The sequence below is a fragment of the Notolepis coatsorum genome (assembly GCF_963971535.1).
Source record: "Notolepis coatsorum genome assembly, chromosome: 7".
NCBI lineage: Eukaryota > Metazoa > Chordata > Actinopteri > Aulopiformes > Paralepididae > Notolepis > Notolepis coatsorum.
The window spans coordinates 35,742,013-35,814,101 of NC_140171.1; the positions used below are offsets into that span (position 1 = coordinate 35,742,013).

The window sequence follows — 72,089 nt, forward strand, 5'->3', positions numbered from 1 at the left end:
ACTTGGTTGAATACATCCATTTTCCCTCCCACTGTATGTTTGCCCTCTTCGGGGGACATTGTGGCCTCTTTAAAGGTCGGGTTTACCCCACTGACTACCCTGTAGTAGTACTCAACGGGGGTAGGTGTATTGTCCTCCTCGTCACTCCCTTTCCTGGCATAGCCTGTCAGACATTCTGGGGGTCTGTGTTCCCTTGGGGGATACCTCCCACTGCTTGAGGCACTTGACGTCACCCTCGGGTGCTCCTCGTCATCGCCCTCTGGGGGTTGCTGGCTGTCTGTCTGCACAACTGTACTAAGTACATTGGGGTGGTGTTACGATTAGACATGATGGTGGTGGACAGAGTAAAACCCAAGCGCAGACCAGCAGAGGATAGACAGGAGGCAGGTGTTGAATCTTGAAATATGAGCACTGCTCCTTTAATGTAGGTACGAGTGACTCAAAAACAAAGAGAGAGGGCAAGTCTCCAAACGTGCTAAATGCCCTACAAATCATAAACACAATTAATAATAATATCCTCTGTGACAAGGAGCGATAAAGACTTCCACAAAACAAGTTATGCTACTTACAAAAGTGTTCAGCGAACAGCTGACAAACACACAAGCAAAACACGACTGGAACCAGGGAACACAGAGTAATGACGCGACAGGGAAGACAGGAAGTAACAGGCATATATACAGACACTGATTGACACAGGGGGGGTAATTAGGTGATTAGACTCAGCTGGGGAAACAGAGTGACACACAACATTACCAAGTTGAAATATAAATACACACAAACACAACACTGACCAGATCACAAAACCAACACAGATAGGGACATTTAGACCAGGGAGTGTAACATCACAGATAAGACAGACATCAAATGTACAGACAACAGATTGATAAGGACCACATGAAACACATTAATAAATAAACACAAGAGCTGCGCCACCTGAATTAGTCCACCGGCTGGCGCAGCAACCGGGGGGGCGTTACAGTACCCCCCCCTCAATGGACGACTACCAGGCGGACAACCAGGCCACCCAGGAACAGGCAGGGTAGGAGGGTGGGATGCAGCACCGACGAAGAAGGGCTGGGGGAAGGGGGGTCGAGAAAAAGAAAAAACTGTGGGAATAGGGCCGGGGGGAGGGGGTCGACGAAAGGAGCGAGGAGGATTGGAGCAGGGGGGGGGTGAAGAAGATAACCCAGGAGTAGGACCTGGGACTGGAATCCCCTCAGCAGCAGGACCCTGCACCGGACCCCGAACAGGAGGCTCCGCGGCGGCAGGGTGATTGGAACAGGGGAGGGGGGGGGGTGGAGAAGATAACCCAGGGGTAGGACCTGGGACTGGGATCTTCTCTGCAGTGGGATCCTGCATAGGACCCCGAACTGGAGGCTCCACAGCGGCAGGACCCGGCGGAGGACTGCGGTCCGGAGGCTCCTCGGCGGCGAGACCCGTCGTAGGACCTGATGTAGGACCCCCGACTGGGGTCCTTCCGGCCGTGTGATCTGGCGTCGCTCTCCGGGCAGACAACACGCCGGTGACGTGGGACCTGAGGTAGTCCCAGAGCGAGGGATCACTTTCAGGAACCTCCTCTGGAGGAAGAGACCCTGACCAGGGCGGTGAAGGGGACCTGTAGTCTCTGGAACCCCTTCTCCCTCTGGGGCTGTGGCGTCGGGATCCGCGTCCCTTCCCGGACGTTCCCCTGCGGACCAGGCGACTTCCCTCCCAAGGGTTTGGAGCCGAAGTGGCAGCGGGAATGGCACCCATGGTCGAGGCACCCAGAACCATCAGCGCAGCTGGGTTGGCAGCTCCGTCTCTCCTCTTATCTGCTGGGTTGTGGTTTGGTCGCGTCATTCTGTTACGATTAGACATGACGGTGGTGGACAGAGTAAAACCCAAGCGCAGACCAGCAGAGGATAGACAGGAGGCAGGTGTTGAATCTTGAAATATGAGCACTGCTCCTTTAATGTAGGTACGAGTGACTCAAAAACAAAGAGAGAGGGCAAGTCTCCAAACGTGCTAAATGCCCTACAAATCATAAACACAATTAATAATAATATCCTCTGTGACAAGGAGCGATAAAGACTTCCACAAAACAAGTTATGCTACTTACAAAAGTGTTCAGCGAACAGCTGACAAACACACAAGCAAAACACGACTGGAACCAGGGAACACAGAGTAATGACGCGACAGGGAAGACAGGAAGTAACAGGCATATAATTTTATACAGACACTGATTGACACAGGGGGGGTAATTAGGTGATTAGACTCAGCTGGGGAAACAGAGTGACACACAACATTACCAAGTTGAAATATAAATACACACAAACACAACACTGACCAGATCACAAAACCAACACAGATAGGGAAGACATTTAGACCAGGGAGTGTAACATCACAGATAAGACAGACATCAAATGTACAGACAACAGACAACGGGTGTCCCCCAGGGCTCGGTTTTAGGACCCCTTCTCTTCTCCCTCTACACTAAATCACTGGGTAACATTATCACGTCTCATGGCTTCTCCTACCACTGTTATGCCGACGATACTCAACTCTTCCTCTCCTTCCCTCCCTCAGATATCCACGTCTCTGAGCGGATCTCGGCCTGTCTGTCCGACATCTCCGCCTGGATGACGACCAACCACCTCAAACTGAACCTAAGCAAAACAGAATTGCTCCACCTGCCGGCCAAATCCTCCCCCCTGACCGACCTTTCCATCACAGTCGAGAATGCAGCTGTGACCGCGTCCCCGACCGCCAAGAACCTTGTTGTTGTCCTCGACGACCAGTTGAACTTCTCTGCTCACATCGCAGCGACAACCAGAACCTGCCGATTCCTCCTGAGCAACGTCAGAAGGATCCGCCCCTTCCTGACAAAAGAAGCCACCCAACTCCTCGTCCAATCAACAGTCATCTCCCGCCTCGACTACTGCAACGCACTGCTCGCTGGCCTCCCGGCCACTGCCACTAAGCCTCTTCAACTCATTCAGAACGCAGCGGCCCGCCTGATCTCAAACCTACCGAAGTCGGCCCATGTCACCCCACTTCTTAGGGACCTGCACTGGCTCCCCATTGCTGCACGAATCCGCTTCAAGGCCCTCGACCTAGCATACCGTGCGGCAAAGGGAACTGCTCCCGCCTACCTCCGGTCAATGGTATCTAACTACACACCCTCAAGACCCCTACGCTCTGCATCTTCTGGCCGCCTCAGACCTACTCCTATCCAAGCTCCGGGAGGGTCATCAAAGAGAAGTCGCCTATTCTCAGTCCTTGCCCCACAATGGTGGAATGAACTACCCACCCCAGTTAGGACAGCCGAAACACGTCCAATCTTTCGCCGTCAACTAAAGACGCACTTCTTCAACCATTATCTGAATAAAAAATAATAATAATAATCTAACCCTAACTAACCATACTGTCATGCACTTGTCCTAATAAACTAACCTACACTGTAGCACTCAACACTTTGATGAACATTGTTACTCAGCTGATAGAGTTGTGCCCTTCCTGATGGCTTGTCGTACAGAACTTGTAAGTCGCTTTGGATAAAAGCGTCAGCTAAATGACTAAATGTAAATGTAAATGATAAGGACCACATGAAACACATTAATAAATAAACACAAGAGCTGCGCCACCTGAATTAGTCCACCGGCTGGCGCAGCAACCGGGGGGGCGTTACAGGGTGGTGTGTTTCTATTTCTACACACCTTGCTCTGGAGTCCAACTCTGGCTCCTCTGTCTGTGTCTCGCTCTCACAGGTTGCCTTCGTGACAAACTTGATAGCATGTGTTTCTGCACTATCCCTTTACTGGGATGATAAACTAGGAGAGCAGGACTTCCTCTGTCGTGTCCTACGACAAATCCTTTTACATCCTTGGACTTGAGTTTTCCCCTGTCCTGCAGGTGCGCATAACACACTGATCCAAATCAGTGCATTCTGGCTAGATTACACTTCTTTCCTGTCAGCGCTGTTACAGGCTCTTAGGTAGGTTACTATCTGCTAGCTTACACCTAGCCATTTCGAAAAGGGTGTGCCATTCCCTCTCTGCCGCCCTGCTCTGTTGTGGGGGATATGGAAGTGACGTCTCGTATTTTTCTTATACCTTCCCAATAGTGATTGGAACTCTCTATTTTGCAAACTCGGTTTCGTGGTCGGATCTCAAACATCTTACTGTACCATAAGGGGCTACGTCTGCCAGGAATTTTATGTGGCCTGGAGTGTGTTACTCTTTTCTTTGATAAAGTAAACAAACACTGCCCCTGTACACACGTCTGTAAAAGACTGTACATATCTAAAACCTCCTATGGACTCGTTGCTTACTGGGCCTGCTAGGTCCATGTCAACTAGTGCAAGTGATACCCTTACTCTGTCTGTGGGCGTATCGCGCGCTCTGGTTGTGTTTCTTCATGCACACTCTGTCTGTGTGCCCCGTGGATTTGCAGAAGCTACACCAGACAGTCTTTGTGCATTCGCTTCTCCGATGGCCTTTATCTCCGCATCGCCAACACGCCAGGTCCGTCGTGGTCCTGGTTCTTTCTCTTGGCGTCACTCAAGCCTTTAGCACCCTCTCCCCCTCCTCCGCGGCGGCTGGGTGGGTGTCTTCTGAGGCCTCGAAGTTCCTTAACTCAGCCTTGAACCGTCCCAACGTCATGTCCGTTGAACCGTGTGTTACCAGGAGTGTGAACGGCCTGTACAGCTCCGGTAGTCCTCTCATTATCATCGCCACCATTATCCCGTCGCTCGGTGCTTCTCCGGCACTCCTCAGGCCCGTTAGTGCTATGTAGAGGGCCACGACTCTGGGTCTTCCTCGCCCGATGAAATTCTCTCTCAGTCCCGCCAGGCTTTCTCGCCCTCTTTCTTTAGCGTCGCGGAATACCAGCCCCAGGCTGGTGTCGTCGAGCATCGGCGACAACCCACAGCACGCGCCTGCGTCCCGCTGGTCATCCAGGGCTTGCCCCTCCGCCGTCAGCTCTCCTGTGGGGGTCGCCAGGACCGTCTTCTTCAGCCCTGCCCTGTGCATGCAGCACAGCATGCGCTCTCCCCAGAGCTCGTAGTTCTCTGCTTTCCCGTTGAATGTCGGCCACTTGTCTCTTCTCCTGTTTTCCATCCTCTTCGTTAATGGTATGCTTAGTGTAGCAGGGTGGATTATCCCTGCTTCGTGGGAACTGTGGTGCACGGTCACTAGGTAGCGAGACACAGTAGCACTCTGGCCAGCTGCACCTCCGTCTTTAAGGGTCCGGAGCGTCAACTGGAGGCTGGCAGTGGGAGTGTATGAGGCCCAGGATTTACAAACCTGGTCCGGTACTCTGGTCTTCCTCCCTCTCTCTTGGGCAGTCAGCAGTACTCCCCAACACACCCTCACCCTCCACAATTGTCTCCTTAGCCCCCCCCCACACCTAATGACTGGATGGTAAAGAAATAACTTGGTTCCCCCCGCAAGCAGTACCCTCCCTCAGTAACACCAGAAACCTTACTGTGGGAAATGGAAGGTTGAATAGGAAGGGGTTAATAATGGATATATTACCCGCATCAACGGGGTAGGGTTAGGCTCAATAAAAGACACACACACAGTGCTCCCATTCTGGATGAGTGTTATTGTAACGTGGCCTAGTTACAACAATGCTACGTCTGGTGATTATTGCACCATGGGTATCAACACAAGGATTACACTGGCATAAATCAATTATATAATTACACCCAGGCACCAAGTGCTCTCACGGTACCCAGACTAAGTGCTGCCCACGTCTGGGCTGAACACAGTATCTACCTTCTCTAAGGGATTACATATACTGCTCCAGGTCGGTAAAATGGGAAAGGAAGGGGGAACATAGGGGAGGAAAATAGAAGGATTCACTGAACGGGAAATATTATGAAACACACACCTTATCACGCTCAAAGAAAAGGAATGAAACAAAAGAGTGAGCCCACAAAATACCAGTAAAGTCCTATCTTAATGCCGGCATATATTGTTCGGGGTACCCCTATGGAATGGTAGTAGCAACGTTACTTTCGCCCGCAGGCTGCACCACACTGTGTATTGTATAAGGAATCGGGAGCATCAATGCTCATTTGTACTCATCCGAAATGGCCACCTCGCCACTCCACTGTTGTCCGGGAGGCAAGATGGCGTCGAACGCTCTCGGCGAGGATGTTAGCAGGCGGAGCTGGGCAGAGAGGCAGCGCCGGCTGAGAGCGTGTGCTGAGCGATGACGACCCCTGCTGGATGGGAGGAACTCCCGTAAGCCGCAGGCAGCCTGGTGCAGGTCTGAGTGAAGTCCGCCGGAGCAGGCTGAATGCAGGCAGCCGGGTGCAGGTCTGGTCGAAGTCAGCCGGAGCAGAATGGTTGTTGGCCCACGCTCGTCCTGGTGCGCGCACTCTATACCGCACACAGTAACTACTATAACTCGGTGGTTAAGGACTTGAATACTCGGTTAACCGCACGTTACTTATACCGCACACAGTAACTATCATAACCCGATTGCTAGTGCCTGACTCCGCACTAATTGTTCATATACTATCGCTGGTACTTCTAGGACATCGTGTCCACTAGCCAGTACTTGTTATCACCCGTTGCTATCTCACGGGGCCCTCTGGCATAACGTCAGCAACAGGGCTCTCCAGAGCCCCCGTTAGCTGCGACTACTCGTTGTCCAAGTTCACTGCAGAAGAGAACGGCTTCCGCTTGTCTCCTCCATATATCACCTCCCAACTCTCTCCGCCACTCTCTGCCTGCTACCGCCCCCTGCTGGTCCCGCCTGCCAGTCACAAGGGGAGACGCATTGTAGAATATGATCCAGTACTGTCATTTATAATCCGTATTCCAGTGCTCTTATGAAGGGGACGCTTGTGTCATTGTTCGTGTGAGTATCAATGAAACTAGTTAGAATGTCTTTGCGTACAAAAGGGATATAAAACACCAGTCAGCAGTCCTGAATAATATACAATATTTTCAGACTGCTACATTAGCTTTTGCTCTCGTTGGCCTAGCGACTAGCCACGCGGTGCTCCCGGTGCTATCCTAGCCTATAACTTCAGCTAAGCTTGCTACAGTACCTCCACTATTTCGCCCCGGCGTTATCTGGGCCCATAACCTGTTAACAGAACTCAACTTAGGGCGACAATAATGTGGTCAAGAGGCATGGTTTCTATCTTGTGCCTGAACTGGCGTGGCTTCTTTTATTGACATGTAAGCAGCAGTAGTACAACTCTTCTCTCTCTGAGAGACATTGGGGGAGAGAACGAAAGGGGTGGATACCAGTGGTGGCTGGCCACTAGGGGCGCTGGGGCGCCGCCCCCCCTGGTAAAGAGAGCAGGAGAAGAAGAAAATGTTTTATTTTTATTTTAGACCCTTAAAAATTAAATAAACATGTTTAAAATGAATAATATTTACTCATTTTAAGTATGTTTGTGTTTCCAATGCACAATATAACGTTAATATATCAAATATAAATCATTGTTTTGTGATTCACATGACGTCACTGTCTGATATGAGAGTAGACTACCCGAGGCTGGGCGAGACGTATCGCACACACAGTGGGCGTGCACTGGTTTCATCGCTGTATCATCGCAGCCAATTAAATAGGTCTAGAAAATACATTTCGCCTATCAGTGCGTTCAAATATGATGTAATATGATGGAATCGGAGCGCGTTTTCTAGCACACCAAGCAAGCAGGGCCCTTCCGGATGATCGGATCCTTTCGGCAGTCCGGATATTTTGCTACCTTGGCTGGTAGCTGGATGCAGCTAACGACGGTATGGACTGTTTAAACGTTACTGGTAGGGATGTCCGATATTATCGGCCGACCGATATTATCGGCCGATATCGGCAGTAAAATGTGATATCGGAAAATATCGGTATCGAAAAAAAAAAAAAAAAAAAAAAAATTAACATTTATTTAACCTTTATTTACCCAGGCAAGCAAGTAAGAACCAATTCTTATTTTATTTATTGTCAAAAGTATGCATGTTGGTTTAATTCAACAACAAGAGATATGTAATGTTAATTTTTACTTTTTTAATTATCATATTTTGCACAGATAATGCTTACATTTAGAAAGCCTTTTGAATGCATCCAGTGAAATTATTAATTACCTGAAATTATTCAGTTTTTTTGGGGGGAAACCCTGCATATATCGGTATCGGTTGATATCGGTATCGGTATCGGTATCGGTATCGAAATTAAGAGTTGGACAATATCGGAATATCGGTATCGGTAAAAAAGCCAATATCGAGCATCCCTAGTTACTGGAGTTTCTTTTTGAGTGGATTTAAAATAACTGGATTATGGCTTGTTGTGGACTGGACAGCTGAATATCTCGCCCCATTCAACTCTTGTGATGGTAAGTAAGTCCTGTAACGATAGCTTGGATGTGTGTGTCTGTGTGAGAGAGAGAGATAGAGGGGGATACTAACTAATTAATTTCGCCGCAGGGGGCATAATCACCCGGACAATATAATGGTAACTTGTTTAAAATGACAAGATATACATCTGTGATTATTATTGGACGGATCTGAATGAGAGAGAGAGAGAGAGAGAGAGAGAGAGAGAGAGAGAGAGAGAGGGACCTGGGTGTGCGTGTTTGTGTAGGGCTATTGGAAACGTGGCTGCATTGACTGACTGTGATCATATATTGATTGATGGCAATGGTGATAGTTTGACTCTACCTACTTAAATATTCGCCAATGCGTGGCTCGGTACATGTTTGCAAAATGTTTGGTATAGCGCCCCCCCCTGGAGAAGAATTCACCAGCCGCCACTGGTGGATACCTTTCCTTTTATAGTTGCCATAAGGTAGAATACCTGGGTTGCTCCGCCTAGAGCGCCCTCCAGTGGGAACAGATATATATGCAACTAGGCAATCACTGGTGGAGACAATTGTATATGCAGGTAAACAGTTACTAATGTAAACAGTCATATGTACAGTTAGACAGTTACTAACAATCCTATACAGAGCCTCTGATCTCAACAACCACCATCATGTGCTAATGACAAGCCATCATAGATATTAGATAGATAGATAGTAGATGGATGGATGGATGGATGGATGGATGGATGGATGGATGGATGGATGGATGGATGGATGGATGGATGGATGGATGGATGGATGGATGGATGGATGGATGGATGGATGGATGGATGGATGGATGGATGGATGGATAGATAGATAGATAGATAGATAGATAGATAGATAGATAGATAGATAGATAGATAGATAGATAGATAGATAGATAGATAGATAGATAGATAGATAGATATACGCTTGACTTCTCCATATCTCTTCTCATAATCAGCCCTAACACGACTCACTTTGTTATAGCCCATGACGCATCATCGTGTGTGTTTTCTCGTCCCTATATATCTGATTGATTGGATTGAATGGAACGAGACCGCACGATACCCCCCAGTGGCGATACGGCCATTGATACAGCAGCCAGCAGCACCGGTAGGGGCGGGGCAGCACTGCAGCAGTGCGCGGCTCGGGCTGTCTCCGTCTCTCTCCGGTAATGTTCCATATATACGAACGCCCTCTCCACCCCTGCCGCGAGACAGGTGGTTGGAACATGCCTTCATCCTCGAGCACTCCCCGTTAGAATTTAAAAAAAAATCGGACAGTAGAGATGGATCGGTCGGCGCGAGCGCGTCCCCGATGGACTTGCAGCCTGTGACCTCCGCGATCACCGGGCGGACCGCGGGGGGCGGGGGGGGGGGGGGGGGCAAACGGAGCGCACGAGGAGAGCCCCGCCGATCTAATGCCGAATGCACTGCGATTCTCGGGAGGGTCTTAACCGGTGGTCTTAAAACCGACAGAGGAATCATGCGATGCATGAATAAAAGTTGAAGACATTTCGTGGGGATTTTTCCAGCTGAGCGGTAGGATTATTCGGACTATCTGGGAAGTTCCCTTGGGGGTTATTATGGCTTCGGGCGCCGGTAAGGCTGCGCAGCCCCCCGGGCCGGGCAGCTCCGCCGTGAACGGGACTGCGGCAGAGTTCGCGAACATCGAGCAGGAGCTGTACGACTACCAGATGCACAGCAAGATGTGCAAGAAGATAGCACAGCTCACCAAGGTAAGACCGGGCCGTGACCGTGACACCGAGGAGGGAGGCGGGCGCCATGCACGGGACCTGTCACTTGGACTATTCACTCTCTCAATCTGTCACTGTGTCAGCCAGACAGATTGATGGTCATCTTTGGCCACTGGCCTTCAATCAAGCGCTCAAATAATTCCTTTATGGTATGGTATCTGATGGTCAATTGTATATCTTTGTAACTATATGCACAACGTATTGCTGGTCTGGAAAAAACAGGCATCCTCGATCCCTTGTCTCTTGGTTGAGGTTCGCGCTTCTCCAAATGGAAACTTAGCTGTGTGCTCCTCTCTTCTTCGTGTCTGGCTCTCTGTCAGAGTGAGCGTTTACTGATCTGACACCACCGCCCGTGTTCCCCCTAGAATGTGATTTGACTTATTATGGAGGCTGATCAGTGATCAGCTGCAGGCGGCAGGGAAAAAAACACATTCATTCAATCACTACCACATTCTCTCTGCATGCATGCACGCACTAGCTTGCAAAAAAAAATTAAAAATGCTCTCCACACATATCGTGCAGCCAGCCAGCCAGGTACAGCTGCTTGACAACAGCAAGAGGCTACCATCTCCCTGTAGCTGTGAGGGGATTCTCCCCCTCTCTACAATACTGCTTACAGAGGCAGGGCATGACCCGTGGCAGTGAACAGGGGACTGACAATTACTGATGACTGTGCAGATACTGCCTCTCATCTCATCCTCCCATACATGTTTGTGTGTGTGTGTATGTGTGTGTGTGGTGGGTGGATGGGTGCTATGGGTGTCCTTGCATCCATCCATGTATGTGCTTTGAATGTATACACAATTCACCTGCTTAAAAGGGTCTTTGAAGTTCCTTTTTCTTTCCCTCCCTTTCTCACGCAACACAAACACGCACAGGCACGCGCACTTATGCATATACAGACAGACACACAGGATGACACAGTGAGAGGTCAGCATTGTGTCCGTGCCTGTTAAGGACGACATTGAATTTGCCAGGCCAGCCCTTCTCTCTCTCTCTCTCTCTCTCTCTCTCTCTCTCTCTCTCTCTCTCTCTCTCTCTCTCTCTCTCTCTCTCTCTCTCTCTCTCTCTCTCTCTCTCTCTCTCTCTCCAGAAGCCAGGAGAGATGTTTCTCCCCCACTAAACCTTATCCAAACTCTGTCAGCGCGGCTCAGCGCTTTGATGACCACAGTAAATAACATTGACACCCACAGCCCTGATGAAATATAAGAATCATCGGCTCTGATATTCTGTGTAAGCGTTTTCACCCAGCCTGTCTCTGCGGGGCAATGTGACCCATGGTTTATGAGGGGGTGTTTTGAGGTGGGGTGTCGAGTATAGGAGTGTGGAAATGGGTCAGTGGGGGTAACATTATATACTTAATAACCCCCCCTAGGCACCCCTCCCCTCTCCCCCCGCCCCCCCCCCCCCCACACCCAACACACAAACACACTCACACATTGAGGACTGACTGCACTGACCCTAGCACCTTCCCCTGAACTTAATTCTACCTCTAACCAAAACTAAAAGTCCTAACCTTAACCTAACCCCAGTTTACAATTACGATTTACAATTTAGGCATTTAGCTGACGCTTTAATCCAAAGCAATTTACAGATTGTGAACAACATGTCACCAGGAGGGGTACATCTCTGGCAGCTAAGGGATAGTAGCATTGTTCATCAAATAGTATCGAGCTTGAGTGTTACTACACTGTGAGTGCATAGTAGTATAGACATATTATCAAGATAGGTAGTAGTATAACAATAGTAGCATAGTATTAGGGTATATAGTAAAAATACAGTATAGAGGGTTAGTTTTTTTTGTGTGGATAAATTACAGATATTGTTTGAAGAGGTGTGTTTTTAGTCAACGGCTGGGTTTCGGCTGTCCTGACTGTGGTGGGGAGTTCGTTCCACCATTGTGGAGTGAGGACTGAGAATAGCCTGCTTAGTTTTGATGACTCCCTAGGACCTGGGATAGGAGTGGGTCTGAGAATCGGCCAATTCTACCCCTAACTGAAACTAAAAACCCTAACCTTAAAGGAAAACTCGAACATTTTGGGAAATTCGCTTATTTGGCATCTACCCTGGAGTTAGACAAGAAGATACATACCCTTTTTCTTCTCTGTGCATGCAGTAGGAGTAGGAAGACACGCACCGTTAGCCTAGCTTAGCGTCAGTCACTGGAAGTAGGTTCCTCCATTAGCCTAGTTCCCAACATCTTCCTACTCCTACTGCATGCACAGAGAAGAAAAAGGTATGTATCTTCTTGTCTAACTCCAGGGTAGATGGCAAATAAGCTAATTTCCCAAAATGTTCGAGTTTTCCTTTAACCTAACCCCAATTCTACCCCTAACTGAAACTAAAAACCTTAACCTAACCTCAATTCTACCCCTAACCAAAACGAAAAATCCCAAATGAGCTGTTTTAAGTGAAGACCGTCCACACATCCTTACTAAGTCGTCCTCACAAATATAGTAACACAGGTAATCACACACTTATCCTTAGCGCACCTTGTCATCCCTCTCTCCTTCCACTACCCCCCCCCCCCCCGCTTCACCTCTCTCTGAGATGAGTGGTCTGCCCTGCTGCTAAAGATAAACCCAGCAGCAAGCTAGAGTATGTTTACATTGCAGAAACCAAGACTGAGAGGGATGGACGTGGCAACCCAGCTGTTCTCAATGCACACGCACACTCTAGAGAGACATAACTACTGTAGGCTCTATTTTGGACTCATAGAGATCAAGTGTCATGTATTAAGATATGTGATTTCCTGTTAGTGCATCCTAGCTCGCACTGTGACAGTGTTCACTGCTCACCGGTAGTAATCCAGCATATTCGGTTCTCTCTTTTATGTATGGGGGTGTGTGTGTGTGTGTGCGTGTGTGTGTGTGTTTGGGCGTGAGTCTAAATTAAGTTCAGTTTGTGGAAGAGCCAATAGAGAGCCACTTGTCTCGTCAACTGACAGTCAGCTAGTTGGAGACAAGTAGCTCCCAATGCCAAGTGGTCATCACTGAGGAGATGTCCCAGGTGTGCTCTATTGGCTCAGAAGGACTTTAAACATTCAGTACAATCAATATTGTTGCATTTTTTAACAGAAGGTAATGGTATGTTGATGTTAGAGCTGTTGTTGTGAAAATATCGACTAAAGCCCTTTGATGTCTATCCCCCTGGATATCAACAGAATCAAACCATTTCAGACAACCAATCTGCTTCCTTTTGAAATATTGCATAATATACTAATATTTACTCTGATTGGCCCATCAGTCACATCAAGCATCTCTATAGGGAGGTGTAGTCTGACGTCACTGGTTGTTCCACCCGTATAGGGATTCATCATTGGGAAAATCGATTATCGGCTATTGTAACAATTCTGCCGCATGGAAATTGAAAAGCGTTCCATTTTTGCACAAAATGAGTTCCCTTCTATCACTAACAATTATTGTTTAAGCATTTTTGGTTGAAATAAAATTTGGCGATTTATTTTTTATGATTAATTGCGAATATTTTTATGTTGAGCTATAGATTGTGGATGAATAAGCACAGAAAGGTACAGTGCAAATGTTAATGCTTTATTTGTTTTAAACGAGACGATTTAGAAATGGGCAATGGGGAAATACATTGCGTTGGACAGAGGGTGGTACACGAAAAACGGCAATGACGTAACCACTACACCTCCCTATGGCTATAGTCTACTCTAGTGAACAGAAGGCCACGCCCCTCAGCCTACTGAGTGTTGGCTGTGTGCAGAGAGGGTGCACTAAAACACTTTACAAATTATACATCCGACGCTGAAAAGAATTATGATGATCATGATGAATTAAAACATCATTGTGCTGGATCTTTTAAGTTTTTGGTTTGTTTCATGTAGTATGTCCTGGTGGAGTTAATAAAAGGCCAAGCGTGGTTGTTTAAGCCTTTTCTTTGCCTCTGTGCCGTGATCCCGTCACAAAGCTATACTTTATTATCCCCTTTGGGGACATTTGTCCTCTGCATTTGACCCATCCTAACTATTTCAGGAGCACACAGTGCGGCACCCGGGGACCATCTCCAGTTGTAATGCCAGTACCTCGATCAAGGGCAACGGCAGGAGTATGTATCTATAACATGCATGTCTTTTGGTGTGGGAGAAAACCGGAGTACCAGAAGGAAACCTACACAAGCATGGAGAGAACACGCAAACTCCACACAGAAAGGCCCCCTGCCGAGGTTTTCGAACCCATGGACCGTCTTGCTGTGAGGCAACAGCGCTAACCACCACGTCACCGTGCCGCCAGAGAGGGTGCGCACCGTAATGGATTGTTTGCCTATCCGTCAGTCTGTCTCTCTGTCCTGTACACCAAACATAACCGCTACATCTCTCTCCCGATCTAACGGCCTCATCTCAGCTCTACTTTTTACGCTGTGGACAGAATATTAATTTCATGCTTTGCTGACTGTGAAGTTATTGTGGATAGGCAGGGCCGCTGGCCTGTGAGGCGACATGAATAACATTATCGACTGGTGTGATCGATCCGGGGATCTGGAGACACGATTTACAGTAGCAACTAATAGATGGTTGTCACTTTCTGACCACGCTGCAATGTCTAGATTTCATCTAAAAAGGTGATTATAACCTGACGCTTACCATAGCCCCAAACCGAAACCCCAAATCCTAATCTTACATAAAAAAAAAAGTAGATTCAAATTAAAAAAAAATTGTGATAATCTGTTCAAAAGGATTTATCAAAAGGTTATTTTCTTTGCTTGGCCATGAAGTGAGGGAAAGACTCGGGGCAAATCCAGAGTGGATCTAATGGCCAATCTATCACTGTGCAGAACAAAGGTAGCCAACCACAGACGAGCTTCAGAGGAGGCTATTTTAAAATTGTCGTCGGTCTCTCCAATGGTCTTCTTCCGCCCTCCAACCTGCTCCCTCTTTCCCTTTACAACTGGCCAAAGAGGACAACCAAACAGCCTGGTGTACACTCACACACACACGCCCTCAGAGCCTGTCCTCAATCCCCCCCCCCCCCCATTCCTCTACATTCTGAGCCATAGCTCATGGGTCGAAGTTCATCTATCTGTGTGACGTGATTGGATGGTCGCTATGACATGCAATAGCCAGCGCCTGACTGATAGGAGTGGGAGGTGACACTGTAGTTGGTATTCGGGGGCCACGTCATTCGTCACCTATAGCCGGGGGGATTAGGGTATGTGGTGGAACACATTGCAGAGTACATACTGGGAGGGTGTGTCGACGCCGGCTGAGCTGTGGTGTGAGAGGCAGAGACACACACACACACACATATAGAAAGAGAGGGAATGTCCGGTAGTGCTGTGCCAGCTGAGTGCTGCAGACAGTGAGGCGTCTGGGTAAAATATGAGCCCTTGTATCCCCCCCACATACTCGCGCGCACACACACACACACACACACACACACACACACACACACACACACACACACACACACACACACACACACACACACACACACACACACACACACACACACACACACACACACACACACACACACACACACACACACACACACACACACACACACACACACAACACAGTAGCCAATGATGTGCCTCTGCAGAGAGGAGTGAGACATCAGGGCCAGTGGTAGCAGATGATGACACGGTAGACTTGGCGTAGAGCGTAAGGTGAAGAGTGGAGAGGAACTAGATATACAGTATACTACATCCTACACTTCTGTAGGACAGACAGACCACTGACTGTAGGACATACAGACATATACTAGGACAGACAGACCACTGACTGTAGGACATACAGACATACATACTAGGACAGACAGACTACAGACTAGGACATACAGACAGACATACTAGGACAGACAGATCACAGACTAAGATATACATAGACAGACCACAGACTGTAGGACAGACAGACATACCAGGACAGACCGACCATAGACTGTAGAACAGACATACAGACATACTAGGACAGACAGACCACAGACTGTAGGACAGACAGACATACTAGGACAGACAGACCACAGACTGTAGGACATACAGACATACTAGGACAGACAGACCACAGACTAGGACATACAGACAGACTGTAGGAGATACAGACAGACCACAGACTGTAGGAGATACAGACAGACCACAGACTGTAGGAGATACAGACAGACTGTAGGAGATACAGACAGACCACAGACTGTAGGAGATAGGGGTTTGTCTTTCTCGGTTACATGATTTGATTTGATGTTTTTTTATTTTCGTGTCTTACATACAGGTGTATGCCCAGCCCATATGGGCTTACAAGACACATAAACAAAAAGTATATAATAGTATACTTGACAAATTACTTGACAAATTATGACATATAGACCAAGATGGCCACACAAAAAAGAAAATACAATAAAACGTAATATAACACAAGCTGTAAGCAATGCATGTAAACAAATAAACAAGAGGAATTCATATACAATTATATAGGATACACAGTGTGTTTTGTCTCAAGTGTCATGCTTTCTCCAAAAATCCTGCAAAACTGAAGATGTCCTCCACAAAAAAACAACTCAACATACAACTCTCAGACTGCCAAAACAAATCCGGATTTACAATTGGAATTTTCTCAAATAAAGCCCTCCTCAAATCGGTGTACAAAGGGCAATAAAAAACTAAATGATATCCATCTTCCACCACTCCCAGATCACATAGAACACACAACCGCTCCTCCTCAGGTTTACCTTGGAATCTACCCACTTCCACAGCCAATGGTAGGGTGCCAGACCTCAACTGGGCACACAGAGACCTCCGTCTTCTCTCGTTTACCAGTTTAACATTACATAAGGTTCAGTAAAATACTATTTTTTTTAATCTACTTTTTCTCCTCCTTTTTTTTCATCCCAATTTAGTCGTGCCATTCCCCCCTCCCCTGTCTTGATCGTTGCTCGGGAGGGTTGATAGAAACTATCGCATGTCCCCTCCGATACATGCAGAGTCAGCCAGCCACTTCTTTTCACCTGCCAGCGCGGACTCTCATTGGCGAGGTGTAACGTGTGGGAGGCTCACACTACCCTCGACATCTCCTGTCCTCGCTGTGCAGGCGCCCTGACCGACCTGTAGCAGTCGCTGTTTTACAACGACCAGATTACCACCCATCGACTCCCCTCCCGCTAACTCTGCCAATTGAGTCAGTATGACGGCCGGCCCAAGCCGGAGGCAACGCTGACAGCCGGATTCGATACCGGTGTCTCTCGCGTTGGTGACGAGCGCTTGGACCGCTGCGCCACCCAGCTGCCAATAAAATACGAATTTTTAATTATACAACATATCTCCACCTTCCACTTATCCTGATGGATTGTTGATCATTTTGTTTTAATTATGTGAACCTTACACTGCAGATTGTTCATAAAATCATACTTAAATCAAAATGGACATCTCTCTTGACCAGGGATGACTGTGTGCTCTGTCCCAGTTAAATATCTTTTTTGTCACCCTGTCATTTGGCAGCTGGACCAGGCGTTTCCATAATCTAACCATTTCACCTTTTTGCTTGACGAAGCATGAGTCCCAACCCATGTCCCCTTCTATAGCCCCTTTTGGTGTGTATCTATGGACTCCCAAGAAGTATCTCATGGCACGGTTCTGGATAGCATTACATTCAGGTGCATCATCAAAATCCCATACTCCAGCAGCATAAAATAAAACAGAACCCACCATTGAATCAAATAATTGTGTAAATGTTGAAAACCCAATGTCAGTGAACACTTTTACTCAACACACCCCCTAGCGCCCTTCCTGCTGACTCACAGTATTTTCCTTCCTTCTATGAAGCTCATGTACTCATTAAAGATGAAACCAAGATATTTATAAGAATATGTGTAAATCAGGGGTTACAAATGGTTTTGTTTCTTTACCATTTAATTGGTTGTAAAATGAATACAACATTTGATGTAAGTTTGGTGTCTTTTAGTAATTTGGTAATTTTTTAAACATTTAAAATCCGTGGGCGGCTAAGTGGCGCAGTGGGCAAGGCGCTCACCACTAATGCAGGAGATGCTGGGTTTGAGCCCAGCTCTCTGCATTGCTACCAGCTTGGCTGGTCGTTCATACTAACGCAATTGGCAGTGTTAGGGGTGGGAAGCTGGTGGGTGGGGATCGGACGTTGTGGACAGCGACTCCTACAGGTCGGTTGGTGCGCCTGCGCAGCAGAATCAGGAAGCAATGGGGGCGCGTGTCCCTCACACGCAGACCCTCGCCGCTGAGAGATCGCGCTGTGCAGGTGAAAAGATGCGACGGCTGCCTCCTCGTGTACCGGAGGGGACACGTGATGCAAGGCTTCGTCCACATTGCAGCCGGCCTGTGGGAGGCATGGTCTAACAACGTTCGAGACAGGGGAGGGTAGAATTGGACAATACGAAATTGGGATGGGAGAAAAATAGAAAATGGGAGAAAAAGTAGATACAAAAAAAAACATTTAAAATCTGTTAAAGACGTTACATTCCAGTCGTTAATTACTGCTAACAGGAAAATGGTGTTTTTAAATAAAAAATATATGTTTGTATTCTTGACAACATGAAGGCTACCACAGATCTTGGGAGTGGGCTATAGTTTGAAATCCAATTTATTTTCCCATTGATGAGGCGTTTGGATCTAGCACTTAAAATATGGCCCGTTTCAAGTGCATTATTGATGTAGTCACTTAGTCTTAGGTCAATTACAAGTAAGCACCCGCATTAAGGGTACATTAGACATATGCCTAAGGAAATCACAGTGCAAAAAGGCTGTCTGAAATGTAAAGTAAGACAATAATCTATACAGTATGAATAACTACACTGCATTTGTCCAGACTCCGGTTTGCATGACAATTAGATTCCGGTGGAGATAAACAATAAAAATAAGGTATTATATTTTCAGGTTTTGGTATACTATGTAAAATATTTGTCTGATGCTCAATGAATTGCTTTTCCAACCTTAACTGCAATTCAATATACGTGTCTTTTTTATTCTTCCCTCCTCTCTGTCTCTCTACCTAATTTTTTTCAACCTCACGTCTCTCTCTCTCCCAGGTGATTAACTCTCTCTCTCTCTCTCAGGCGATTAACTCTCTGCCTCTCTCTCCCAGGTGATTCACTCTCTGTCTGTCTCTCCCAGGTGATTAACTCTCTGCCTCTCTCTCCCAGGTGATTACCTCTCTGTCTCTCTCTTCCAGGTGATTAGCTCTCTGTCTCTTTCTTCCAGGTGATTAACTCTCTGTCTCTCTCTTCCAGGTGATTAACTCTCTGTCTCTCTCTCAGATGATTTTCTCTCTGAGCATTAACTCTGTCTCTCTCTCCCAGGTGATTTAACTCTGTCTTTCTCTCTCTCCCAGGTGATTTAACTCTTGTCTCTCTCTCTCCCAGGTGATTTAACTCTTGTCTCTCTCTCTCTCCCAGGTGATTTAACTCTGTCTCTCTCTCCCAGGTGATTTAACTCTGTCTCTCTCCCAGCTGTCTCTCTCTCCCAGGTGATTTAACTATGTCTCTCTCTCCCAGGTGATTTAACTCTGTCTCTCTCTCTCCCAGGTGATTTAACTCTGTCTCTCTCTCTCCCAGGTGATTTAACTCTATCTCTCTCTCCCAGGTGATTTAACTCTGTCTCTCTCTCTCCCAGGTGATTTAACTCTGTCTCTCTGTCCCAGGTGATTTAACCATGTCTCTCTCTCCCAGGTGATTTAACTCTGTCTCTCTCTCTCCCATGTGATTTAACTCTGTCTCTCTCTCTCCCAGGTGATTTAACTCTGTCTCTCTCCCAGCTGTCTCTATGTCCCAGGTGATTTAACCATGTCTCTCTCTCCCAGGTGATTTAACTCTGTCTCTCTCTCCCAGGTGATTTAACTCTCTCTCTCCCAGGTGATTTAACTCTGTCTCTCTCTCTCCCATGTGATTTAACTCTGTCTCTCTCTCCCAGGTGATTTAACTCTGTCTCTCTCCCAGCTATCTCTCTCTCCCAGGTGATTTAACTATGTCTCTCTCTCCCAGGTGATTTAACTATGTCTCTCTCTCCCAGGTGATTTAACTATGTCTCTCTCTCCCAGGTGATTTAACTCTGTCTCTCTCTCTCCCAGGTGATTTAACTCTGTCTCTCTCTCTCCCAGGTGATTTAACTCTGTCTCTCTCTCCCCCAGGTGATTTAACTCTGTCTCTCTCTCCCAGGTGATTTAACTCTGTCTCTCTCTCTCCCAGGTGATTTAACTCTGTCTCTCTCTCTCCCAGGTGATTTAACTCTGTCTCTCTCTCTCCCAGGTGATTTAACTCTGTCTCTCTCTCTCCCAGGTGATTTAACTCTGTCTCTCTCTCCCAGGTGATTTAACTCTGTCTCTCTCTCTCCCAGGTGATTTAACTCTGTCTCTCTCTCTCCCAGGTGATTTAACTCTGTCTCTCTGTCCCAGGTGATTTATTCTCTGAACACTAAAAATGAGGAGCAGGAGGCGACCCTGCAGGCCTTAACCCACGCCCACCAGAAAGAACTGCACCGCATTGTCATGGAGACGTGTCATGAAGAGGAGGGGTCAGTGCTTAGGACACGCCTCCTAGAGATTCAAGACTCTCTAGATGAGCAGCAAAGAGTTGGAGCACAGGTATCTATCTATCTGTGTATCTCCATCCATCTGTCTGTCTATCTATATATACATTTATCCATCCATCCAATCTGTCCAACTGTCTGTATATACATTTAGTCATTTAGCTGACACTTTTATCCAAAGCGACCAGCAGGAGGGGTACACCTTGGGCAGCTAAGGGTCTGTGGTATTGTGTCGAACTTGAGTGCTACACTCTGACATAGTAGCATAGTACATAACAGTAAAATAGAGATCTGTCTTTCTATTATTCCTTCCATCCATCTGTCTGTCTGTGACGAGTATGTAACATAAAGTGTATTTTTATGGACACTTTAGCCAAAGCACCAAACATGATCAAATCATTACCATATTATCAAACATTATCTATCATTATTAAATATTATCTATCATTATCAAACATTACCATATCATTATCAAACATTATCTATCATTATTAAACATTATCTATCATTATCAAACATGACCATATCATTATAAAAAATTACCTTATCATTAGCAAACATTATCTATCCTTATCAAACATTACCGTATCATCATCAAACATTACCATATCATTATCATTATCAAATATTACCTTATCATTATCAAACATTACCATATCAGTATCATTATCAAACATAACCTTATGATTATCAAACATTACCATATCATTATCATGATCAATAATTACCTTATCATTATCAAACATTACCATATCATTATCAAACGTTACTGTATCATTATCATATCAAACATTACCTTATCAAACATTATCTTATCAAACATTACCTTATCAAACATTACTGTATCATTATCAAACATTACCTTATCAAACATTACCATATCATTATCAAACATTACCTTATCAAACATTACCGTATCATTATCAAACATTACCTTATCAAACATTACCTTATCAAACATTATCGTATCATTATCAAACATTACCGTATCATTATCAAACATTACCATATCAAACATTACCATATCATTATCAAACATTACCATATCATTATCAAACATTATCTATCATTATTAAACATTATCTATCAATATCATTATCAGATATTACCATATCATGATCAAATATTACCTTATCAAACATTACCGTATCAATATCATTATCAGATATGACCATATCATTATCAAACATTAACTTATCAAACATTACCATATCAAACATTATCGTATCATTATCAAACATTACCGTATCATTATCAAACATTACCATATCAAACATTACCATATCATTATCAAACATTACCATATCATTATCAAACATTATCTATCATTATTAAACATTATCAATATCATTATCAGATATTACCATATCATGATCAAATATTACCTTATCAAACATTACCGTATCAATATCATTATCAGATATTACCACATCATTATCAAACATTACCTTATCAAACATTACCATATCATTATCAAACATTACCATATCAATATCATTATCAGATATTACCATATCATTATCAAACATTACCTTATCAAACATTACCGTATCAATATCTTTATCAGATATTACCATATCATTATCAAACAATACCTTATCAAACATTACCGTATCATTATCAAACATTACCATATCATTATCAAACATTACCTTATCAGACATTACCTTATCATTATCAATATCAATACTTACCTTATAATTATCAAACATTGCCATATCATTATCAATCATTATCTATAAATATTAAGGCTGTCAATCGATTAAAATATGTAATTGAAATTGTCCATGGTTAACTCTACCTCAATGTTAGTGTTAACTACCTTAACACTTTGAGCGCCAGCCGCGTTTTCCTTTTTACCCCCTTGAATGCCATGGTCCACGGCCAATGTTAACGTTAATATCGCCTAATCTATGTTTTAAATTATGGCTATGTGTCTAATCTGCCCCGTCGCTTATCAAAGAATCATTTTCCAGTCAACATTGTCAAGGCAGATTGTATTTTTATCGCTTCATTTCCGTTTGATAGCATTTTGAAAATCACCCGTTTTCGGGGGAAAAACAACCCATGCCTATGATAATCGCCTTTTACTGGAATATTCCAGAACGTTGTCATTTGTCGGCCTATTTATGAATAGTTTTCAAATAAACGCTAGATGATCGATAGTATAATGTGTGCGCACGCTCGTGCCATGCGCTGATAATCGCTGCTCTTATTTCCTCATGGCTTTTACAGTCAAAACAGCCATATCACATATCACATAAACGCTTATATATCCGTGAAAACAAGTCTGATTATCCTAACACTGATAATATAGATTCCTTACCTGAGGTCAGATGGTATCCAAATGGTTTATTCCAATTTCCGATCGCCATTCAAAAAAATCGATAAATGTATTGATCCATCGTGTGTACAGTATAACTCATATTCGCCGTGGCTCAGAGGCTCCAGAATGAACTCTGGTAGACCCCGGCTGCATCAGTGAGAAGTAAAATGTGGAGTCAGAAATCCGTTCTCCCATTCACTTTCATTGAGTCCATTCCAAAAGGGTGATTTACCATCTGGGAGACGATAGGGGGGCGCTTTTTTCACATCTGAGCGCCGGTGGTCCCTGGATCTCCAACGGTAGGCTCGCGTGATGCAATATGATTTCAGATCGCTAATAAAAAACAGAGTGATGCACAAAATAACTTAAAAGAAAATAATAATTTTAAACAATGAATAAAGTGTGCATGAAATAATAGGGGAAATAAAACGTTAGGAACTTGTTACATTCACCCACACAAGGGCTGAGGACTCACACCCCCGCCCCCCCCTCTCTCTCTCACACACACAGTCTCCCAGCTCTCTTTCTCTCTTGCCCCTCTCTCTCTCTCTCTCTCTCTCTCTCTCTCTCTCTCTCTCTCTCTCTCTCTCTCTCTCTCTCTCTCTCTCTCTCTCTCACACACACACTTTGAGTCAGAACCAAACATAGTATCAATGAGAGTATCAATCAACACAGTTCAATAAACAGTATCAATCATTATCAAACATTACCATATCATTATCAAACATTACCATATCATTATCAAACATTATCTATCATTATCAAACATTACCTTCAAAATATAGTGGCATCACATTATACCCATTATCATCATCACACACACACACACACACACACACACACACACACACACACACACACACACACACACACACACACACACACACACACACACACACACTGAACACTTGGCAGTATGTGCATGAGCCTGTGTGAGAGCAGAGTATTATGGCACAATGCCAAAGCCCATTGGCCACAGTTGTCATTTAATGATAATTGCCTGATATTTGAATACAATGACCTGTTTGTGACCAAAATGCCTGCAATCAAATACGACTATGAATATGACACGTCTTCTCTGGTGCCTCCAGGTGCAGGCAGACTTTGATAGTTTCCGCTCCCAGGCAGAGGACAAGGAGCATGAGGCCGAGGTGGAGCTTAGGAAAGGCTTCGAGGAGAAGCTCCAGACTGCTGAGGTGGAGCTGCTCGAGGCCAGGACCCAGCTCGGCGCTGCCCAGGATGAGAGTGTGCGGCTGGGCCAGGAACTGGAGAAGGTGGGAGAGCAGGTCCGTGAGCTGGAGGCCCAATCCAAGGAGCTACAGAAGGCAGCCGAAGAGGAGAAGAAGAGGACAGAAGAGGAGAGGAAGAGAGGCGAGGAGGAGAGGAAGAGGCAAGAGGAGGAGAGGAAGAGGCAAGAGGAGGAGAGGAAGAGGGAAGAGGAGAATAAGAGGAGAGGCGAGGAGGAGAGGAAAACAGGAGAGAGGGAGGACTCCGAAAGGGTGAAAACGCTCTCCGAGGAGGTGAAGACACTGAAGGAAGAGAAGGAACGAGTGGAGGAGGAGAAGAAGAGGGCGGTGAAAGAGGAGAGGGACGGATGGGAGAGAAAGGTGAACGTTCTGAGAGAGGAGAAAGAGGACATGAGGAAGAGGATGGAGGCGGAGCGGAGGGAGGAGCGAAGGAAGTCGGAGGAGAGGGAGGAGGAGGAGAAGAAAGGGATGCACAGCGCTCTGAGAGAACGAGTGAAGAGAGCAGAGGCGGAGGTGGAGACACGCATGGAGAGGTTCGATGAGAGCAAGAGGAGCACTGTCAAACTACAGGAGAGAATACAGGTACACAGATGGTACTCAGACACTCAGGTAGGAGGATGCAGCACGCACATCAAGGCCTAAATCATCATCCTAAATTATTATTATTATTATAAGGCCCTGGGGGTCGAGCCCAAAGAGAAAATACTGAAAACAACAGACACGCACACTTACACACACACATGCACACACACAGACACGCACACACACATACACATACATACACACAGACACGCAAACACACACAAATGCATTGCACACACATAAACACACACACACACACACACCATACACACACATACACACCTGCTCTTCATCTGACTCATCAGTCGTCATCTTCATCAGTCTGATGAAGAGCAGGTGTTGCTCGAAACGTTACTACTAGTTGGTGCAATAGAAACAAGTGGACGTTGGAGCGTGTTGCAGTGTTGCGAGCGGTTTATCTATTTATTTGTTTACACACAGATACACATACATACACACACATGTATATACGTACAGACACACATGTACACACTCACACAGACTCAAACTCTCACACGCATACAGTATATAAACAAAACAAAAAAACACTAACACACAATGGCACAAACACACACACGCACACGCACACGCGCACACACACACACACACACAGTCATTATCAGGATACAGTGCTCTGTATAGGGAGGTGGACTGCAAGTGTTCCAGTATCCTGTCTCAGATGTCCCCAGCTAATGATGGTCTTTTGATGGGAGAGAGATGGAGAAAGAGAGAGTAAAGAGAGAGAGAGGGTGAGAGAGAAAGAGGGGAGGTAGGGGATGAGAGAGAGAAAAGGAGAGAGAGAGAGAGAGAGAGAGAGAGAGAGAGAGAGAGAGTCTTGCTTGTATAAACACAGGCTGCTCTCTCTAAGTGCAGCTCTCTGCCCACTGTCAGCTAATGAGTAGTTTGTGCAGGATACATCCTCTGTACTGCCACCATTACCGCCTCACACACCAGCATTAACGATCCCTACGAGAGCTGGCTCTGAGCTGACATGTGCCCATTATAGGCCCTGGTGCCAGGCTATTAGAGGCCCACAGCTCATCACATTTCTTCCCCCAACTTGCTTCTTCCTATCTATAGTTCACTCTTTGTTTTTCTCTCTCCTATCTATTTTCATCTGTCTCAAAATTAATTCCCTCGGTTTCGCTATTTCCCTCTGCTCTTTTAATATCAAGCCGAATGTCTCCCTTCTCTTTCCTCTGCATCTCCTTCCATCTTTGCCTCATATCCTTCATTCCACACTCCCTCTGCTTCCCGCCTTCCTCACCGCGGCCCAGGACCTGGAGGAGCAGTCGGAGCTGGGTAGGAGGCGTGTCTCTGAGGCAGAGGGCGGGGCTAAGCGGGCAGAGGAGGAGCTAGCCGTTGCCAAGGAGAGGCTGCTGTTGCAGGAGGATGAGCTGCAGAGCAGAGCGGGTAGCCTGTCCGTCTGTCTATCTCTCTGGCCATTGATCTGTCAGTCTGTCCGTCCGTCTGTCTGTCTGTCTGTCTGTCCTGTCTGGCTATCTGTCTGGCTATTAGTCTGTCAGTCTGTCTGTCTGCCTTTCATTCTGGCCACTTATCTTTCTGTATGGCCATTTGTCTGTCTGTGCAGGGCCGGACTGGGGAAATAATTCATACCGGGAGATATAGCGTGAAATATAGCCCCAATCAGGCCACTTTTTAAGCAGGGGGTCTGGGGGTCCCCCACCCGGAATTTTTTTGTTACAAAGACTTAATTTCCGGCATTCTGGTGAATTTGAGTGCATGTGAATCACAAACTAATGAGCCAACAATTGCTTAGTACAATGTACTGTTATGAACCTCAAATAAAACTGTTGTGGCACTAGCAATGCTACTCTCTCCACCTTCAAAAAGAAAAAAGCAAGAGCACAACATATTTTTCTATTTACTATTATAATACAGTTAACCACTCTCTCCACCTATTCAAACAGAGCAAGAGCACAATACCATATTCACTTTACTGATGCACTACCCATCAACAGTTAAAATAGCCCTTTACACAAACATTAAATAACAGACCTTTCATTACAATACTATAATAACAGTAGCCACTGCCAGAATAGTGACACATGTATCACGTGTGGTGAGCACACGCATGCATGCACAACGAAGACAGAAGATTGCGTTGTCTCAATCATTTTAACTATAAAATTAGCTCAAAGTATGAGCTCACTGACTGAAATTTCCAACAAAAAGCATCAATTGTCAAATAATATTGATCACATTAACTAGACTAGATGTTTTTGAGGAAATTAGAAAGGGAACAACAACTTAACCCTTGTGTCTGATCAGATTCTTATTTTTTTGATAACTTTGCAGTGATTGTTTGTAGCCAATGTGGCAAAGGTGTGTAATCTTTGAACTATCTTGGAATTATTTTGACTTTCTCTTTCATAAATAGTTTATTCAACTTCAGCCCCAATCATAACCACCACATATTGTTTTTTGTAATGTCAGATTTAACAACTCCTTTCAGAAAAGTGGGAGTGTGCCATCTGCCATTCCATTCGCCGCCTCCGCTGTCAATCAGTTGTATCGCCTGGTCCCGCCTCCACCAATCACAAGCGGCAGCACGGCTCCATTGGGTGTGTGTGATCCGCGTGAGGGAGAGAGAGTCAGATAGTTCTCCAACTCTGTCGCAGACAGTGAAATCCTGGTTGTTCCCCACCCACCTAGGTTATCTAACTATCGCGCCGCGCCGCCGCAACAACTAGAAACAATGGCCTGGCAAAAAAATAATAATAATAATTATAATTAAAAAAAATATATATATTTTTTTTTATCTGTGCAGGCCAGGCCACCGGGAAAACTCCCGGTGCTCCCGATGGCCAGTCCGGGCCTGTGTCTGTGTATACGTTTGTCTGCCAGTCTGTCTATCTTTCATTCTGGCCACATGTCTGTCTGCCTGCCTGCCTATCTGGTCATCTGTCTGTCTGTCTGGCTTGCTGGCTGGCTGGCTGACTGCCCTCCTACTTGTCAGTCTGCCAGTCTGTTGGGATATCTGTCTTTCTGCCAGTTAGGCTAGTCTGTCTTGTCCTTCTGTGAATCTGCATGTCTGCCCATCTATCAGTCAAAGAAAGCACAGATTACTTCAGTTCCATTAAGCTCAGTGTATTCAATGTTTTCCCATAATTCAATTCAACTAAGCCTAACTGAGCTTTCTACTTTGGGGTATTTACAGACACAACATAAGTCATCCTCGGTAAAAGTAAACAGAAGTTTGGCAAATCTAATCAGCAAATGTATACCCTCAGCTAAAGTAGATTTATTACACGAGAATGACGGCGTTCCTCTGCACTGAGTCAAAGCAGTTAAACATTACGTTTCCATTTAAATAATCAATATGTGTGTGTATGGTGTGTGTGTGTGTGTCTATGGTGTGTGTGTGTGTGTATGTATACATTGTGTGTGTGTGTGTGTGTGTGTGTGTGTCTATGGTGTGTGTGTGTGTGTGTGTGTGTGTGTGTGTGTGTGTGTGTGTGTGTGTGTGTGTGTGTGTGTGTGTGTGTGTGTGTGTGTGTGTGTGTGTGTGTGTGTGTGTGTGTGTGTGTGTGTGTGTGTGTGTGTGTGTGTGTGTGTGTGTGTGTGTGTGTGTGTGTGTGTGTGTGTGTGTGTGTGTGTGTGTGTGTGTGTCAGAGGAGCTGCTGAGCCGCGGGGGCTGTGAGGTGTGTGTGTGCTCGGAGGTGGATGAGCTGAGAGGTCAGGTGAGCCGCCTGCAGAGCCGGAGCAGAGAGCTGGAGCTGCAGAGCAGCGGGAGGAACAACGACCACACCAGGCAGATACGCCAGGTAGCACACACACACACACCATACACACACATCACACACACCATACATACACACACACATCACACACACCATACACACACACTATACATACACATACACACACGCACGCGCACGCACACGCACACACACACACACACACACACACACACCTACACACCTACACACCTACACACCTACACACACACACACGCACACACCAGAGGCAACAGGTAACATAGGCTTCAGGGGAGGCTCTGTTTAGGCAAAAAATGTATCTGCAATATACGTACAAAATAATTCAAATTCAGTGATCATCACATCCAGGATCCCTTTATAGACTGTCAAGACCGGTCACAAAAAACACTGCAAGACAAGTTGCAATAAAATTTAATTTAAGTAAAAATCTCCTGTCTCTTTACTCTGTTGCTTTACCTGATCAAGACATGGATTATTTACTATTTGCTTTACTGAAAGGAAAACCGCGTGAAGGCACGAGGTGAGCCGAGGACAAGTGATGGTAATATATGATGAGTGATTACAGGATTCAAGGCGGCTAATTTTGAGTTGGCTAAGGTTATATGTGGTGAACATGTACGTTATTACATAACGCTATAGCTTGTGCATGCCTCAGGTAATGTTAGGTTGACTGATAGTGTTTTCGCTGCCAAGGATGTTGATTGGCCTGGGTTTCACTTTTTGTTAGATTGTAACACAGCTGACTTGCTGGATTTGTCTTGAGATATTATGACGTTTAGCAATGAAGACGAGCACTTCTCCTTATTGTTATCATCAACTATGTTTAGCCTATTTTACACTTGATTGGTGTGGAATTATCTGCTTAGTGGTCAAGTGTTAGGGTTTATCACGTCACTAAACGTTACGTTGAGTTTTAATTAAAACACTGCTTGCTGCTTCTCTGTTTACTTGAGCTAACGGATCAATGACACACACACACACACGCACACATGTACACACGCATACATATACATGTGTATGATTAAGGACAGTATTTCGGCTGAATTATCTATATTTCTGTGTGTGTGTGTGTGTGTGTCATTGATCGACTGTGTGTGTGTGCGAGTGTGTGTGTGCGTGTCTGTGTGTGTGCGTGTCTCTGTGTGTGTGTGTGCGTGTCTCTGTGTGTGCGTGTGTGTATGTCTGTGTGTCTCTGTGTGTGTGTGTGTGTGTGTGTGTGTGTGTGTGTGTGTGTGTGTGTGTGTGTGTGTAGCATGCTGAGGCCTTGTCCAGCCTGCGCTGTGAGATGGTGAGAGCTCAGACGGAGGAACTGCGACGCGTCCAGAAACACGCAGACGAGGAGAAGGAGCGACTGCAGAGAGAGATGGAGAAAGAGAGAGATACTCTACAGAGGGAGAGGCAGCACGAGAAAGACCAGTTGGAGAAAGAGAGAAACAGACTGCGGAAAGAGAGGGAAGAGGCCAGGGAGATGCTGCACAGAGAAGTGGATGAAGCGAAAGAACGCCTGCGTAAAGAGAAGGAGGAAGAGGTGGAGCACCTGCACAGAGAGGTGGAGGTGGAGAAGGTCCGTGTGCGCTCCCAGCTGGACGGGAGCAAGGAGCAGGTGGAGGTGGAGAGAGCCAGCCTGCAGCAGAGGCTGGGAGAGGAGAAGAAGAGGTTGGGGGAGAAGGCGGAGGAGGACAGGAAGCGGTTGAAGGAGCAGGTGCGGAGGGCAATAGAGGAGGTGATGAGGAGGCACGCTGCGGAGCTACAGAGCGCCCAGGAGGCCCTGAGTGCAGAGAGGAAGACGAACCAAGAGGTCAGACCCACTACACACACACACACACACACACACACCTGTTAGGGTACTCACACACCTGTTAGGGTACTCATACACCTGTTAGAGCACTCACACACCTGTTAGAGCACTCACACACCTGTTAGGGTACTCACACACCTGTTAGGGCACTCACACACCTGTTAGAGCACTCACACACCTGTTAGGGTACTCACACACCTGTTAGGGCACTCACACACCTGTTAGAGCACTCACACACCTGTTAGGGTACTCACACACCTGTTAGGGCACTCACACACCTGTTAGGGTACTCACACACCTGTTAGGGCACTCACACACCTGTTAGAGCACTCACACACCCGTTAGAGCACTCACACACTTGTTAGGGTACTCACACACCTGTTAGGGTACTCACACACCTGTTAGAGCACTCACACACTTGTTAGGGTACTCACACACCTGTTAGGGTACTCACACACCTGTTAGGGTACTCACACACCTGTTAGGGTACACATATACCTGTTAGAGTACTCACACACCTGTTAGAGTACTCACACACCTGTTAGGGTACACACATACCTGTTAGGGCAGAGGGAACAAATATGGGAAGTAAAAGGAATGAGTAAAGGGAAGACCCCATGTTGTGAAAAAAAGACACCCTATCTGACTAAATGTAAAACTAAGGAATATTGTGGAACGTATTGTTTAAGTAAGTGTTTAGCAACAAAATAATAACATTTTAGAGGATGCATTGCAGTCATCCCTATTTTTAACATATTAAGAAATTAATGTCCAAATGGATACTGTATATAGCCAAACATCTTGTTATGAAACCGTTCTTATTGAATACCACAATTATACTGGTAGGCCCGCCGCCCTAATCACTTTACCCCAAAATACAGTAATTGAACCCTTCAGATGAAGAACCATAAAAAATGTCATGTTTACACATAAACATTAGTTTATAACCTATTAGAGATGTTCAGTTGCAGTGTTGTGCACATTCAATTACAGTGTGTTAGAATTGAGATGTGCAAGGCTCTTCCTTGTTCATATATAATTTGCACGATACTTTTAGTCCTGTACTACTGTGTTATTTATGGTAATTCATTTTAAATTCACTAATGCAACATTTAAAAATATGCAACTTCTACTCAGTACGGTGGGGAGAACACATTCAATGCCACAACTAAACATTAGACTGGGAATAGATAAAATAGCAACTGAACTATGTGGTAGAGTTCCTCTGTGATGATTTGACGATTGCCCTGTAATAATGTGTTATTCATTGTAATTCACATTCAATTTGGTGAGGTTAACATGTTAAATTGCTATTTGCACTCAGTAGGATAGAGAGCCCATACTTACTACCACAATTACACTGGTAACCATCGGTTATTATTACAGTTGTGATTATAATGTAACACGTGTGTGGCCCACTACCTATGTTACATAATGTTGGGCTCGTAATTTTAGATCCTGTTGTGTTTTATCTGTTGTACCGGTACTTCATATTTTTTTATTTTATTTTTTTTATTATCTTTTTTCCGATTTTTCTCCCATCCCACTGTTAGTCGTTGTGCCAATTCCCAACCCCCTTCCTGGTTGTTGCGCACTTTCCCCTACTGAGACTGTCACATGCTTTCCTCCGATGCATGTGCAGCCAGCCGGCAGCCAGCCTGGCCGCGCAGATTCTCACCGGGAGAGTGTAACGTGTGGAAGGTCGCACTACCTCTCTCCAGATCCTACCCTTGCTGAGCAGGCGCCCAGACCGAACTGTAGGGGTCGCTGTCCACAACGCCCAGGACCCACCCACGGCTCCCCTCCCCCTAACTCAGCCAAACGAGTTAGTATAGCGATCAGCCCGAGCCAAGGCAATGCTGACTCTCCGGGAGTCGAGACCGCAGCCTCTTGCATTGGTGACGAGCACAATCTCCGCTACGCCACCTGACCGCAATGTACTTCATAGTTAAAGACCCTACCTGTAGAACTTTCAACCTCAATATATCATTGTCAATTCAATGTCCATTCCTTGGCAGGATTACCACAGAAAACATGATGAGATCAGATCACTGAGAATGGATGAGCATTGATTGATGAGAATTGATTGACGAGAATTGGCTACTGTGGAACTCTGCTGAACTGCTTTAATGTCTTTCCTCACAAAACCTGCTTCACCAACAAAAACAACTTCATGTTCACTGTTAGCAAGGACTGTTAACCCTCTCCTTGGTTCTTCAAGACAAATCCATGTGGGGTGCTGCCGGGGGGCGGGAACAAACAGCAGAAGAGTTACAATAACGACAATAACACCCTCCTTCCTTGACCTTTCCTAGAAATGTCTTCTTTAGACATCTACATTGTTCGAATTTTGACATAGCATGCAGAAAGAAAAAAAGTTAGAAGCTGTTTTGCCCTTGACTGCATTGGATATGGTCAAATCAAGCCCCAGCCCTCCACACACAAACACCATCTCACCTCTCTCACCCCTCTCTCGGTACTGGCCCAATTGCTTGACCCCTGGAAGTGCTGCTTGCAGCTGCATGTTCTAAACATGCCCATTTGGAACATGTGTCCATGCGGAATGTTTGTTGTTATAGCGCCACCATCTGGCCATAGCAACACATTCGACACTGCACTCTCTTGAGTCCTTAAAAGTGTAAAGTTGATCGGATGAACAGTTCTCAAGGTATGAGCGCTACAGATACACGCGTGCAGAGATTCCTTCCTTTATTTTTAGATATTCACATAATACACAACATTCCTCTCGTATATTCACATCAAAAGTGAAAACCATATTGTTAGAACTATAGGTTAACCTATATATTCTTGTATTTTGCACTAGAGACTAATATCACTGGACTCTCATCACTGGATTATCTTGTGTTTGTACTTTTTTTTATATTATATTGTATTTGTATCTATACTTTAAGTGTACCTATAGTGTATATAGGACTGTGAAGCTATGTATCCCCCCCCCCATGCTGCTTTGACACCCGAATTTCCCCAAGGGGATCGATAAAGGATCATCTTATCTTATAGAGAGAACCATATCATTAGAACTATAGGTTAACCTATAGACAGAAAACCTTATCATTAGAACTATAGGTTAACCTATAGAGAGAACCATATCGTTAGACCTAACTAGGGGTCGACAAAGACAAAGAACAACAAAGAACAAAGATGAAACACAAATGTGTCAGGTGGTGAAATTATTAGGAAAAAACAAAACCTCTGTTCAGCTCTGTTTTACAGAATGTTGTGCTTTTCTGTATTATAAAACACAGTTTAGCCATGCCTTCCTCATCCTCATTTCACACAAATCATAGGCTTTTTGTTTTATATAAATACATTTTGTTTTGAGAAAAGCAATGTTAATACATGTATTGTCCATTTGACAATACTGTTTCAAAATAATTGCTAGTCTACTATGGCTACATATTGATAGTAGTAGTTATACCAAGATATCACAACTAATGTACTGTGATTATACCAAGATATCACAAGTAATCTACAGCAGTTATACCAAGATATCACAACGAATCTACAATAATTATAACAAGATATCACAACTAATCTACAGTAATTATACCAAGATATCACAAATAATCTATAGTAATTATACCAAGATATCACAACTAATCTACTGTAATTATACCAAGATATCACAAATAATCTACAGTAATTATACCAAGATATCACAACTAATCTACAATAATTATAACAAGATATCACAACTGATCTACAGTAATTATACCAAGATATCACAAATAATCTATAGTAATTATAACAAGATATCACAACTAATCTACTGTAATTATACCAAGATATCACAACTAATCTACAGCAGTTATACCAAGGTGTCACAACACATCTACAGTAATTATAACAAGGTATCACTATCACTACTAATCTACAGCAGTTATGACAAGGTATCACAACTAATATACTGTAATTATACCAAGATATCACAAGTAATCTACAGCAGTTATACCAAGATATCACAACTAATCTACAATAATTATAACAAGATATCACAACTAATCTACAGTAATTATACCAAGATATCACAAATAATCTATAGTAATTATACCAAGATATCACAACTAATCTACTGTAATTATACCAAGATATCACAAATAATCTACAGTAATTATACCAAGATATCACAATTAATCTACAATAATTATAACAAGATATCACAACTGATCTACAGTAATTATACCAAGATATCACAAATAATCTACAGTAATTATACCAAGATATCACAAATAATCTATAGTAATTATACCAAGATATCACAAATAATCTACAGTAATTATACCAATATATCACAAATAATCTATAGTAATTATACCAAGATATCACAACTAATCTATAGTAATTATAACAAGATATCACAACTAATATACAGTAATTATACCAAGATATCACAAATAATCTATAGTAAATATACCAAGATATCACAACTAATCTACAGCAGTTATACCAAGATATCACAACTGATCTACAGTAGTTATACCAAGGTATCACAACTAATCTGACAACGATATAGTATATGAAATATTATTGTTGAAAATGTTACACGTAGGGCCTTTAATTCAGTAGTATGCATATGATTATTAGGCTAGAGTGGTTCAAATGAAATTAAGATAAAGAGAGGATAAACACTCAATTGTCTTTGTGACTGATGACGGATGTGGTGGCCAGGTGTGTGTGCGTTCGGAAGAGGAGAGGAGGAGCAGTGAGGAGGTGCGTAGAGGGCTGGAGAGGGAACAGGAGGAGCTGAGAACGCAGCTGCAGGAGGCCACCAGCGAGGTGAGCGGTCAAAGGTCACCATTCACTGTTGACCATCCCACTGTGTTGTGGATGTATCATTTTGGTCACTTTGAATGAAAGATATTGAACATATTGTGGTGGGGGCAGGGTCTATCCATCATTTGAATTAATATTCAAATGCACTCCTGCGTTCTCAGATATGTAGACTGGAGTCGGCTCTCCAACAGCAAGAAAACCAAGGGAAAGAGGCGCCCGAGGCCCCACCCAAATGCGGACCCCAGTGCTCTCGTTTGGAGGCGGAGCTGCAGCAGACTCAGAGCCGATTGGCTCGGATGCAGGAAGGAGGAGATAGGCAGAGGGAGAGGCAGCAGCGGGACATTGCGTCCCTGAGGGCGGACAAACACCGGCTGGAGGAGAAGGTCCTGGAGCAGAGCAGGCTGAACACGGAGAGGAACCTTCTAGAACAGAGCCAGCGGAACACGGAGGAGAGGATCAGGTAGCAGCCAACCTCCACACGGAAGTACATACTGTAGCCTTCAGTCATTTCCTCGAGTCCTCCTTCCTCTCTTCCCCACCACAGGAAAAGGTCAAAGTTGAGGGGCACAAAATGTTGCATTATGTAGTTTGAGGGGAAGGTAAAAAGACACAAGGTAAAGGCAGCTGGGTGGCGTAGCGGAGATTGCGCTCGTCACCAATGCAAGAGACTCCGGTATCGAATCCCAGTCTCAGCATTGCCCTCGGCTTGGGCCGGCCGTCGTACTGGCTCATTTGGCAGAGTTAGCGAGTGGAAAGTCGATGGGTGGTAATTTGGACGTTGTGGACAGCGACTCCTACAGGTCGGTTGGGGGACGCCTGCACAGCAGAGACAGGAAGTATCGGGGGCAGCGCGAGCCTCCCACACGTTACACCTCGCCAATGAGAGTCCGCACTGGCAGGTGAAAAGATGCGACAGGCTACCTCCTCGTGTACCGGAGGGGACACGTGATGCAAGGCTTCTATCCTCTCTACAACCGACCAGTGGGGGGCATAGTCGAGCAACGTTCAAGACAGGGGAGGGGAGAATTGGCAATACAAAATTGGGATGGGAGAAAATAGAAAATAAGGAGAAAAAGTGGATCACAAGTGGAAGACACAAGGTCTAGGAGAGACTTCTGACTTTAAAATAGCTAAACAATATGTATAAAAAACAAATAAAAATCATCGAGTGTATAGGTAAAACCTGCCTGTCTCCATGTTGCTGTTTTGACACGCGTCTCCAGGGTAGAGTGTGAGGAGCGCCTCAGAGCAGAGTCCAGGATAGAGCTGAACGCCGCCGTCGCCGAGGGCGAACAGAGGTTGCAGAGCCGGGAGCAAGAGCTGCACGACCAACTAGCCGAGCTACAGGCACAGCTAGTCGATCTGCACACCCAGGTAATCCTGCTTCCCAGGGATCTGCACTCCCAGGTAATCCTGCTTCCCAGGGATCTGCACACCCAGGTAATCCTGCTTCCGAGGGATCTGCACTCCCAGGTAATCCTGCTTCTGAGGGATCTGCACTCCCAGGTAATCCTGCTTCCCAGGGATCTGCACACCCAGGTAATCCTGCTTCCGAGGGATCTGCACTCCCAGGTAATCCTGCTTCTGAGGGATCTGCACTCCCAGGTAATCCTGCTTCCGAGGGATCTGCACTCCCAGGTAATCCTGCTTCCGAGGGATCTGCACTCCCAGGTAATCCTGCTTCCCAGGTAATCCTGCTTCCCAGGTAATCCTGCTTCCGAGGGATCTGCACTCCCAGGTAATCCTGCTTCCGAGGGATCTGCACTCCCAGGTAATCCTGCTTCCCAGGTAATCCTGCTTCCGAGGGATCTGCACTCCCAGGTAATCCTGCTTCCCAGGTAATCCTGCTTCTGAGTGATCTGCACTCCCAGGTAATCCTGCTTCCGAGTGATCTGCACTCCCAGGTAATCCTGTTTCCGAGTGATCTGCACTCCCAGGTAATCCTGCTTCCCAGGTAATCCTGCTTCTGAGGGATCTGCACTCCCAGGTAATCCTGCTTCCCAGGTAATCCTGTTTCCGAGTGATCTGCACTCCCAGGTAATCCTGCTTCCCAGGTAATCCTGTTTCCGAGTGATCTGCACTCCCAGGTAATCCTGCTTCCCAGGTAATCCAGTTTCCGAGTGATCTGCACACCCAGGTAATCCTGCTTCCCAGGGATCTGCACTCCCAGGTAATCCTGCTTCCCAGGTAATCCTGCTTCTGAGTGATCTGCACTCCCAGGTAATCCTGTTTCCGAGTGATCTGCACTCCCAGGTAATCCTGCTTCCCAGGTAATCCTGTTTCCGAGTGATCTGCACTCCCAGGTAATCCTGTTTCCCAGGTAATCCTGCTTCCGAGTGATCTGCACTCCCAGGTAATCCTGTTTCCGAGTGATCTGCACTCCCAGGTAATCCTGTTTCCGAGTGATCTGCACTCCCAGGTAATCCTGTTTCCGAGTGATCTGCACTCCTAGGTAATCCTGCCTCCGAGGACTGAAGTAGTCTTGGGCAGCCGGTGCCTTCTCTCCACACCATGTTTGATTTGGCAGGAGAACGGTACAGGATGGCTGTCATATTTGTCAGAAGAGTCAACCAATCACAATCCAGGGGCAGTGCTCAAAACTAGGGAGTTGATGGGCATCTTTGTGTGTGTATGTTGTAGCATTTGTTTTGCTGTACACAGAGATGGATGTTAGGAGCATGGTGTGTGAATGGAGAAAGGGGAAAAACCAGAGTTGAGTCCGCCTACGACCCCAAGAAGCCTCCACTGAGTGTGACCAGGACTGAACGAATAACTGAAAAAGATATAATCATACTGTAGTCTGGTTCCAATGACTTAAATAGCCAACCTGAGCTCCCTGCTTGGGTTACTTCCATCCTATTGACCATATTGAGATTCTCCCCTCTGTTGCAGAGTTTAAGACCTTGATCTCCAACCTTTTGTCAATCAAGTTGTACATGTTTTAATTTATTTGTCATCCTTGCTTTTGTCCACCCTCGTCTTGTTGTCTTATTGTTTTTTTTATATGCTGTGTGATTGTATATGCTTTATTTAAGCTTATTTCTGTATGTACACTCGACGTGACTGTAAATGAAATATTCAGACGGTGGCCAATGGCCATTTTGCTTATGTCATGCTCAGGTTGGGTTCATTTCCAGGTGGGAACAGTGTGGAAAGGAACCTAACTTGAGCATGATGAGCAAAATGGCTACTGTGTGAATATGGTCAATTCTGCTTAGACTGGGAATATATCATTTGAAAGAGGAGCAGAGAGGGGAGCTCCAGTAGCTCACCACGTACCGCGAGTGCTATTTCAGCGCCGTGGACAACCGTGCTCGTCACGGATCTGGGGCTGAGCGCGTTCGAATCCCGGACGGCAGCCGTGCCTTTCCCAGAGTGTCTTCCCCCCCATCTGAACCCTTTCAGCCTGCTTCTGTCAGTCGAACTTGACCAAGTATGAATGCGATGAAAAAGCGATAAACGCTAAAAAGAACCAGCTGACTGGTCAAAGTTTAAAAAAAAAAAGAAAGAGGAGCAGAGATAATAAATGAGTCTGAATGACGAGAGAGAAGACGGTATGGAATACTTAAATTTGAATATTCTGCTCTCCAGATAACACCTCTGTCTGAATGATCTCACTTATGTCACTTTTGCCACTTCTGTCACCCTAGGCAAAGAAAAAGAGGGCGGGCCTGGGAGATGATTGCCATGGAAACCCAGAGATTGAAAGGCTGAGGGAGGAGGTCCGGGACACCATGGATATTAACAAGAAACTGAGGGACCAGCTGCAGGTACACATACAATATATATTAGATACATACATACATACATACATACATACATACATACATACATACATACATACATACATACATACATACATACATACATACATACATACATACATACATACATACATACATACATACATACATACATACATACATTACATACATACTCAAGTCAAGTCGAGTCATTTATTTATAAAGCCCGTTTAAGAACTCAAGAGCCAACCAAAGTGCTGTACAATCAAAGCATAAAATGTCATAATATAAAATACAAAAATACAAAAAGGCACAGCAGGACAAGACGGTAGGCCTACATTCAGAGAACATTCGGCCAACACACGGATAGGGAAGCACAAAGTACAATATAGCACACAGGGGACAGAGGAGCATAAGAAGAGATACAAGGGGGAGGGGGCAGGATAAAATATACATACAGTATACAGTACTTACATACAGTACATACATATATATAGTACATACCAGTGTTGTAGTCGAGTCACTAAATCTCGATTCTCGAGTCCCCAGTGTTCGAGTCCAAGTCCGAGTCACCAAAGAACAGCCCGAGTTGAGTCACCATTACCCGAGTCCGAGTCCAAGTCATCAAGGTTGAGTCCACTCCACTCTGGCAGTCAAAGAGCCGACATACAAATAAAAAACACACATGTCTGCCCTTGCACAAAATGAAATAATGTTACGGTATTAATATAGCCATCAATTAGGGCTGCACGATTTTGGGAAATAATCTAATTGCGATTTAATTTGCGATTATAATTATATATTTTTTTAAGCAGCCCCACAGATGTTTATTGTAAAATGCGGCTTGCATCTGGCCTACGCGGTGGGTCTTTTCGGGACACAGAGCCTGACATTTTTTCTTTTTACCTGGGAATCAATACCGGTACCCAACGGTACCTTTTTTTCTGTACTTTACTCTCCCTCTCTGAAGTCTAAACTTCACAACACACAATCTAAAACCCTTTACCTCCCTCTCCGAAAACCGATCTTGTATCTCAATGGGACTTCCTGGTTAAATAAAAAAAGAAATTGATAATTGCATCATTCCAAACCGCGATTTCGATTTAAAATCGATTAATCGTGCAGCCCTACCATCAATATCTTAGGCCAAATTATTAGGGCATATTAAAAAAATATATATACCAAAAAAACTGTATTTTTCTATTAACAACTCTGAGTCCTCGTCTGTACCTTCCGAGTCCGAATGCAAGTCTGAGTCATCAGTGCTCAAGTCCAAGTCGAGTCACGAGTCCTGCTAATCAGGACTCGAGTCAGACTTGAGTCTGAGTCCTGGACTTGAGTACTACAACACTGGTACATACATACATCTATACACAGACAATACATACTGTACAGGTACTGGCCTCTGCAGATGGTGCCTGAACTGATCAGAGATGTTGATGCAGTGTGGATCTCATGAAGAGCGAGATTCAAGTCAAAGCTGATTTCACCCTGACATGTCAAGAGCTTTATAAACATGTTCTTCATCAGAAGGCTGGTCTAGCAAGAAATATACATTCCTCTATTTGACCTACTTTGGTTGTTAAATAAATAAATAAATAAAATAATTCATCAATACTTAATTAATCAAATGCTTTATACATCATGTAAACCTTATTGTTGTGAAGGGCCAGATTAAAGCTGATAATCTACATTTATTGTTTTATATACCTTGTATATTATTTATATATACACGTTATATCCCTTTAAGCCTGCGTTTGAATCCTAGTAATATTCGCTTTCCTTATTGGATAACGCTATCGGCGCCAGACCGCAAGCCCCCAAAGTCAGGTTCAAAGGCGATGTCGCAACATGCCCGGAGACGGCGCATTGATTGGAGACGAGAACTGAGGTTCGGCACTAGAAGCCACTTAAGTATATATACGGCGGCAGGTGCGAACAGTAGCTGTTCGCTGTTCATCGTTCATCACGCAGTGTGATTCTAATGTAGTGAGAAGCAGTTAGTCTAACAGAGCGTTGAGAACCACGTGCGAAGTGAATAGTAAAAGTGTCAGATTTAATGCAGTAACGTCAAGTTCGACTTAGCTTAATGTGAAGTAAAGAGTCGTTAATTATTGTGTATCGTGCCAACAGCAGTTCGTTCGTGTGCAGCATTACCCAGCAGTTCGTTCGTTTAGCTAGTGGACCTTAGCCAGGGTGCGTGGACTAAATACATTGGTGCCAGTACCCGAGGAGGCCTAGTCGGAGAACCTACTGGACATGTGCACATTGGAACCGACGGCGGCGATTGCAGAACCAGTATTGGTTGGATTATATTGATTGTGGAACGTACCCTTGGAGAAGAGCATCGTTAATCTCCACTGTCGTTTGGATTTAACCACCTTGAGGATCTACATTCGGGCTGGCCTCATGGACCGAGGCTAGCTGGCTATCATCATTGCTATCGTGCAATTGGATTACAGTTATTGCTTTGATGCTGAGTTTTGGATTACAAGGACTGGATTCTGTATGTGAACCCCCTTCTTCTTCAATTGATCAGACTGAGTATCCGAACATTCCTCTCTCCTCCAGAGCTTACAACTCTGGGAGGAACCCCTTGTCTCCAGCGGTACCAGCGTTTCCCCCTATAATTGCCATCCTACGCCAGACCTCGGCGCGCACCCAAGAGAAGAGTACCGCGCTCAAGAGATGGACCTCGGGGCGCGGGAGAAATCAAGAAGCAGCGCTCAAGAGATGGACCTCGGAGCGCGCCAAGAGAACAGGTCCCCACCAAGTCCTGTCAGTGTCATCCCCCAGCGAGGCTGACCAGCGACTGGCACAAGCCTTGATTGCCACACTAACTGCATCAACCGAAAGAGACCGTCTCCAAGCACAGACACTTAGTGAGCGCGAACACTCTGCAGCGGAACGAGAGCGCCTCCAAGCGCAACAACAGAATGCGCGCGAACAGTCTGCAGTGGAGCGCGAACGCCTCCAAGCGCAACAACAGAGTGCGCGCGAACAGTCTGCAGTGGAGCGCGAACGCCTCCAAGCGCAACAACAGAGTGAGCGCGAACATGCTGCACTAGAAAGAGAACGTCTCCAAGCACAACAACAGAACGAGCGCGAGACCATCAGACTGGAAGAGAGGCGCCTCCAGGCTGAAGAAAACATTCAGCGAGACCGCACCAACGCGCAACGCGATGCACAGCGCGACGCCGCCAACGCGCAACGCGATGCACAGCGCGACGCCGCCAATGCACAGCGCGAGATGGAAAGAGACCGGCTGCAGGCGCAGATGGTGGAGCAACTACTCCAGAGGGTGACCCCTCACTCCTCCACCCGGAGCTCCCGGAGATCATCACGACACGGGTCGAGGGCACCTTCCCCTCCTCGACAAATCTACACAGGACCCAGCCAGCAGGAAGAACCTGCCTACGTCGCCGAGCCCCCTCCCCGACCAGTCTATACGGGACCCAGCCAACAGGAAGAACCTGTCTACGTCGCCGAGCCCCCTCCCCGACCGGTCTATACGGGACCCAGCCAACGGGAAGATCCCGCCTACGTCGCCGAGAAACTAACTAAGAGACTCCAGGACCTAGCGGAGGACGGGGGAGGACATCAAGCCCACCGGCACGAACCCATCTTGGACCAGGAGGCCCAGTACAGCCCCGACCTCAGCCCCGAGCCACTGCGTTACAAACCCCCGATCCAACCCATGGGTGAGTTTAATACACAGTCAGCACCGAGGAGCAGCACCTGGGGGCCCGGCCTCTGGTACCCACCCAGCACTAACTCACGACCACCCGTACGGGGAGACTCGCCCAGGAGGCCTCTCCCCCTACGCGCATCGGTGTCCCAGCCATCCATGGCATCTTACCTTGGAACACCCACGTTCCCAGACTTTACGCGTGAGGACAGAGCACAGTATACGGAACTACGCATGTGTTTAGAGACTATCATGTCCGATGTACACGACGAGTCTTATAAATATGCCATCCTCCTCAAGCATCTTAAAGTGCCCAGAGCGCATAACATAGCGCTGGCATATTCAAACTCAAGAACCCCCTACTCAGATGCTCTGGTGGCCCTCGACGCGCGCTATGGACGCATATGGGATTACGTGATCCAAGAAATACGAGATATCGACCGCCTCCCCCCAGCCAAAGACAATAGAGCACTAGATGACCTCTCTATCAAGGTACAATCCCTTGTGGGGATGCTGGGGTCACAAAAGGAGAAGGGGAGATATGAACTATATGCAAATTCCAACGTGGAGCGGATACTGGAGAAGCTCCCTCCAGCCCGTCAAGAGCGTTTTCGGCGGCAGAGAGACCACCATGACCCCCACGGCCCAGAACCATCCCTCCTAGACCTGGCTGATTTCCTCGCCAGGGAGGTCAGCAGTCTACGATTAGACACGTTCGTGTGGGGTGGCTCTGACCCTAAAGATGGACAGAGAAGGTTCAACGACAACCGCCGGTCTGTGACCGTGATGCACCAAGCCGAGGCTGTGTCACGGCAGACGAGCCACAACCCCCACAAGGAGAAGTGGAAGGCTGTCTGTCAGTACTGTGACAGTGAACACCAGCTGTCACAGTGCGACGCCTTCAAAGACCTAACTACCGCTGAAATAGGTCAGTGGCTTAAGGACAAACGCAGCTGCTTCCGCTGCGCGCACGGCCACATGGCAGCCGAGTGCCGCCTGAAGAAAAGATCACATGTACTTACTGCAACGGCGGACACTGGCTGGCACAGTGCGACGAATACAAGACACTGAACCCCGCCGAAATTGATCAGTGGCGTAAGGCGTACACGGAGGGCGCCGCTCACCGCGCATCACTGTGCGGGGCCCAAAAGTGAAGATTAGCCCGACAAGGCAACCGACCAACAGGAGTGCTCCACATAGACCCCAAGTATAGCGGGACCCCCCGAGTGCTCATCAAAGTGGTCAGAGTGCTCCTGAGCTACGAGGACAAGGTCCTGGACACTTACGCCGTCCTCGACGATGGGTCTGAAAAGACTCTCCTCCTCGCTTCCGCCGCAGCCCAGTTGGGCCTGCGGGGTACCAAAGAAACAATGACAATCCGTACTATTCAGTGAGACCTAAAAACCATAAAGGGCAAAAACGTCTCATTCACAATAGCAGCGGTCGGGCAGCCCGAGAAGCGGTACAGCATCACTAAGGCATTTACAAGCCATGACATAGGTCTGTCGAGCTACGACTACCCCATCCCACAGCTGATGGAGAAGTACGCGCACCTACGCAGACTACCTATACCGCTCATCGTCGGCGCCACACCGACCCTGCTCATAGGCTCCGACCACGCGGACCTCATTGTCCCAATCGAGGCGGCCCACATCGGACCCAAAGGATGCCCAGTCGCGGTTCAGACCCGACTGGGGTGGACGCTCCAGGGCCCCCTCTACGGACTTGCCAGCCAACCCACGTCTACACGCTGCCTGTACACAAAGGTGAGCGACACAGGCCACTCTCTCGTACAGCCCGTTGAGAGGCTATTGACATTAGACGAGAGGCCTGTGAGAGAACAGTGAGCTCAAGAAGAGGGAGTTCCGAACTCCACCCCCATCAGCTGCGCTCCAAGCGACGTAGCTGACCTCGAACCCAGCACCCCAAACTACCTCTTGATGGGGCGGCCGGAACCGGCCCCTCCTCAGACGGTGTACCGAAAGAACAAGAGGAACGGACGGAGGAGGTGGAGACACAACCAAGCACCGATCGACCAGTCTTGGGCCCGCTTCCTCCTAAGCTACCTACCATCCCGTCCAGCCCGTCAGAAGTGGGTAAAGGACAGGGACAACCTGAAGGTGGACTCAGTCGTTATGATCATAGACCAGTCACTACCCCGAGCTACGTGGCCGGCCGGCCGCGTAAGCAGAGTGATTACTGGTGCCGATGGGAAGGTCAGAGCGGCAGAAGTCATAGTCCAAGGGCGGACCTACACCCGACCCGTGGCGAAGCTGATAGAGTTGCCGAAGCTCCCTGACTCCCCTGATGACGACCATGACCCACTGACTTTGTAGATTGCCCTACTCCTCGCAACAAATATTGAGCAGTTGACTGGACTATTAATCTGTCTCCCTTAACTAATTAGGTGCGGACTAATTAGGAGGCGGCTGTTGTGAAGGGCCAGATTAAAGCTGAGAATCTACATTTATTGTTTTATATACCTTGTATATTATTTATATATATACGTTATATCCCTTTAAGCCTGCGTTTGAATCCAGCGGTACCAGCGTTTCCCCCTATAATTGCCATCCTACGCCAGGCGGCGTTAGCCTAGTACCCCATCGTAGGAATTATTCTATTCCCACTGACTTCTGCTACTGACTGACTTATGCATATTCTTCGCCATACAAGCGCGACCCTAATTCTCATATCTGTACATTTACTGCATAACAATAAATACCCTAAATGATATTTCTTTGTCACCGTGCCGTGTTATTATGAGTGTCTGCCATAATTAGATGTACTGTCTGGCAAGTAATACTAAGTACATAACTAGCAGTGGTTTAATCTATCACAATCTTTAATACAGTCAGGGTTTTGTAACCCCTCAGTTACACTTATTCTTACATATAGTATTCAGTATTACTTTACTGTCCCGAAAATCGGCGTGCTGGCCTGTATTTGATCACCTACAAGATGAAAAGGGAGCATTGCATTATATTTCGGGGAGCATCTGTTTGAACGTAAAACATTGCCTGTTGAGAAACATTCATTTAATCCCTTTGCAAGTGCTTGAGGGCAAATCCCTCCATTTAGAAAATGTAAAACAAAAAACAAACAACAAACAAACTAAACAGAAAATGACTTTCTGCATGAGATGTGTGAGTTTTATCTGGATATAACTGTATATACTTTTACTTCTGCCATTGTCATTGCCAGATGCTAGCTAGTGTGGATATTCCCAAACCAAATATATAATACATCTATAAAGCACACAACTGCTAGACACACAAGGTGAATACAGATGTCTCACCTGGACCCTCAGCGCACACACACACACACACACACACACACACACACACACACACACACACACACACACACACACACACACACAGACACACACACACACAGACACACACACACTAGTACATGCATGCATAGACTCACATACACACATCCAAAATTTCACATGTACACTGTTTCAAAGGTTTTTCTTTATGATGAATAATTTAGCTGCTTTGAGGAGTTCAGGAGCATAGCCCCGGGCGAATGGAGAGGCACTATACTGCTGCGTGGGCGTGTGTTTGTACGTGGTTGTGCATGTACTTCAATGTGTGTGTGTGTGTGTGTGTGTGTGTGTGTGTGTGTGTGTGTGTGTGTGTGTGTGTGTGTGTATGTACTTCAGTGTGTGTATGTGTGGATGTACTTCAGTGTGTGTGTATGTGTGCATGTACTTCAGTGTGTGTGCATGTACTTCAGTGTGTGTGTGTGTGTGTGTGTGTATGTGTGCATGTACTTCAGTGTGTGTATGTATGCATGTCCGACCAAGCGTATATGTATACAGTATATGTTCCAGAATGTTTGTGTTACCTAAAATATAAATCATAAATATAATAAATACACACTTGTGTGACTTATAAATGGGTTTTCAGCAACACATACTGGTGTGACCTAAAACAGATCACGTTTTTGAATGCGTGTTTGTGTGACCTAAATCTATATCTGTTGTGTGTGCGTGTGTGTGTGTGTGTGTGCCTGTGTGTGTGCCTGTGTGTGCGCCTGTGTGTGTGTGTGTGTGTGTGCGCCTGTGTGTGTGCCTGTGTGTGTGCCTGTGTGTGCGCCTGTGTGTGTGTGTGCGCCTGTGTGTGTGCCTGTGTGTGCGCGCGCTGCAGGAGCCCCAGACCCAGTCTCTGATGGAGGAGAGACACAGCCATGCCAGGGCACTGCAGGCTGTGGAGAGACAAGCTAAAGAAGACCTGCTGTCTGAGAGAAACAGACTGCAGACACTAAACCATCTACAAATAGGTAACACACACATAAACACAACACACCCGCACACATACACCCACACATACATACATATGTATACCATATACATACATACATACATACATACATACATACATACATACATACATACATACATACATACATACATACATACATACATACATACATACATACATACATACATACATAAACACACCTGCACGCATGGCCATACACACACACACACATACATGCAAACATACATAAACATACCCACATGCATGCTCACACACCTACACACATAAATACCCACATACATAAATAAAGAATCACACACACACATACACACATGAATACCCGTACACACTCATTGAATCGTTTATTTATGTACATAATTGCACACAGGACATCCATACATAAACACACATATGTACATACCTAAAATATGCACACACACTGAGATTACAAATTCTACAGTGAAGTTATTGCCATGGATACACCCTCACCATGGCAACAGCAGTAGAGTACAGTACCTGTACCAATGGGCAACATTGATTTTGCTCTCTGCTCTGCTCTGCGTGCGTGCGTGCGTGAAAACACATCTTCTGCATCTTCCGGCCACCTGAGACACACTGCTATTCGGGCTCCTGGGGGGTCATCAAAGTGCAGGGCTATTCTCTGTCCTCGCTCCACACAAACTTCCCACCAGTCAGGGCAGCTGAAACCCGCCCAAGTCAAGTCAAGTCAAGAGTTTTATTTGTCACGGCATACAAGCATACAGTGAAATGCGGGTGGTCATGCCGTCATGCCCGCAGCGATTGTGCAATAATACAAGTAATAAGAATAAGACATAACGGGTATAATGTACATAAAGTTTACAAAAAGCATGGTAAAAGATATGCTAAGGTCCTGCGATAGTGCAATACAGTGTTAGCTACGGATGAGGCCAAGCTTCCGCCGTCAACTACTTTGTACTATGCTACTATGTCTATACTACTATGTCTATACTACTATGTCTATACTACTATGTCTATACTACTATGCACTCAAATCCGGCACTGCTAGATGAACAATACCACTTACCCATAGCCGCCTGCTGACTTGTACACAATTTGTAAGTCGCTTTGGATAAAAGTGCCAGCGAAATGAGTAAATGTACATGTAAAATGACTGTGTGTGTGTGTGTGTGCGTGTGCGCGTGTGCGTGTGTGTGATCAGACAAGCAGCGTGCAGAGCTGACACAGCAGCACACAGAGTGGAGCAGACAGATGACACAGAGACACATGCAGCAGATAGAAGACCTGCAGGCAGAACTACAGACACACACTCAGATGATGGCCCTGCAACAGGTAACACACACACAAGCACACGCGCACACGCACACAACACACAGCAGCTGTTTTTTTTTTTTTTTTTTTCACTTTTTCTCCCATTTTCTATATTTTTCTCCCATCCCAATTTCGTATCATCCAATTCAACCCTCCCCTGTCACGAACGCTGTTTCTTGCCTCCCACAAGCTGCAATGTGGACTAAGTCATACATAGCACAAGTCCCCTCCGGTACTTGAGGTAACAGCAGTCGCATCTTTTCACCTGCACAGTGCGATCTCTCAGTGGCGAGGAGTAACGCGTGGGAGGCTCACGCTGCCCCCGACACTTCCTGATTCTACTGCGCAGGCGCACCAACCGACCTGTAGGAGTCGCTGTCCACAACGCCCGATCCCCACCCTTCAGTTTCCCTCCCCGTAATACGGCCAATGTGTATTACTGCGGACGACCAGCTAAACTGAAAACAATGTGGAGAGCTGGATTCAAACACGCGAACCCAGCGTCTCCACATTGGTGGCGAGTGCCTTGCCCACTACACCACCTAGCCGCCCAACACACAAGAGCTGTTTTAAATGATCGTTGGCAAATGTTTCATGACGTCACGACTAAACCAAACAAATGGAAATTGCATCAAGAGCAGCTACATTATGTGAAAACCAGTCCTGTCTTAGTCTGGCATTACCAGAGCTTTCTCCATACAGCGCAGGATAAAGATCTGTCTCAAGTAATTTTTCAAGTCAAGTGGCTGTGTGTGTGTGTGTGTGTGTGTGTGTGTGTGTGTGTGTGTGTGTGTGTGTGTGTGTGTGTGTGTGTGTGTGTGTGTGTGTGTGTGTGTGTGTGTGTGTGTGTGTGTGTGTGTGTGTGTGTGTGTGTGTGTGTGTGTGTGTGTGTGTGTGTGTGTGTGTGTGTGTGTGTGTGTGTGTGTGTGTGTGTGTGTGTGTGTGTGTGTGTGTGTGTGTGTGTGTGTGTGTGTGTGTGTGTGTGTGTGTGTGTGTGTGTGTGTGTGTGTGTGTGTGTGTGGGTGGGTGGGAGGGGGTTCAAGGTTTGTATTCCTTCAACCAATCACAATCCAGGGCAGCTTTCAAAAAGAGAAAGTTGATGGAAACTATCTTGTGCATGTTAGCTAGCATTATGTGTGATGTTGCAGCCCCTATGACACATAGGACTGAGGGCAGCAAGTTGTGGGTGTGGTGTAGAGATCAGTGGAAAGGGCTGACCTTCGAATATTTTTTTTGCATTAAAAAAAAAAATATTATTACTACATTTTTTATTATTATTATTATTATTATTTATTTTTTATGTTGTGGGACTTGTACAGCACTTTGTTCAACTTTGTCAGTGCTGTAAAGTTTAAACCTTTTTAAATCTTAGACAAACTAAACACTTTTCTTTCATGAAATATTGTAAGCCGTCATTTGAGGCTTTATAAAAGCAGCACAATGCACAAATCTGTCAGTGCCGAGTCCGACCTCATCTTAAATAACAAACAGCATTGCTTGTTGTAGTTAACAAAGAGAGGCAGAGTTGATTTTGGAAAAAAAAAAAAATATATATATATATTTTTTTTAATATATTCGATTTTTTCCCCATTTGAATCCTATGCCCATCGAACGAAGCTTCGAAGTGTTTAAGACAGCCCTCATCAGAAATGTACAGTAAACTTTATTGAAATAAAAGTGTGTTTTTTTCAGGATACCGACAATGTGTATCCCCGCATTTTAATTTGTGGTTTGTGGGTGTATGTGTGTGTGTGTGTGTGTGTACGTGTGTGCGCGCGCGCGTGTGTGTGTGTGTGTGTGTGTGTGTGTGTGTGGGAGGGGGTTCAAGGTTTGTATTCCTTCAACCAATCACAATCCAGGGCAGCTTTCAAAAAGAGAAAGTTGATGGAAACTATCTTGTGCATGTTAGCTAGCATTATGTGTGATGTTGCAGCCCCTATGACACATAGGACTGAGGGCAGCAAGTTGTGGGTGTGGTGTAGAGATCAGTGGAAAGGGCTGACCTTCGAAAAAAAAATTTGCATTAAAAAAAAATATATATTATTACTACATTTATTATTATTTATTATTGTTATTATTATTATTTATTTTTTTATGTTGTGGGACTTGTACAGCACTTTGTTCAACTTTGTCAGTGCTGTAAAGTTTAAACCTTTTTAAATCTTAGACAAACGAAACACTTTGCTTTCATGAAATATTGTAAGCCGTCATTTGAGGCTTTATAAAAGCAGCACAATGAACACAAATCTGTCAGTGCCGAGTCCGACCTCATCTTAAATAAAAAACAGCATTGCTTGTTGTAGTTAACAAAGAGAGGCAGAGTTGATTTAGCAAAAAAAATAATATATATATATTCGAATTTTTTTCCCCCATTCGAATCCCATGCCCATCGAACGAAGCTTCGAAGTATTTAAGACAGCCCTCATCAGAAATGTACAGTAAACGTTATTGAAATAAAAGTGTTTTTTTTTTTCAGGATACCGACAATGTGTATCCCCGCATTTTAATTTGTGGTTTGTGTGTGTGTGTGTGTGTGTGTGTGCGTGTGTATGTGTGTGTGTGTGTGTGTGTGTGTGTGTGTGTAGGACCTGAAGCAGCAGAACCAGTGGCAGGTATTTGAGCGTCAGCTGGACGAGAGCCGCTGTGCTGTACTGGAGCTGCAGAGAGAGAACACCACTCTGAGTGAAAAACTGAAGGACAGGTAGGAGGAGAGGAGAGGAGAGGAGAGAGGAGACGGAGGGAGGGACAGGAGAAGAGAGAGGGAGGGAGGAGAGAGGAGATGGAGGGAGAGGGGAGAAGAGGAGAGAGGAGACAGAGGGAGAGGGGAGGGGAGAAGAGGGGAGAGGAGAGGAAACGGAGGGAGGGACAGGAGAAGAGAGAGGGAGGAGATGGAGGGAGAGGGGAGAAGAGGAGAGAGGAGACAGAGGGGAGGGGAGGGGAGGGGAGAAGAGGGGAGAGGAGAGAGGAGGGAGAGGGGAGGGGAGAAGAGGAGAATAGGAGTGGAGAGAAGAGGAGAGGAGACGGGAACTGTGCGGCAACAGAAGGAGGATGAGGAGAAGAGATTGACACGAGAACTGAGAGAGAACATCAGAGACTGGTCCCCAGAGGAAGCTACGTTACTAAATGTGAGGTGTGAGAGATGGAGGCAGGAGAATGTAGAAACGGACGTAGAGACAAACTTTAGCACATTCAAGAGCCAAAACGTGTGTGGTGAGACAAAAATGTTTAGAAATTTTGGTTTTTATTTGATCATATTCATTTGTTTTGTTTTGTAATAAATCAATTGTCTTAAACTACAAATAGCAATAACCTCCCCTCCTGTTCCCCTCTCCTCTCTCCGTCAGGTTAATACAGGAGGAGGCCGAGGCTGAGGAGAAAGAGGAGGAGAGAGCGGAGACGCTGAGGAAGAGAGACGCCCAGCTGGAGGAGGAAGCCCAGCGTCTGAAGGAGGAGGTGGAGAAGCTGAGGGTGGAGATGGAGAAGCTGGAGGAGTCGCAGAAGCACTGGGAGGAGAAGAAGGAGGAGGAGGACCTGAAAGGAGGAGAAGAAGAAGAAGAGGTAGTGGTTGAGGAGGAGGAGAAGAAAGAGGGGCAGGAGGACGAGGAGAAGATGATGGAGGAGGTGGAGGAGATAAGGAAGGAGCACAAGAGAGAGATGCAGAGTCTGGTGTCTGAATACAGCAGCGCTCAGAATCACCTGCAGGCTCGCATAGCAGCCCTGGAGACTGAGTGAGTAGCACAATACACACACACACACACACGCACGCGCACGCACGTACACACACACACAGGATCACCTACAGGCTTGCATAGTGAGTACTGAGTGAGTAGCACAATACACACACACACGCACACACACATACACACACACTAACACACACACACACTAACACACACACACACACACACTCTCTAACACACACACTAACACACACACACAGGATCACCTACAGGCTCGCATAGTGAGTACTGAGTGAGTACTTGTTTACTCCCACCTATAATAATAATAGTAATAATAATAAATTAGAATAAATTAGATTTATTTAGAGCTTTTCTAGAACTCAGTCGCTTTACTCTAAGGATGACGGACAACAACAGACAAGCATAAAACAAACACAAGGATGTATGGATGGATGGATGGGGGGGGGGGGGTTGGTAGGGGGAGAGGTTTGTGAGGGGGGTGGGGAAACGTGTTGGTGAAGGGCTTTGTAGGTGAGGCCTATACTCAAACTAGTATAGAGCAGATTACACCGTTTATAACACACACGATTGGCAGATTACACTGTACCGGATGTTATGCCGGTATGTATTGATGAGATTTCCAGCCAGGTTAATCTGAGATGAGTGTAATGTCACTACAAACTGTATAATCTGCTCTCACACTATCTAAGCATGTGGTCTGGTATTAGAAAGAGATAGAGGGGGGGGGGAGAGAGAGAGAGAGAGAGAGAGAGAGAGAGAGAGAGAGATTTGAATGTGTGTGTGTTGTATATGAGTGCATGTGTGATGGGGGCTGAGTGTTTATCGACACTGAGTTATTTGTAACAGTGTGTGTGTGTGTGCGCGTATGTGTGTGTGTGTGTGTATGTGTGTGTGTGCATGTACGTGTGTGTGTGCGTATGTGTGTGTGTTCCAGGCTGCGTGAGCGGGAGGAGCGGTGCAGGAGGAGAGAGCCTCGTTGTGATGAGCTGCAGCTGGGCAGACTGCAGGAGAGACTCACAGAGAGAGAACAGCTCATCAAGCGCCTAGTGGTGAGAACAGACACACACTACATCATCATCATCATCATCATCATCATCATCATCACAGGGTTGTTCAACGTATTGCAACAGTTGTGGAAAGTAAAGTAGAAGGGTTGAGATTGTTATTGTTTTAACAAATTTGTAGACCACTCATAAAAAAGGTTTTCAGACGCTACACATTTTAAAAAAACAAAATACGATTTATAAGTTAAACTTCTATGTGTAAATATGTTAATAACTTTTATTAAGTTAGGTTAGGTTATACAGTATCAAAGCCAGTTTCACTCCAGAGAAGCCATGTATGGTAATAACAGCGTGTAAGTGAAGTAAGTCATCCAACAGCACAGCAACAAACACCACAGTGACTCCTGCCCAGAACGCTGGTTCTAGACAAGCAGCTGTCATGCTGTCTTCTTGTCTTAGCTATTGTCATCTCCTGACATGACTACCGGGCTCCCAGAGTTCTCTATCCCTACAACTCATCCAGAACGCTGCATCCCTACTACTGACTGTAGGGCTTCTCTCCATCCTGAACCCACTTCTTCCAGGAATACATCACCTCCCCCAGTGTTTCCCACAGGATTTTGTGAGACTGTGGTTGGTGAACCTCGGCCCCTCTAGGCCCCCCCTGAATTTTTTTTTTTTTTAATTAAATGCATCAATCTGGTGCACTTTGAGAGCAAAATAAAGAGGCTATGATGAACTTTGTGCTCAAAACACAAAATCGACTAGAGCATACATTTGAGCCATCAAAGAAATGAAGCAAAAGTGGTTACCTGTGTTGAACTGGTTTATTTTTTTGAAAATATATACTGGATTACTATTACGACTACTACCACTGCCAATACTACCGATACATCCCTATTGGCAAACTTTATATTTTAAAAAATATTAAAAATTGATTGCGCCCGCCACAGTCTAGGTAATTAATGAGAAACACTGCCTCCCCCTCTCCTACCACCTCTACTTGTATTTGATCTTCTTAAATCTGACCTGGCTTAAATAAAATGAACATTCTTCCCTGTCCTTACGTATTCATTGTAGACTACAGCACTGCTTCTTACTCTCGGGCTATTGGCTAGGCATTGTTTCCTTGCTCTTAAAGGGATAGTTGGGATTTTTGCACATTACGTTGTGTGAAATACTTGCCAGTAGTGTAGTGGAAGCGAAGCTGTTAGCTTACCTACTGAGACCCGCAATCTGAGTTCTGGCCGGGTTCCAAGCGAACCGGAAAACGTTTGAATCCACACCACATGGCTTGCCCCCCCCCCCCCCCCCCCCCCCCCCCCCTCTGTACTTTCATAAAACAGAAAGCATCTGCTGACAGATATACCGTCTGTTGTTAGAGGGGACTGTGTAGTTCCAAACAGGAGGTCTGTTTTCTGTGAGAGCAGCCTACACCTGGAACAGTCTGCCAACACGGCTCAGGGAGTATCAAAGATACATTTAATTTAAATGTAACTTAAAATCATGGGTGCGACCATTTTAACTGAGGGGTTGTGATGTATTTTAATGTATTTTAGTGTATTGTCATGTGATTTATCAGTAGGCTTGTAACCTACTGATTCCTACTGTGTTTTAATTATTGTACTGTGTTTTAATTATTGTAGTGCTCATGTCACCTGCCCCAGAGACTACAGTTGAAAATTAGCCAACTCGGCTAAACTGGCATATTTACAGTAAATGTTTCTAATATGCACTGTCTCTGTATTTTAAACCAATAAATACAAATACACAACATGCAGGCAAAAGCATTTACTCACCATTTCCAACACAATCTGGGTTCGATCAGAACTCTGACCACGGGACTCAGTAAGTCAGTAAGCTAATAGGTCTGCATCGACTACAATACTGCTCTTTCTGGCTACACTTTTGTGGTACTAGAATTTGAGCTAGTTGCTATGCAAAACGTAAAATAAGATAAGATATTCCTTTATTGATCCCCTTGGGGAAATTCAGGCATCATACAGTAGCAGCGTGGGGGATGGGAGGTACATGTAGTAGAAGACATGGTACAGGTCATAGAATTATAGTACAGTGGAGAAGTAATTTTTTTTTAAATAGAATAAAAAGGCAGTGTAAACAATTATAACAATATAATAATGCGCATACAAGGTGCAAGATGAGGGTATGTATGTCCTCTGTTATATTTGTCCTACAATAAATATAGTTACAATATATAATCTAATAATCTAAATCGAATCTAATATATAATCTAAAATGCTAAAAGCTAAATATATGCTCTGATGAAGTATACAGTATACACATAAGGTGCAGTATGCATAAGGTAAGTATATATTGTCCTTTTAGGAGGGAGTCAGCTGCTAGGTCCCTAGTAGTTGTAGTTGGATGTCTGGCAGCAGTCCCTGCCCACTGTTGTGGAGCCTGATGGCCGCTGGTATGAAGGACTGGCCGCGGCGGTTAGTTGAGTGTCGGGGGGGGTATGAGTCTGTAACTGAACGTGCTTCTCATCTTGACTAGCTCATCGTAGAGGGGGTTGGAGCCAGCTTCCTTCTCATCCCCCTCTCTGCCACCACCTCTAGTCTGACCAGCTAGACTCCAACCACGGAGCTAGCCTTCCTCACCAGCTTGTTCAGTTTGTTGGTGTCCCTCGAGTTGATGTAGCCCCCCCCCCCCCCAGCATGCCACAGCATAGAAGAGGACTGTAGTGTAGTACAGCTCCCGTTTGTTTAACATGAGGCGGCATTGTTGACCAGTACACTCCTTACCCCTGTCCTTGGCAAGGACAGACAATACAACAGAGCATGAGGCCAGTGAGTCCCTCCTCTCTTCTGTCCCTCCAGGACGAAAGGCATCAGCTGCAGCTACACCCTCCTGTTGCCGGGGACAACGGCACCCTCAGGCCCCGTGACAAGTCCCGCCCCGGGAGCGTCACGCCAACCATGAGGGTGAGTTGAGTTGACCGCTTGGTTTCCTTGTGCTGCGTTGAGTAGCCTACATACAGTAATAGGTTCATTATAAATAAGCCTCCTTCAAGCCAGAAGGCCTATGGTACTGAATTCTACCTCCTGCTTGTGCAGTGCAAGGGCAGCTGCACTCATTTACATTTAGTCATTTAGCTGACGCTTTTATCCAAAGAGACAAATTGTGAACAACAAGTCAGCAAGAGAGTTACCTCTCTGGCAGCTATGGGTCAGTGGCATCGTTCGTCAAATAGTATCGAGCTTGAGTGTTACTTACACAGTATTCGTTTTTATTTTATTATGGCTGTAACATACTATTGTAGTATGTTACAGTTGGTCATCCCAAGATATGTGCATTGCTCATTTTATAAGAAATTAGGCTCATTACAGAATTAAAGCAACTTAAAAAAAGAACAGGAGTGGTTCTTGTATAGTAAATAGATGGATATAGCAAGTTAGCATAAGGACACATAGTATAACTGTAGATTGTATAGTATAGCATTGTATAGTAGTGTACATAAGACCCAGTGCCTCATCCGTAGCTAACATTGTATTGCACTATCGCAGGACCTTAGCATGTCTTACCATGCTTTTTGTAAACTTTATGTACATTATACCTGTTATGTCTTATTCTTATTACTTGTATTATTGCACAAATGTCTTATTCTCATTCCTATTCTTATTACTTGTATTATTGCACAATCGCTGCGGGCATGACCCCCCGCATTTCACTGTATGCTTGTATGCCATGACAAATAAAACTCTTGACTTGACTTGACTTAATAACATTTGTGGGGGATGTTTTCTTCTGTACTGTTTGAAATATTGAATAATAAACTTAAGATAACAGTCTTTTTCAAAATGGGCACATGGTGTTTTGTTCCATAACCAGCTGCATATGGAGTTCATCTTTGTAAAAATGTGTTGTGTAAATGTTTGACTATTGTCTATCTGTTGACCGTTGTTTATCTGTTGACAGCGGAAGCGCCTGGAGGAGTCTCCACCCCGTGTCACCAGCATTCCCAGCGCCGGCGCTTACGACAGAAACATCCTCCTTCCCCACTCCTCGTCTTCCTCCTCTTCTCCCTCCCCCTCCCCCTCCTCTCTCCACCAACACTCCTCTTCCACGCTCCCCCACACCTCCGCCTCCCACCTCCAGCCCTCGCCCCAGTACCCCCCCTCCTCTCTCCACCAACACTCCTCTTCCACGCTCCCCCAAACCTCCGCCTCCCACCCCTCGCCCCAGTACCCCCCCTCCTCTCTCCACCAGCACTCCTCTTCCACGCTCCCCCACACCTCCGCCTCCCACCCCCAGCCCTCGCCCCAGTACTCCACCTCCTCTCTCCCGCACAAACACACCTCCCTCTCCCAACATTCCTCCCCCTCCCTCCCCCGCTCTGCCAGGTCTCGTGCCTCCTGTACTCCACCCACCCCGGCCCCCACCGCCCCGCTCCCTGTCTGCCCCTCCCCGCAGGCGGGCATCCGCTATGTAGGTCCCTCCTCCCAGGAGCCCCGTCCGCACATTCAGGCCCAGCCGGTCAGGTAACAGCGTGTCCATGTCAAGATTCAAGATATTTATTTGTTACACCGTACAATGAAAATCTTACTTTGCTAGTCCCCCCCCCCTTCACACAGAATCCCAAAATAGAGACTTAAACTAGAATAAAAAAATATTAAGAAAAAGTTTAATGCTAAAAAATAAAAAATCTTGAAAAGATAAATAAAGTATAAAAATACGGCACGAGTGACAGAGTAACAGTATTGCACACTCAGTTCACAGTGTAGTGGCAGAAGGATATAAAGTGCACTATGCATTGTTGCAAATATTGCAAATAATGGTAGAGAATGGTAGGTGACAGTGAAGTCACAGCAGTGTCTGTGTAGCGTTCACAGTTCAATCAGTCAGTGATGTGGGGGGAGGGGCTTGTTGATGTTGTGATGTCACAAATTAACGTAGTAAATGAAACACAAAGCCAGAGTAACTGAACTATTTCAGCTATTTAAACTATTTCAAAACCATAGTGTTTGTTGTATACAAGTCAATGTGTTTGTCCTGTGCTTTTCAGGGGCCCTTATGTGGAGCAGAGGGGGATTGGGCCTGGGACAGGAGGGCTGCAGCAGGAGTGGCTCACCAAATACTTCTCCTTCTGAACACACACACATACACACAGCTGCTACAAGTACATTTCCCCATATGCAATCCATCGCTTCACATACATAACCGTGTCGTCTCCCAGACAGGACACTCACAGGCTCATCACCAGCAAGGCCATCTCTCCAAACGCCTCTAAGCTCAACCAAGAAGTGCTTCTCAAACACATGCCTGACCTCTGACCCCCAAACATACTGCTGGGTCTTGTTTTTCTACGTTGGAATGCCTCCTTATCCTATTTGATGTAACCTTCGTTTATCTTTTCTCTGATTATATTTGGATCTCTGCCAGAATATCTGTGTACTGCGTGAATTCTGTTCTGCATATTATATAATCTGTGACATACGTTTGATCTTATATGTTGTTGATGCCTGTGTTGATCATGTGTGAGCCTGAAGCAGGGTTTCCTCCCTGTCGCTTACAATGTAGGCTACTTGCATGAGCCAGGCTCCTGGCTATTACCGTTTGTTTCTAAGACAGCCTGCATGTTCAGCATTCACAGAAATGTGGAACGTTCACGCAAGTGGTTTTATCTGTAACGAGCAGAGGAACCGCCAACCTGGCATCTTTTGGAAACCAGCATGTATTTGCTGAAAAATGTCACATTACCTTGAGCACATGAGTTTTATTTGAGACTTAGTTTCTTGGAGGTTTTACAGTGATGTAACCTTGTCACACTGTTCACAACAAACTTGTGCAGTTCTTAAACAACCCAGTGTCATATCTTAGCATGGGGTATAGAGGCATTCAACATATTCAATCAAGACCCTTCTCTACACACACAAGACTAACTGACCGTACCAAAAGGAAGCTTGTTTTAATGCAAAAATGTATAATAATCGTAATGATAAAATTGAATAAAGTATTTTGTTTTTATAAGTCTTGTTTATTTGGTTGACAGTATACAAAGCAAGCCAAATCAAACTAGACCCACTATTACTCGTAGATCAGCTTCAGTATTAGGCCTATTTCTAATACTGTTATACCACATAAGCACGATATGGACAAAACATGTCAGGTGTTTATTCAGGCTGACTAGCAGGCACTGATTTAACAATGCAAACAGTCCGAAAAACCGAAATACACAACACATAATAGGGCTGTCCTCTACTAAAGACTTTTGTAGTCCACTAAAAGTCATAGAATTTGTCGACTAATAGAATATTTGATTTCATCAACAAATCTTGAGGACCTCTTTAAATCTAGTGCTCTCCAGAGATGTTCCTATTAGGGCTGGGACTTTATCGCATTAATTTCGATTAATTAACTACAGAAAGAATTAAAAGTAAAAAAAAAAGTATGCATTTAATTAATCGCATGATTTATCTTTTTTTTCTTAGTCTGGTTTGTTCATAAAAAGAATTAAAATAAGAGAAATTGAGATCAATCAAGAGTTTTTTTTTTTATTAATGGTCAACTGTTCTGGAATGTACTTGAAAGTACTGCGTTTTACTTTTACCTCGAAAGTGCTTGACTTTACAAAAGGTCCTTTGCGCTATATATATTATTCCTAAAATTGCTGCACTTTGTTAAAACATTGCATTGATCTGTTGGTCTGTGTAGTAGCCAAAACAGGATTTTTCTGGTTAAACATATGTATAATGTATATTCATTGATTCACTCGTATACCAAAATGTATTTGAATAAAAAAAAAAATGCTTTTCGCATCAAATGTTGATATGATTAAAATGTGATTAATTAACTATAAAGTCTCGAATTAATTCGATTAACATTTTTTATCGAGTCCCACCACTAGTTCCTATCATGCATGACCTCTTTAAATCTAGTGCTCTCCAGAGATGTTCCTATCATGCAGGACCTCTTTAAATCTAGTGCTCTCCAGAGATGTTCCTATCATGCAGGACCTCTTTAAATCTAGTGCTCTCCAGAGATGTTCCTATCATGCAGGACCTCTTTAAATCTAGTGCTCTCCAGAGATGTTCCTATCATGCAGGACCTCTTTAAATCTAGTGCTCTCCAGAGATGTTCCTATCATGCAGGACCTCTTTAAATCTAGTGCTCTCCAGAGATGTTCCTATCATGCAGGACCTCTTTAAATCTAGTGCTCTCCAGAGATCTTAACATTCAGAAGGACCTCTTTATATCTAGCGCTAACCAGATGTGTTCATATGATTCAGAAGGACCCCTTTAAATCTAGCGCTCACCAGAGATGTTCTGAAGGACCTCTTTAAATCTAGTGCTCACCAGATGTTTCCATCATGCAGGACCTCTTTAAATCTAGAGCTCAACAGAGACGTTCAGGAAATATCAGTAAAAATCTGAAAAACCCACTAATCAATTTACAAAGTCTTGCTTGACTAAAACCAAACCAACTGATAAATTGACTATGAGGGGGCAGCCCTATTACATAATGAATAGCTTGAAATATCTGCTTGCATTTAGTGTTACTCACCCAGTATACATGAGCACAACGGCCTTCTGCAAAACTTTTTTCGAGTATTGTAGCCCGTGCACCAGTATATTTTTCTGTCCGCACATACTATCGGCATGGGCCCAGGTCTCTAGTTAATGAGACAGTGTAACATGTCATGGTACTGGGATTAATCTAGAGGGCATAATGGGTCATTTCATACAGTGAGGTATGTTAATTAATAACTGTTAATTATTATATATATTTTTTTAAATGGCATCACTCACATTGAAAAAGCTACTGAACTCATATCATTACACATGAATGAAGTTGGGTTCTTTGGATCCAGTCTCAGCGTTAGTCATACCCAATTCATGCAATTCTAAGACTTTAGAATGAATTAGATGCAGAAATATACAATAAACTAATAGAAATAAACACTGCACTGGAATAAAGATAATGATAACACAAACCTATACCCGTCTCTGGACTCTGGTCCTGCTAGGTCTGTGTGCACCGACAAGCTTCTTTGGCTTTCACATCAGGCTCCCCGTTTCTAGTTGGGATAAATTGACCCTGTGCACACTTCACATTGTAGGGTGGGCTTGTCTACTTTACCCTTGATCAACAATAGAAATTGTTTAACATCATCATAATTACAGTTCCCTGGGATCGCATGCCATTGTTGTCTGTTGTCGATTAAGCAAACCGCCATGTCTCCTCGGCGCTCCGCCATTCCGATACTCCAAGTGCCATCAGCCAACTGTACGCAGTGCGTCTCGGCCTGGAACCTGTCATCGAACTTCTTGAACTTGGCTACACGTATGCAGAGGTTAACGCTATTTACATTTTGTCGTTTAGCTGACACTTTTATCCAAAGTGACTTACATGTTCTGTACAAGAAGTCAGGAGGTAGGGCAAGTACGATTCGAACTGGAGTGCTACAGTCTTGAGAGCATAGATATATAGACATACTGGTATATTGGCATAGTAGGTACAGTAGGTAGTAATATAGGCAAGGTGGATTCCTTAGTAGAAAACGGTTACCCCCCCCCCCCCCCCCCGCTGAACAGGCATCCCATCTGACCAGAAGGAGTCGCTAATACAACAACCAGGACTAATAGCCCCGCCTGCCTCTACACCACCCAGACACGACATCTGAAGCAATATATCAGCACTATCGGCTCTCTTTGTGCCAGAGTTGATTCTGTGCTCTGCTGCACTCACAACGTTGTTGTCTAACTTTGACACTGCGCTTTCTTTCCAGTGTCCTCGTAGCTCTGTGGTTTCATTTTGAATTCAGCCAAAAAAGACATCGTCACTCACATTGCATGACATGAATAGCGAATGGTTTGAAAGTTTCTGGTAGTCGCTTGAAAATGATTGCTACCAACAGCCTGTACCCAATGTCTCACCATCGTAATGGCTGTCTCTATGCGTATAATATATTCAGTGAGACTCACTGCGTAACTGTTGGTCAGTTCTGTATACAGGCTAATTATACGCAGCTTCCCTTTACCTGCATAATAGTCTCAACATCTTCAGTGCTTTCCGCCCGTTGCCCACTGCTTCTCATGATCAGTGAGACTTTTATCATCCAGCTCTGAATCATTAGCTCAGAATATGCATCAGCATTTTCTCCTTTCATCTGCCCTCTCTTCTTCACTCACTGGCATTCAAACTGGTGTTTCTTCAGCCCTTGCAACTGAAGATGGACAAAAAAATTTGTCTCCCACAGATCATAATTCTTCTCATCTCCATCAAATATTAGTCGAAACCAATGGCTAACGTTACTCGACTTCCCCGCATCTCATCATAGTGCTGGCATGTCACCGGACGCATGCGGTACGTTGCAACTTTTATAAATGGCTGGATAACCATCTCTGGGTAAGCTGTTGACAGAATAGGATGTAAAGCAGTCCTGGCATGATAGCCAGATATTAAACACCATGTGATGGAAAGAACAACTCACACAATGAGGCATCAGCTAAAGCTGGAACAGGAACAGGCTTTATTCATCTTGTGCAGAACATATGACACTAGATGCCTCCATGGGGAGTGCATACCCAGAATACCTTGCACAAAGTTATTATCATGATGTGCACAGGTATGAACAGACAATAACAATTAATTGGTCCAGCTGATAAACATGCCCACATGACCCATTAAAAACGTTTTAGCAGTCCCCCTTGTGACAATTGATCAAAAGAAGAACTTTCTTATTTTGTTAAATACATTTGTTTATTTAAAAAAAATTATTCGTACATGGAATTGTTACAGTCCAACAGTACATTGTTTACTTAACCTCTTCCACCCGGAGCCTATTTTCTGAAAATCTGCCTAAAATACATACCTAATAGTGTTGTCACAATACTGGAATTTCGACTTCGATACGATACCTTGAAAAGTATCGATATTATCGATACAAAAAAAAAAATATATATATATATATTTTTAACACATTTTGCTTTTGTTGCTGGTTGATTCTCCTCAGCTTCTCTCTGGTACTATAAGAGAAGATAAATATAACACTTTTAAAACCCTTTGTTTATCTTTAGATCATACATTTAAAAATAACTGTTCATCTCACTTCAATAATTTTTATTGCAGAACATGGTATTTTCTCAAGCAGACAGATGTAAACACTGTAATCTGTGTTGCATGTACCTGACAAACTGAACTGTTATTACAGTCATATTCCAACATAACTGAATGCACATGTGTGTGTGTGTGTGGACTACTGTACTATTACAGGTATTGAAATGAACAATGCAACTTCCTTAAAAAAATAAATATATATATATATATTTTATGAATAATTAAATATCGATATTTCGGGAAATGAGTATCGAAACCATTTTATATATTCAGAATCGATATGTATCGATTTTTTGATATTTTTTGACAACACTAATACCTAAGTAAATGGAATATTGCTCCACTTCTACAAGTCCCATTTGCATATTCTTGGTATCTAGGGACATCTATATTATCTATGGACCTCAGTGAATGTATTCCCAGTGTCAGAAATATTGTGTCTATTACTAGGCTTGCTTAAATTGTGATGAAACAGAATATGAATTATGATTTTTCTTTGCATCTTTGACAGTGAATAACACCATGCTAATAATGACCAAACATTAAAAACAGCCACTGATCTTGTTCAGTACCTTCTTGAGATCATGTGTACAAAATCTAAGGAAATGAATAAAGGGAAGATGATTAAACAGAAGGTTCTGTAGATACAGTACTGAATTCTCCCATAGGGACCAGTGCAATTTGAAATATTATTATAGAATAGCAGGCTTATAAATTACCTTATTATAGCCAATTCACACATTTATATATATTAGTGCTGTCAGGCGATTAAAAAAATGTATCTAATTAATTACAGGATTTGTAATTAATTAATCTAATTAATCGCATTTTAATCGCATAACCATTTTATGCCTGATATTCTATATTCTATAATCATATTTCAAATTGCATGTGTCCAGATGGCAGAATTCAGTACTGTATCTACAAAACCTTCCGTTTAATCATCTTCCATCTATTAATTTGCTTAGATTTTTCAGGTCTGGTCAATTTGAGCATGGTGTTATTCACAGTCAAAGATAAAAAAAAATGTATTGATATTCTCATTTGGTTCATTACAATTGACTCAAAATAAAATTTTCATTCAATCAATCACCGCGCAGATTGATTGATTGAATGGAAATGTTATTAACAGATTGCAGAATGGGTACAATACAGTACGGCTCAATACACACAATTGTTAAGGGCATGCAGACCAGAGAAAGACTTTCGTCTTGTTTACATCAGGGTCCCCCATTTTCAATTCATAATGAATTGTAAGTAAGGGTGCAACTTGCACCGTGCAATCCATTCTTTGTGGATCTAGCCCACAGTATTTCTGACACTGGGAATACATTCCCTGAGATTCATAGATGTCCCTAGAATCAGATACCAAGAACATGCAAATGGCCATATTAAAAAAAAGTCTGTAAATGTGTATTCTACAGCATTATGGAATAAATGATAAAAAAAAAAATTGTAATTAATTTTGAGTTAATTTTCATAACGCGATAATTTACTGTGTAATTAATTAATCTAATTAACGCGATAAACTGACAGCCCTAATATATATACATATATTATCTTTCAAATGCCCAAGTTCAATTTGGATTTAGTATCACCAGGCGTGCATAAGAACAGATAATGAAATCTACTGTAATCTACTGTACTTTTTTATTTTCACCACAGTGCAACCGTTTTGAAACTAATTTCAGATCCAATTGTTGCTGAATGCTAACAATAGGGAAGAGAAACGAACTGCGTTTCAATATTTGTCAAAAACGTTACCTTTTGTGGTAGAATTATCCCGAATAATACGAGTTATTGAAATAATTCATACAGAACTATGAACCCCATAGAACCTCACAGGAAGTGTAGTTTTGAAAAATTCCAATGCAGATCCAGAGCTCTGGATGTCCGCTACAAAATGGCTGCAAAAAACTACAATTCCCCTGATTCAAGGTTTTACAAAATGGTCGCCTCTCGCGGAATATAGACATTTCGAAGATATGTCTATCTAATAACACTTTAACCTATTCCTAAACTAACATATCGATGATAATATACATTCTAAATGCTGTTGTGACATGGTTATGATGTTTATACTTGAATACGTTTGAAAAAAAAATCGCTACTTTTATAGAACAGTCTGGAAATATTGATTTATGACCAGATGTCATTTGCGGTCCGCCGACGGACCGCACGGGTGGAAGAGGTTTTAATATGCTCCACATAATTCCATTTCCATTTAATTAATTAAAATAATATGTGCAGATTTACTAAAGAAAACAAGATATGTTCTTGTGTTTCATTGAAAAACCCATTATCGGTTGACCACCACTTCTGCCACACCTGTCCAGTGGATGGATTATCTTGGCAAAGGTATTTGTGGGCAAAATATGAGAGAAGTAAGCTCTTTGGGTGCAATGCAGAAATAAATCATTGCTATTTTATTTCAACGAATAAAAAACAAGTGTTGTGTTAATATGTATTAATATATGCGGCTCAAAGGAGACAAAGAGCAGGTACGGTATGGACTATGAATGCCAGCAACGGTTCGTTCACATAACGCCTTGTTCTAGAATGCGAGAGCCTTAAGGCATCCTTTACCCTCTGAGGTCTTTTTTTTTTATTTTCTTTTTTTACTGATTGGAAACAAAATAAGTGATGAGATAAGTCAAACAGGTGAAACAAGCTAAATACTTTTCCATCATAATGGACTGTAATCAAAAGTTGCACATTTGTAATAAAAAAAACGTTTATTTAGTATTATACAACAGGTAGGTCCGACCACGCATTGTGATTGGTTGAGAGCGTTCTAAGCCGTGAGTATATTCATGATACACTCACGGTTAAATCACCATGAATATACCACTGCGCTGGCTTTAGAATGTTGTAGAAAGTTTCAACTGCCATTCATCAAACGGAAACAGTCAACATTACCTACTCCGCGGACAACGTTACATTTGATTTAACGTACCCGTTAACCATAAACTCCTGGATATATAAAAAGGACAGGCCTACATCTACTGGTATTCAGAAAAACAGCATTATTAGACATGCCAATCCAAGACGAGCTGGTCGTGCTGGACCTTAGTTAACGGGTATGTTAAATCACACATAACGTTGTCTGCAGAGTAGGTCATGTTGATACGTTAAATTAGACTAATACGTCATTCGTTTGCATTGCCAAGCTGGTTGATAGCCTACTCCATTTGAAATTCCATAGCAACGATACATCTTTAGGAACTATTTTTCTACGCAAAGTTAACTGAAATAAATATAAAAGACCCTAGAATTGTCTGTATTCATCCTATATTTTTCAAAAATATCCTAATATATATATATTTTTTGAAGGTGTAATAGATACATCTTTATTGGGAAAATGTATTATATGTGCAAAACACAATGGAATTGTATTTCAGGCTGGTGGCCTGAACACAGCACAGCCTGGTGATGACCTCACAGCCTGGTGATAAACCCCACATGACCTCAGAGGCTCAGACAATAAGATGGTGTGGGGGCGGCACCCTGGTGATGAACCCCACATGGCCGTAGCCAGTAAGATGGTGTGGGCGGTACCCTGGTGATGAACCCCACATGGCCGTAGCCAGTAAGATGGTGTGGGCGGTACCCTGGCCTACCAATGCTGAGCAGGGGGAATTGGGACAACAAAATTGCGGCATGTAAAATACAAAATTGTTGCCACAAAACAATACAAGACTGCCACAACTCAATAAATCAGCCGCTCAAAATATACATTTTATGTGAAATAACACCATCCACAATGGGACGATATGCTGGTAATTACTCACTCTTGGTTTATGAGCGACTCAGGCAGACACTGACTGGCTCAACATGCACCACATTACACAGCATGCATGCAACCAACGCTCTGCTCAGCTGCTGGTAAGAGGAGCGAGAATCCTGATGGACCACCGTGTGTCACGCAGAAAGCTGTCCCGGTCACCGCGTCACGCAGAAAGCTGTCCCCACCACCCTGGTGGACCACCGTGTGTCACACAGAAAGCTATCCCCACCACCCTGGTAGACCACCGTGTGTCACACAGAAAGCTGTCCCCACCACCACCCTAGTGGACCAGTTAAACACAGCTTCAGCGTGTCTGGGTCCATGTCAGCTAGTCACAGCTTCAGCGTGTCTGGGTCCATGTCAGCTAGTCACAGCTTCAGCGTGTCTGGGTCCATGTCAGCTAGTCACAGCTTCAGCGTGTCTGTTATTATCAAGATGCTTGCTATGTCATGTCAGTATCAGTAACTCCGTCAATATGTTTCTCTGCCAAAATATCCTAATATTTTAATAAAATATTCATTTGAAATAATAATTTAATTTGAAATAAAATGGCAATTTATTACACGATTCTCTAAAAATCTACTTTCAGTTACTTTTCACTTAAAGAGCAGGGCATTTTGCAGCACCTCTGTGGCAGAGCGGTACTGGAGTACGTTGTCATGGAAACAAGTGAGCTCCTCTCGCACGTGCTTGACGGCCCCCCGGTACTTCATACCCAGCAGCTTGCAGCTCAGGTAGTGGAGCCACAGCACGTTGGAGTGGGGCTGGTAGTCTGCCCAGTTGTTGCTATGGGAAAGAAGAGCCATACAGAACAAGGGTTAGGTCGTCTTTCACATGCAGACAGCACCGTCTCCCCCTCTCTCACACACAGTCTCCCTCTCTCTCACACAGTCTCCCTCTCTCTCACACACAGTCACACTCTCTCTCACACTGTCACTGTCTCTCTCACACACTGTCACTGTCTCTCTCACACACACTGTCTCCCCCTCTCTTACACACAGTCACACTCTCTCTCGCACACTGCCTTTCTCACCGTCTCAGTCACTCTCTTTCCATCTCACACACATTTCTTTCACATTCACCTTTCTCACTGTCTCTCTCTTTTACGTTCACATACCGCTCTCATACCGTCTCTCTCAGGCCATGGTTACACTTACAACGTTTCATTTTTGAATTATTTCGTTTGCATGTCCAAGTTAAAGGGAAACGCTGTTTTGGCAGGAAAAAGGCGTTTTCCTAGCGGCAACACTCAAAGGGTGTTTTCGTTTTGGAAACTCGCCGACAACAGTGCCATGTAATTTGCGCGAGCCAGATACGGAGCCGTTCATGCCCAACGCCCATGCGCAGTAGTAGACACCGACGCCAAATTCTCCCCTGGCTGGACCTCGACTCCGTCCATTAGTCCAAACATAAGAACAATTTCTGGGAGTCACTTGCAATAACGCAAACGCGCTATAATTAATATAATTTGCTGTCTCCCGACACCAACCGGCCATATGGGGAGGCTATACAGGATATCAGCTGCGTCCTCCTCAGATTGCTTATTCATGTGCTTTATAACAGAGCAGATGGATAACCATTTGTCTCCATCCTCCCAGACACCGTCAGATTGATTTTGTACTTGCTTTTAATTTCGCCATAATTAATTAGATCATTCCAAACTACAACAGTCTGCATCCCCTTAACAATTGTTTGTATTGAGCCGTATTGTATTGTACCCATTCTGCAATCTGTTAAATAACGTTTTCATCCATTTATTCTACTAACGTTACTACGTTAATGTACGATAGCCTAAATGCTAACTATATAATTTAGGCTAACTATATAAATGGGATATGCCAATCACATTAGCATGTAGCTAACAACATCAGAGATATTTTTGTAAGACTAAACTCTCCGCTCTTGGTGGTAAATTGTGTTGATGTTGGTATTGTTTCATCAACAAATGAGGCAGAACACACAGTGAATGTATCCTTTTTTGTTTATTGCACTTTGTTTCTTGCTGAAAAATAAATGCTATGTTGCTAAATGGCTCACGCGAGGTATTTAAAGATGGCGGATTTCTGTTTTGACTGAGCAGGATGTGTAGTGACGCGTTCTGTTCTTCTGATTGGTTGAAAATGGCCTTCATGTTTGAACTACATCGCCACCTACTGCTTTGGCATTGTACTACATGTATATACATCACTCGGTGCTCACGAGACAAAACAACGTCTAACTTGCCTGCCAATACACAGCGTTCTGAAAAACGAATGAAAACGAAATCGTTTTGGCTATAATGTAACCGCAGCCTCACTGTGCTGTATCTCTCACAGTATCTCTCACACACACACACACACACACACACACACACACACACACACACACACACACACACACACACACACACACACACACACACACACACACACACACACACACACACACACACACACACACACACACACACACACACACACACACACACACACACACACACACACACACACACACACACACACACAGCAGGGTAGGGAATGAACACAGGCTTGGGGCAAAAGAAAACAGTGTCCGTCTGTGTACACAAGCCGGGTTATATCCTAAACACTGAAGATGGCAGCAACAACTAAACTCATTTCTATCAAATAATTAAATGAGACATGATTTTATGTTGAGTAAAATCATGACTTACTGCATATTGAGGTGGAATGTGAGTTTGTTTAGTATTTTCTTCAAGAACAATCTCTGCCAAAAGGCCACTCACTCTTGCAGTTAGCGGTTGCCATAGTAACTAGGGACTCTGGCAGAAACATCTGTATAGTGCATGCACAGGACTATCAGTTTGATATCTCATGCATCAAAAGTACTCCTGAAAATCATCAAGAACAGAATAGAACCCATAATTGAACATCAGCTCTCGGATAGCCAAATGGGTTTCCGCAAAGGAAAAGGAACAAGAGATGCAATCTGCCAACTCAGAAAAATCGATAGACCAACAGAAGAAGCTGTATATTTGCTTCATCGATTTCACAAAGGCCTTCGACAGAGTTGAACATACAACATTTATGAGAACAATGGAAGAATTTGAAATACCAGTTTCTGACTGAAGAATAATTGCCAACTTATACTGGAGGCAGAAGGCTAATATTAGAATAGGAAAGGAGAGGGCGGTCAGGTGGCGTAACGGAGATTGCGTTCGTCACCAACCCCGGAGACGCTGGATTCGCCTGTTCGAATCCAGCTCACAGCTCCGGGGTTGTCACCAGCTTGGCTGGCCGTTCACACTAATACAATTGGCAGTATTAGAGGGTGGGAGAAGCTGGCGGGGTGGGTCCGGGTCGTTGTAAACAGCGACTCCTACAGTTCGGTCGGGGCGCCTGCTAAGCGCGGATAGGATCTAAGTGGGATAGTGTGATCCTTCCACACACTACGCCCTCTCAGTGAGAATCCGCGCTGCCAGGTGAAAAGAAGCGGTTGATTGGCTAGACGTGTGTCGGAGGAAGCACGTGATAGCCTCCACTCTCCCAGACCGACTGTGGGGGGTAAGTGCGCAGCGACCAGGAAGGGGATTGGGAATTGGCATAACGACTAACATTGGGATGGGAGAAAATCGGAGGAAAAAGATCAATAAAAAGGAAAGGAGAAATCAAGAGACTTCCCAGTGGAGAAGGGTGTAAGACAAGGATGCATCTTGTCCCCTGTACTCTTTAATATTTACAGTGAATCACTGATGAAAAAAGGTCTGAGGAGGGAAAGGAGTAAAACTTGGCGAAGAGAACATCACCAACATAAGATATGCTGATGACACCGCTATAATCTGTAAATGTAAAGAAGATCTACAGGACATGATGAATAAGCTAAATGTAGAATGTAAAAACTATTGAATGTCGCTAAACACAAAGAAAACTAAAGTAATGATCGTTGAAAAAGCACCAGGAACGGTTTGTAAAATTCAGATGGATGGAGTAAAACTTGAACAAGTGAAGGAGTACATGTACCTTGAAACAGTGAAGGTGGTAGAGCTACCATGGACATTAACACAATGGAGGCCAAACCCGAGATAAGTCGGGTTAACTCGCCAGCGGTTGGGCGCCAGACGCGAGATTTCTGGGTTTTTGGTCGTTATTTCTTTTATTCGATATTTCCCTTCATTATCCATCCAGGGAGCATGTGTTATCATTGGGAATGGGTCTGAGATCGCAAAAGTCCAATACCGCCGCCTGGTGGGTTGCGGCCTGTATTGCACATCCTTTTAAACTCTCTGTATTCGGGTGTGCGTTGATGAAATAGGTCCGGGTGGACTAGTCGGGCATGGCGAGCGCTTATAACACATGGATTTATAAGAATCAAACACCCCCGATTCATGTTCTTTGGTGGATTATGTTATGGACACGATCGACATCAATCAGATCAGATAATTGGAATATTCTTTTTGGGTTACATCCTAGTCAAGGTAAGGGCTATATGGTCTTGCGTTGTTCCAATAATTCCTTCATTGTGATCGGAGGGTATGTGTGTACTGTGTAACGTATTCCGTTGGTGACGATCAAAGCATAAAAAAACGACCCCTCCCCCCACCCTTTCATGCATTCATGATGAAACATAATACCGATAATATAGAGTTGATTTCGAAATAGTAGCGTATACAGGCGAGAAATGGCACGTTTTTAGTGAAATGCACGTTATTGCTGCATAGCGTCATTTTCTGGGATTAGACAGGATTACTCTAAAACTATACTCATATTCACCACGGTATAAAACGGGAATGTATGGATGAAAAAATTATTTCTTTTTCACAAATTGAAACGATAGATACTCGATGTCAAAGAGCAAAGAGCGCGTTCTGGGACCATAGTCAGCGACTTCGGGTTACTGAGAAGCGCTCTATAAATGAAATGTATTATTATTATTATAAAGAATTATTGAGACGAAACATAGGTTGGAAAACGAAGACCAGAATTTTGGAAATGTACAGTATGTCTTTTCATAATGGAGCAGAGGCATGGACGCTGAATGAAGAGGCAAAGAGGATGATAACTCTTTTGAAATGTGGACGCTGAGGAAGATGCTGAAAATAACATGGAAGGATAAGATCAAGAATGAGGAGGTACTGAGAAGAGCGGGTATGCAAGGAGGACAGCTGCTGGAGAGGTTGAAAAAGAGAAAGATGGAGTTGTGCGGGCACGTGCTGAGAGGATCCAGCGGGGAGATGTTCAAGAAGGTGGTGATGGGGAAGGTGGATGGACAGAGGGGAAGTGGAAGACCAAGAAGAGGCTGGGTAGACGACGTCTGTGAGTGGAGCGGAGTGAGAGGCGGAGTCACAGAGATGGAGAGAAGAAGTGGGGACAGAATGGGTTGGAGAGTGATAGGCAACCTTTGGAACGAAGAAGCCACCTGATTAGGGCTGGGCGATATGGCCTAAAAATAAAATCCCAGATTATTTAAAAAAATATCC

The 72,089-nt window shown here is 44.6% G+C and overlaps 2 protein-coding genes across 2 annotated transcripts in view; one reads left to right on the plus strand and one right to left on the minus strand.

The window, feature by feature from the left end:
* Positions 1 to 9,905: 9,905 nt before the first annotated feature.
* fam184b (family with sequence similarity 184 member B) lies at positions 9,906 to 57,898 on the plus strand (the record flags this gene model as incomplete). Its single annotated transcript, XM_084318251.1, has 19 exons — positions 9,906 to 10,058; positions 20,446 to 20,634; positions 23,997 to 24,257; positions 24,318 to 24,734; positions 26,012 to 26,147; positions 28,371 to 28,522; positions 29,730 to 30,275; positions 34,965 to 35,072; positions 35,231 to 35,529; positions 36,293 to 36,443; positions 38,720 to 38,839; positions 46,658 to 46,790; positions 47,973 to 48,103; positions 50,668 to 50,783; positions 51,427 to 51,810; positions 52,718 to 52,832; positions 55,628 to 55,732; positions 56,727 to 57,289; positions 57,814 to 57,898. The coding sequence occupies 19 exons, from the start codon at positions 9,906 to 9,908 to the stop codon at positions 57,896 to 57,898; spliced, it is 4,164 nt and encodes a 1,387-aa protein (XP_084174377.1).
* Positions 57,899 to 65,952: 8,054 nt separating this feature from the next.
* Positions 65,953 to 72,089, minus strand: part of haspin (histone H3 associated protein kinase) — a 25,905-nt gene continuing 19,768 nt past the window's right edge. Inside the window, exon 12 of the mRNA XM_084318697.1 lies at positions 65,953 to 67,441. Within this exon, the coding sequence (XP_084174823.1) occupies positions 67,252 to 67,441 (190 nt within the window). The 3' untranslated portion in view covers positions 65,953 to 67,251. The remainder of the gene's footprint in view (positions 67,442 to 72,089) is intronic.